This window comes from Miscanthus floridulus, chromosome 12 (assembly GCF_019320115.1).
Source record: "Miscanthus floridulus cultivar M001 chromosome 12, ASM1932011v1, whole genome shotgun sequence".
NCBI classification, from domain to species: domain Eukaryota; kingdom Viridiplantae; phylum Streptophyta; class Magnoliopsida; order Poales; family Poaceae; genus Miscanthus; species Miscanthus floridulus.
This window is the reverse complement of record NC_089591.1, coordinates 35482150-35554238: the sequence shown is the minus strand read 5'-3', so window position 1 is coordinate 35554238 and position 72089 is coordinate 35482150. Positions and strand designations below refer to the sequence as shown.

At 41.9% G+C, this 72089-nt stretch overlaps 2 protein-coding genes and 4 long non-coding RNA genes across 18 annotated transcripts in view; 2 read left to right on the top strand and 4 right to left on the bottom strand.

The window, feature by feature from the left end:
* Positions 1-1557: 1557 nt before the first annotated feature.
* Positions 1558-2821, top strand: LOC136498207 (uncharacterized). The gene is made up of 2 exons (XR_010769538.1): positions 1558-1807; positions 1921-2821. It is a non-coding gene; the product is annotated as an uncharacterized lncRNA (long non-coding RNA).
* Positions 2822-17180: 14359 nt separating this feature from the next.
* LOC136497342 (uncharacterized) lies at positions 17181-25589 on the bottom strand. 12 transcript variants are annotated; one of them, XM_066493137.1, is made up of 12 exons: positions 25277-25588; positions 25016-25192; positions 24803-24907; positions 24140-24310; positions 24002-24065; positions 23861-23914; positions 23583-23653; positions 21512-23186; positions 21181-21260; positions 20913-20982; positions 20661-20720; positions 19906-20325 (listed from the first exon to the last, which is right to left on the bottom strand). In XM_066493137.1, the coding sequence occupies exons 2-6, from the start codon at positions 25055-25057 to the stop codon at positions 23883-23885; spliced, it is 414 nt and encodes a 137-aa protein (XP_066349234.1). In that variant the 5' UTR covers positions 25058-25192; positions 25277-25588; the 3' UTR covers positions 19906-20325; positions 20661-20720; positions 20913-20982; positions 21181-21260; positions 21512-23186; positions 23583-23653; positions 23861-23882. The 12 variants fall into 12 exon arrangements, 9 of the variants coding, with proteins under 9 accessions (XP_066349234.1, XP_066349233.1, XP_066349237.1 ...); XM_066493136.1 differs by having other exon boundaries at positions 21512-23159; XM_066493140.1 differs by having other exon boundaries at positions 21512-23653; positions 24781-24907.
* Positions 25590-44586: 18997 nt separating this feature from the next.
* Positions 44587-47048, bottom strand: LOC136498320 (uncharacterized). The gene is made up of 3 exons (XR_010769563.1): positions 45603-47048; positions 44958-45217; positions 44587-44810 (listed from the first exon to the last, which is right to left on the bottom strand). It is a non-coding gene; the product is annotated as an uncharacterized lncRNA (long non-coding RNA).
* A 1612-nt stretch (positions 47049-48660) lies between these two features.
* On the bottom strand, positions 48661-50003 carry LOC136498501 (uncharacterized). 2 transcript variants are annotated; one of them, XR_010769635.1, is made up of 2 exons: positions 49911-50003; positions 48661-49379 (listed from the first exon to the last, which is right to left on the bottom strand). It is a non-coding gene; the product is annotated as an uncharacterized lncRNA (long non-coding RNA). The 2 variants fall into 2 exon arrangements; XR_010769636.1 differs by having other exon boundaries at positions 48661-49363; positions 49911-50002.
* Positions 50004-64142: 14139 nt separating this feature from the next.
* Positions 64143-66359, bottom strand: LOC136498373 (uncharacterized). Its single transcript, XR_010769601.1, has 3 exons — positions 66120-66359; positions 64431-64692; positions 64143-64282 (listed from the first exon to the last, which is right to left on the bottom strand). It is a non-coding gene; the product is annotated as an uncharacterized lncRNA (long non-coding RNA).
* A 4080-nt stretch (positions 66360-70439) lies between these two features.
* Positions 70440-72089, top strand: part of LOC136495700 (uncharacterized) — a 1995-nt gene continuing 345 nt past the window's right edge. Inside the window, exon 1 of the mRNA XM_066491559.1 lies at positions 70440-70794. Coding sequence (XP_066347656.1) covers positions 70531-70794 — 264 coding nt within the window. The 5' untranslated portion in view covers positions 70440-70530. The remainder of the gene's footprint in view (positions 70795-72089) is intronic.

Here is a 72089-nt window from a genome sequence, read left to right as displayed (position 1 = left end):
TGCAACTGTCTGTTCCTAATGTTTCATCTATTTTTTAGATGTATGTTGCAAGTGTGTTTATTTGGATGTTGCATACGTTTCACACATGTGTTTCAAGTGTTTATCTAGATGTTGCATATGTGCTGCAATTGTTTTTCATGTGTTTTTGCATGTGTTTCAGGAAGCTATTTTGTACAATGTTGCAATTATTTTTATTTGAATATTTTTAAAAGTAGATCGGTGGTGCTGTGTATGGTGTAATGTGAGCCATTTGCCGCACTGTTGGGATGCCACGCAGGGAGGGGAGCGTGCGCGGAAAGCAAGGAAGCGTGGGGTGGCGCGGATGGGCTCCACCTGTGCGTGCAACAGGCGTTGGCACGGCGTTGCAGCAGGCGCGGCGTCCGGATGCGGGCGGTCCGTCCGGGCGTTATTGCTTGCCGTTTCAAGTTTTCAAATCCTATCACTTGCCTAGTGGCATTTGGTTTATCCTAATCAGTCAAATTTGTTTTTACTACTACTCCGATAAATAAATTTGTCCGGTCTGCGAGGGAAGCACATAGGAAACTTGGGGTTAAAACCTTGAGCAAATTCCCTGTATGCCATTGGAAATTTAACTCATCCCCTATGTGCCATCAAAATTTAGTCCATCCCCTCAGTGCCAATGGAAATTTAACTCTATCACCTTAATGCCATTATTCTCACAGAACCGTTAGATAGATGTTAAGTGACTGGTGAAAAGACAATGTTACCCCTAGTTTCCTCTATACCATTGCAAGCAAGAATACAAAGCTACCAGTGCCTCCACCTTCTTCTTCTCTTCGACCACCGTGAGTCCACCACCTCCTTCCTCACCTCGACCTCGACCTCCTCGGCGAGCGTAGGCCTGGGCTGCGGCGCGGGCACGGCGGCCGCGAGTGCGCGGAGGCGGGGCCACGGCGTCGATGCGGCCGCGAGCGCACGGAGGCGGAGCCGCAGCGCCGCGACCTCCGCGAGCAGGGCCTCGCGCTCGACGCGCCACCGGGACCCCTCCCACTGCCATCGTTGCTCCACGTGGAGCCACTGCGCCTCCTCGCGCTCCTCCCAGGACGACGACGACGACTAGCCGGTGGCGTGGGCAAGGAGGACGGAGGCGGTGCGTGGCGCGACGCGGGCATGGAGGACGGAGGCGGCTCGGCGCGGGCAGGGACAGACGGAGGTGGCGCGGGCAGGAACAAAGGAGACGGACGGGATCACGGGAAGGTGTGGGAGGTCGCGGCCGATTTGGGGAAGAAAGGTAGAAGGTATAAAGATAACGGCGTCACAGACGGCATGTGGGATAAAGACGACGGGGATGGCATGTAGGAGATGAAGTTAAATTTCCAGTGGCATTGAGGGGATGGACTCAATTTTAATGGCACGTAAGGGATAAGTTAAATTTCCAATGACAATATAGGGAATTTGATCTAAAACCTTTGCTCATGCAACCATGCACGGGCGGAGCCAGTAGAGGCGAAACTGGGCTCCCACCCCCCCTTCCCCGAAACAATTTCTTGAGGCCCAATAGAATAGCTGCAGCATAGCAATGGCCACCAGCCCATTTAGGCATTCACGTAGTAGGCAGGAAGAGGGACGGAGCCGCGACTCCGCGTTACGGCCGCACGGCGTACTCCGCTCGCATCTCCCAATCTCTGGTTCTCCACTCCACTCCACCTCCTGGATGCGGTGCTCGAGCGGCGAGATCCCGACCGGGGCGACCGGCGACAGCGGCCTTCCGCCGGCCTGCCGCTTCCTCCTTGCATAATGTAGGAGCCTTCGGCGCTGCAACTCGCTGGCTTGCTAGTTGCTACAGGTTAGTTCGATCCCAAATCTCTTTCTTTCCCTAATTTTTACTAGGAAGTTTGGTATGATTTTGCTAGATGCCTAGATCCAATCAAATTGACTAGAAATCATTTCTTTTTGGAGCGAGATCCGGCACTGCGTCCACAAATTTGGCAATATCCAGTTGGTCAGAGAGATCAAGTGCGACGAGCATACTTGCAGTTAGGTCCTATGCAACCATGGAAGGGACCTACATTTTGCGTTGTGGTCGCGCTCGTCGTCAACCTGAACACTTCACTAGGGACCGTTACTTCCGAGTGGAGATATTTCGTGCAACAATTGACACTCAGATGGCTGAATTAAATTTGAAGTTCAATGAGAAGGTGATGGATCTTTTGTCCATCAATGCCACACTCATACCAAGAAATGGATTTCTATCTTTCCAAGCAAATGAGATATGCAGATCGGTTGAGAAGTACTGCCCAATGGATTTCAATGAACAAGATATGATTGCATTAGAGCGTCAGCTAAACCATTTTATGGTTGATGCTTCTAGTAGTGAAGATATGAAAAATATTGAAACTGTAGTGCAGCTTTGTCGAAGCCTTGTTGAGACAGGCCGACGTAGAGTCTTTAACTTTGATAGATTGATCCGGCTGCTTGTGACTCTCCCAGTTTCAACAGCTACTGCTGAACGTGCTTTCTCTATTTTGAAGATAACCAAGACAAGACTGCGCAACAAGATGATTTCCTTGCCAACAGCTTGCTGGTTCAGATCGAAGGTGAAATTGCAGGACACTATACCTATGATGATATAATCACAGATTTCAAAAATCTGAAGAAAAGAAGAGCAGACCTCTAGGCTGTAGTTGTATGTCTGATTTCTATTTTGGTGTCTTGTCTTTTGTCTAACAGCCCCTATGGTCACGGCCACTGTCTATGGTCAATTCTATTTTGCTGATGATCAGGCTAACAATCTCTACAGCCGTGCTGTGAATAGTTATAAATATAAATATAAATATAAATGTATATATTAATGATATCATGTGCATTGCCATTTCATTTCTGGTGTCAATTACTGTTCACTTGTTCTTTTTTTTTTTTTTTAAAAAATATATATATAAATCCCCCCCCCCCCCCCTATAATTTGGCTCACCCTCCGCCACTGCAACCATGTACTTACTAGGTAGCGTGTCCGTGCGTTGCTACGGACAAAGGCCTCGTTCGGCTTACCCCATATTTTGCTTGTTCGGCTTGTTTTTTTAGCCGGAACAGTATTTTTCTCTCACAACAATTCAGTCAGAACAGTGTTTTTCAGCCAGTTTCAGCAAGCCGAATGAGACCAAAGTTCAAAAAAGCGCTAAGCGAGCGGTGACCCACCTCTTAGAGCTTAAGCGTACAAAGTGTCGCTTAAACGTTTTGTACTATAGCAAATCAGATTCATGTAATAGTCTGTGAACTTGACAAGTATAAATAAAAACATACCTTATTTGATCTTATTCCTAGACTTGTACAGCTCAGCAATTGTTGGTTTCACGTTGTAATGTTCCTAACAGTCACAGATATGGAAAACATCAAATGTTGATTAGGTTCATAAAACAAAAAATATACCTCGTGATTAAATATTTATAAGCGAATAGTAATGGCAAGAACACTACTACTTAATTTCATAAGAACATAACATTGCATCTGAAGTTCATAAACCATAGTTTCAGGTCCTACTTAGTTCCAAATTAAAAGATACATCATTGCAGCCCACTCATGAGCATGACAGTACAACACAACTGATAAATTGATAAAACATTAATGATGGCAATGCATAGATAGACAACAAAAGATGCCATCATTCCAGCTGACTCATTCATCTTCATCCATGCCATCCAGCCCATACTCATTGTCAAATTCCTCTTCAGAATCAAATTCCTCCTCTGCATAGAGCTCTCTTATTCTTGAACTTCGACGCAGCTCTAGTTGTTCACTTGCTCCCATTGCTTCTCCAATAACAGTCCAACGTATCTCCTCACCGGGCATTTCTTCTTCATCATCATCCTCATAGACAACTATTGCACACTCATCTCCACCATCAAACATGAAACCTTGAGCTTGCATGAAGAGAACATCAGTAATCTTCTTTGACTTAATCTGTTGTCTCCTGCTAATGAGTTTGGAATTGAATTGTATGAAGACAAGAGAGTTTAGGCGGGCTGTAGTTAGCCTATTTCTTTTCTTAGTATGTACCTACAAATAAACATAAGAATTAAGAACATAAGAAACTGAATATTCAGACTTGAGATTACAGGTTACTAACCAAATAAAAAACACTCCAGTTTCTTTCACAGCCTGAGGAACTTGAAGTTAGTTAAAGAATTCTCATAGCCATCCTTTGTAGAACAGGTGTTTCATTTCCATAGAGTTTCCACCAAGATGCTGAAACAAACACTAAGAGAACTAAGTTTTGCTGAAATAAATAAAAAATGCAGGAACATAAATATTCCAGGGTGTTCTGTACATAACTTGTTACCTAGGTTAAAGTCAAAGTTTTGATAAGTCCTAGCAAGCTTCTTTGCAAAGGAACCTTCTCTATTCTGAAATTTCCTCAGTTCAACATTTACAGCCTGATCTTGCTTGTCATCATCATCATGATAGAAAGTCTCAACACAACTAATAAACCCTTCTATTATAGTGCCATCATCAAATATTGAAGCATCAGCATAACTGTAATGAGGATTCAGCAAGTATGCACTCAGGTGCAAAGCGGAATTAAGCTGGCCTTCAATCTTCTTATCAATAATAGCCATGACATCTTTGTAGCGAGACTCCACATTGCCATAAACTCGCTTGATCTCTTTCTTTGCCTTCAATAATTCTCCATACAAGAAACCCATAGATGGCTTCACATCCCCATCAACCAAACGAAGAACTTTTACTAGAGGCTCAAAAACTTTCAAGCACATCTTGACTTTTTTCCAAAATTCTAGATTCATCATTGTTGCTGTTGCAGCCTTTCCTTTTTTGGATGACACTTCCCTCAGTCCATCCCACTTGCTATGAACCACCATCTTTCTTAGCTGATCTTTCTTCTCTAGAATGCTTTCCAAAGTAAGAAATGTTGAAGCAAATCTTGTTACTCCCGGCCTGACTATATCTCTACGCTCTGTGAAGTGTCTCATGCATTCCAAGGTTCTTGTGTGCCCATACACAAAGGTAGTGAAAGCCTTTGCTTGGTCAATTACCTTCTAGAACCTCTTTTAGCTACCAATTCCTTGCAGCATCAAGTTGATTGTGTGAGTTGCACATGAGGTCCAAAATATGTTTGGTCTCTTCTCATGCAACAACTTTTTTGCTCCCATGTTATTAGAAGCATTGTCAGTCACTACTTGCACTACATCATCAGGGCCAATTTCTTCAATTGCTTTGTCCACTAGTTCAAAGATGACTTCACTTGTGTGTGACACATTTGACATCTCCTTTGAGCTGATAAAACTTGTTCCACCAGCACAATTCGTGCACAAGTTCATTATGTTTCTCCTTTTCAACATCACGTTCCTACAACAAACTCTTGGTTCTTGCATATTCCTCATTCAACAAAACCCCCCTTAAATGATCTTGATAAGAAGGTTCAAATCCAACACCAAATTGACCAATTGTTTCACACATTTGTACAAACTCATCATTGTCAATAGCATTAAATGGTATGGCTGTGAAATAGAGAAAAGAATATAAGTTAATTACCATGTGTATTTTCAAACAATAATGTACATGAAGAATACTAGAATAGTATATGCAAGGGAGGTGATTAGTGAATTACCATGTGTATACATTCATCTTGCAACATACTACTACACCTCATGTGTTCTCTGTTTCCAAAGTTCCTTGTTTATCTTTTGTTGCTTCAAGGCTTCAGCTTGTGTTGATTTAGGATCAATTGGCCTTGCCCACTTATCAATGGGACCTAACTTGTGAGGCTCTGAACTGCCAAGACATGATCCTTCTTTCTGTCCTTCTCATGAAACTCGAGAAACAGACACTTCTTCTCTAAGATTGAGCTCATGAATAGCCTTTTCTTTCCTCTTATTTGATGCTGCATCTAGTGCTTTCTTACACTTTGCTTTATCTTCTTCTATGCTCTTTTCACATTTAGCCACATAATTCCCAACACCTGCTATGTGTTGGTTCATATGAACCCCCCCTATGCTCACATGTTTACATAGCTTGCACTTCAACTTGTTAAGATTGGTAGGATCACATAGGTACCCATATTCCCATCCTACATCATCTGACTTCCTCTTGAGAGATAAAGTTTCCTCTACTGCTGACTGGGGTTCTCCTACTACTTGTGTCCTAGCAACCTCCATCCTATAATTACTTAATTAGTATTCTATTAATCTAGACAAGGACAAGAAGCAAAGGAATTAGGCATAGATTGACTAATCACTAATCTATAGTGCTGCACATCACAACAAGAAATCTAAAAGCACAAAACAAAACAAGAAATCTATATTCTACTAATCTATACAACAAAAGCAGGGAAGGAATTAGGCATAAACTAATCTAGCAATCCAAGACTGCACATGCGCACACCTATATGGAACTAGAGCCTAGCAGTAGCAGTGTAGCACACATCAGGACTTAAAGGAGGGGGAGGGAGGAGAAGGGAAGGGAGAACCAGAGTGGAGAACGAAGAAGCAGAGGAGAGAGGAGCAGACAGTGAAGAAGTCAAGCAGAGGTAGAGGAGCTCACGTTGCCGAGTGTGGGGAAGAGAATCAAGAGGATGACACCGGACATGGGGGCGGCTCGAGCCCAACCTTGGGGAAGAGACCGACGAGCTCGACCTCCTCCAGCGACGGCTCGAATCAGCAACCGATGGGCGTCGAGCATCAGTCTGGCATCGGCGGGCGTCCCGCATCGGTCTGTGGGCGTCGGTCGGCGGGCGGCGGCGGGAAGTCTCTTCTCCTTTTATACCCTCCTCTCCCACGCCCTGAATCGGGTTCCGCATTGTAGGGGACCGTGACGCCTAAGAGGGGGGGGGGGTGAATTAGGTAACTTAAAATTCTTACTCTAAATAATAGCCTCTTTTTCTAACCTTAGCAAAACTTATGCAAAAGATAAACTATCTAAAAGTGCAACTACGGTTTTGTGGCAGAATCGCCTAATTTAATGCCTCACAGGAGTGCTTGTCTTCCATTAGACACTAAGCACTCGAGGGAGAACACTAAATTACTCGGTTCCGTTGGGCACACCCTAGGGGAGAACCCGAAAATCCATATTTTTGCCATCAGGATCACAAATGAGAGAATAAAGCTTACATCATTCTTAACCATTTCTTACATCACTTTACATGACCGTCAGAGTATAACATTTATTAATATAACAGCGGAATGAAATCATATTATCAAAGTTATAAATAATTTAATTGAACAGCGGAATAGAAATATGTGAACAGAGTTACAGCGGAAATAAACATCTATTAATAACATGATGAAGTATTGATATATAGCCTACGGCAACAGATTATGAAACTTTCATTTATAAAAGTATTTGGTGAGAGTCATAAATAACAACTACGGTCGCAGCGTAAAGGAAATCCTCTCTGAGCCCACCAGGAGGACTCCACACACAAAGGTCAGCTCAAGCGTTCACTTGTTACCTGCAATAGGGGGAAATAAAACCCTGAGTACTCAATTATACTCAGCAAGACTTACACGACAGGAGAAAAGAAAAGACTCCAAGGATATACAAGGCTATCTGGCTGGTGGGTTTATTGCATTTGCAGGAAGCATTACTAAGCGTGCGTCCTTATGTTCGATTTTTATTAATAGCCGCATTGGTTTATTAACTAACCATTCTATATAAGCACCTATGCTACTTTCAAGCAGGTGGTAAGCAATCAAATTTCCTTTGTCTATCTTGCATCTTTCATCTTCCAGTTCTTACTATAATGCTAAATCGTAGACAAGCCGTACCGGATAGCCCTCGCGATTTGCGAATCAATGCCCCCAGCTGGGTACCCCGAAAACACACGCCCCGCTTGTACCCTAGGCACAAGCAGGACCAACCCATCACTCTCCTGTCCCGGGTGTCTAGGTCCTCGTCCAAACTGGGACTCCAAGCCCTCGCCCCTGAGTCCCGGACTCAGTGCGGTGCAAGGACCTCCTCCACCAAAACAAAACCCTGACAGTCGGTCCAGAAAGAGCCGGATCCACGACAAGAGAGCAACAAGTCTTCCAAGCGCCCATACACAAGTATGTGCTCAGGATAATAAGTCTGTGACCTGCCCAGAGTCATATGCAACGATCGGTCCTTAACCAACCAGACAGGGAAAAACGGTGTAACCAAGCTATGACCCGCCTCCGCGGCGACACAACTTCTTACACCCACCAATACCCAAACCATATCCCTGGCCGATCACCATTTTCCTTTCCACCATTTTATATATTCCAAGTGATAATCATATAGTAACATATTTTCTATATCTCGCGAGTGACACGCAATCACTCGACTTCTACCGGAGTCCTGTAGCATAGCAATCTACACGATCCTATCATACTAGTAAGACTCATAGGATAAAGATATATATATGTAAGTGGGTTTCATCCAACTCCTTGAAACTTAATGCATAAATGTAATTTAAACTGTAGAAAGGTAGGGGTTATGCACCGGGGCTTGCCTGGGTAAAATATAATCAGAAGTTAGTTTTCCATCATGGCGACATGATCTCTAAAAGCACCATTTCTCCAGCAACTCCCGATGACTCTGTGATCCATCGACGTCCCTATCATGATATGCAATGTAATGAATTGCAAGGGTATGATCAACTGTCTGCAATCGTGACTCGTATAACTACGCTCTACGTCTCTTAAGTGAACGAGCTAGTTCTAACGACGACCGTACTTAGGCTACATACATGTTGTCGAATAAGACGTTATTGAGCTACAAAAATTAGAGTGAGTAGATAATAATATTAGTAGTTTACTGTCAAATTTTTAGAGTCAACACTATTACCGATTTATCCGGAAAATTCCTACAAGTTCATCTTTTAACAATACTAAGCGTTTTAAAATAATTATATAGCTTCCAGGAATAATATCACACTATGTGAACCAACTATACTAACAGGTAGATCATGATTTTAGGAACTTAACAAAACTGGTTTCACAATTTTTGGATTTTTATTTGATTTAGTACGGATTTACAAACTTTAGCCATATTAGGTAAAATAGCAAGCTCAGCAGAAAAAGGAAAACCACCCACAGCCGCACAAGGCCTAGCGCGGCGCGACCAACTGACCGGGTGGCCCAGTCGGGTGGAGCGCGCTGGCGGCCCAGCAGCGGGGAGCAGGGCAGTGGCCCAGGTGGGCACACACAGAGCGGCCCGGTAACGGCGCTAACCGTGCTGGTGGCCCAGGCCCACAGCGCATGGCCCAAGCGCTAGTCGCAGCCCAGCCAGCGGTAGGCTGGCCCAACAAGCTGGCCCAACGCGGTTAGGGCACGGTGACGATGACATATAAGCAAAACGACCCCTATGCTTATCTCGATTCGACCCTAGGTCCATAATACTGCTCAAATGGGTCATGTATTTCGCAAAAACACCCCTGTATAGACTATTTCCTTGGATTCTTACCCCTGCCTTCATCCGCCAACGCAGAGCAAGCACTAAAGACCAACCGCTAGCCACAGAAGCAAGCATCCAGGCGTGCGGCCGGTGGTCACGGCCACGACGCAGTAAGCACCACGGCACTGGTGGCCAAGGCGTCCTCACGCGCGGCTGAGGTGCACGCGCACGGGCGAGATGGTGACGTTGCGGAGCGGACATGCGGGATAGTAGCGGGGTGCTGTGGCCGGACGGTGACGGGCGTAGCCATGGCGGCCGTGGAGCAGCGTGGTCGGTGCGGACAGGATGACGCACTGCGGCTGTGGAGCTAGGACGGCGGCGGGATGCTATGGCCGGACGGCCCTGTGGTGGAGGTGGAGGGCAGCGCAGCGGAACAGTGGGGTCGGTGCGGGATCGAGGGCGTGCGTGGATGGCGGCGCAGGGAGGACTGGTTCGAGCGCGGTGGTGGCTTCATGCGCGCACGCAAGGGAAACCAGCGACAGCGGCCACAACGGGCTGCGTGGGTTGCTCGGATGGGCGAGCTAGGGAAGGGCGCTGCGGCATGGACGCCGAGGAACCGTGGAGCTTCGGCCTTGAGCAAGGGGAAGAGCGGGAAGGAAAAGCGGGGGCGTCTCGGGGGAAACTGCTAGCCAAGAGACGCGGCCGCTACGGTGGTGGGGGGTGGCGCAGCCAGAGGAGGGAGCGCGGCGCGGTGAGCTACGGTGGTGAGGAGCAGTAGGGCGTAGGGCAGCGAGAAAGGGAAGGAACGGAGAGCCACGCGTGGCCAAGGAACTCATGCACACGCGCGCACATGACGGCCACGACCGGAGTAGCAGGCCCCAACGCAGACCCGAGGAGCGCGGGCGCACTCACTCGCGGGGACGGCCAGCGTCGGCGGGACGAGGCGAGAGCGGTGAAAGTGGCTCAGGCGCGCACGGGTGAGGGGAAGAAAGATGGGGCGCCGCTGCAACACGCGTGCGCCAGCAGCAGGGCGACCCGGCGTGGATGACGACAGGGCACTGCGGTGGATTGATGCGGTAGTGGCCGAGCGACGACGGTCGGAAATCAGTAGAAAAAGGAAGGGAGCGAGAGAGGGAAACAATGCGAGCAGGAGACAGACGGAGACATGCACGAGAAAAAATCAGGACACAGACAGAAACAAGAACTGTGGGGCTCGCTCCTGATTTGCTTCACATTTCACAGAGGAAAGCGAAGCCAAGCCAGCGGTGGCTACAGCTTCAGCTGGACGGTGCTCTAGATTAAATGCACTGGGTGGTGAACATGAGGAACAGAGGCAATCAGACAAGACAGAGACGTAGCGGAGAAAAGAAAGGCAAGCAGTAGGTCAACTAGCACAGTCTGCAGGACAGAGTGGCCTGACACATCAAATAAGGCCAAGGCCACATCACAAGGTTTACCACAGCGCAGTTCAATTAAATTAGGAATATATTAATAGCTGACCATGCACAGGGTAGAAGTACAAAATTGTTATAATACTAGTCTGTACGCATCAACAGGAATATAGTTTTTCCCCGTGTCTTACTAGTAAATTGTGGTTAAATGTCCGTGGGCGTACATTTAATACGAGGACGCCAACCAGAACGATATATTAACAGCGGAATATATCGTTCTATTTATTAATGGATTTTATTTTATTTATAAAAGTTGCTTTTCAAGCTCAATCTAGCAGAATAGACCGTTCGCTAGAATAGTCGTTCGACTTTCCTAATTATCTTTACGCACTGAGGAATTTAACTTTGACGTTGATTCGAGTCCCCAAAACTGAGTCACCGGATCCACTCATCGCATCAAGTACGTTTTAAAGCAAAATCTGAGAAACACGTTTCAAAATTTTTTCTTATGCCTAAATCGCGGTGTCAAACGAGATCGTAACACCGGGGTGTTACATGTTTTGCTAGTGTGTTGCTATCTCTACTGCAAAAAGTAGTAATACAATCAATATAAATGCAGAAGCTAAAGAGCAAGGTAGAGATATGCAAACTCCCGTCAATGACCCTGATGTTTTTATCGAGGTATCGAGAAGCATGCAAGCTTTCCCCTAGTCCTCGTTGGAGCCCCTCGTAAGGGCCAAGCTCCCAGTCGGGTAACTCCATGGATAACCTCGGGCCTTCCCCACGTGCAAGTGGATCTCCGACGTGCCTTCTGACAAGCCTCTCCCGGATGCTTCCCGTCATCTTCACTATCAAGCTTCTAACCGAAACGCTGCGGGACTTGTTCCCTCTGGTACACTGTGGCGGCCACACCACAACCGCGGTTGGTGTGATCTCGCAAGACTACAAGCCCCTCTGATATATAACAATGGTGCGCGCAAGCACCGAGTGGTAAGAGGTATGCAAACCTGACTAAACACTAGGCCTAAATCTAGAGCAAGCGCATAAGCGGTGGTCTAATCAACCTAAGCACTTCACAAAGCACCTACACTAATCACTTAATGAATCACTAAGCACTATACAAGTGGAGATCACTAAAATGGTGTATCAACACCCTTGATATGTTTCCTCAGCTCCACACACTTCAAATGGCCAGTTGGGGGGGGTCTATTTATAAGTCCCACTGAGAAAGTAGCCGTTGGGGATGAAATCCTGCTTTTCTGCTACTGATCAGACGCGTTCAATCGTCCCGACCGTTAGAGCCACAATCAACTGATCGGACGCTACCAGCGTCCGATCATATGCCATCGGACGCGTCCGGTCGTAATTTCGCCGCTCTAGAACTTTTCTGTACTCGATCGGATGCTACAGTTCTATGTCTGGTCGATTTGTCGCCAACGTCCGGTCCAGCGTCCAGTCGCTGCTGCTGACGCCTGCTATTGCCAAGCCTCTTGATTGGAGCGTCCGGTCACTTTCCGCCAGCGTCCGATCATCTTTGTGAGCTTATTTCTTCACGATCTTGCGTATGGCTTGGTTCCTATCTTTGTGCTTGGACTTTGCTTGATATCTTGGGTCTTCTCTTATGCTTCTAAGAACTTGCTTATGGTGTAGATCATCGGATCATCACGTCACCTTTGTCCAAGTCACGTCTTGCACCCTATTGAACTACAAAACAATCACTTGCAAATTCATTAGTCCAATTTGGTTGTGTTGGTCATCAAACACCAAAATCCAAAGTAAATGGGCCTAGGGTCCATTTTCCTTATAATCTCCCCCTTTTTTATGATTGATGACAACACGACCAAAGCAAGCAAATAATAAAAAATTAGAATTTAAAAACTATCTACTTGCTAGGATGCAATGCAAGGGGCAAGGTTATATGATGCTAAAAGATACTACTTGTAAGACTAAAAGATACTACATAAAAACTTATCTTGCCCTTGAGAATGTCCCCATGTGGCATTATGGATATAAGCCTTGCTTCCTCTAAATTCTCTCCATTACTTAGGCTAATCCATAATCCACTATTCTCCCTTTTTCGGACCATTACCACTTGTAGACCATTACCACTTGTAAATTATTATGATCTAGCTTTTGGTCCTACAAATTAATGCTTGCTTTTGGTCCTCTAAATTCTCCCCCTTTGGAATCAAACACCGAAAAAGAAGACATTAGTAGCACAAGGAAGGGTCAAACTTTGTGATCCTTTGTATGTAGAGTGGAATAGGTCACAAGATTTGACTCTCACATTATATAGACTAAGCTCCCCCTAAATATATGCATACATATGGTAGAAGGCAAATCATATGCATAATTGACAAAATTTTGTCCAAGGGAATTTAATCTATATAATGCATGGAGAAAGCATATAAATATCAAAATAAAATCAACATGATAATATTGGTTTAGAAATACCACATGTGGAAACCAATTTAATTTCCACCACTTACAATCGGTGGTGGATATTTGCATTATGATGCTTAGCTCCGGGACTCCATTTTCCTTGCAATGAGACTACTACACACATGATAAGCTTAAAAAGGTGTTAGTCTCAAAGCATCCAACTTGTAGAGTAACCTCTTCCTAAATTTGTGCACACAAGTATGGAATACTTGTAGAAAACATGCACATTGATTTTAGAATAAAAAATACCACTTGAAAGATGACATCACATGAATGTGAGTCATTTTCGAAATGCGATATTCAGGAGAAATTATCTATAATTTGGACTTTGGCACATATTAGATGAACAATCGAAAGACAAGCTATGTGCCATACTCCTAAACAATTTTAAATCATGTAGGTTTGCTCCAAGGAATAAGAATGAAACCGAGCAAGCCTACCATAAGATATGCCTAGTGTATGCATGACAAAAGATATAAGCATGCAAATATAAACCTAGGCATGAAGAGTAACTAGATGCTTAAAGATGCCACTTGTAGGAGAATAAATCTAGTACCACTTGAAGCAAATTGAATCTAGTTACCTAACATGGAAAATGGAATTTAGGTCCATAGTATTCACTAACCCACTTGACAATGATTTTGTCCATCATGATGCACCCCATGAAATGCATCCATACTTTGCCAAGTCTCTAAATTCCCCGATTTCCATCGGACTTTTCACTTTCTTTTCGGGATCCAAACCTTCTTGGTGCTCTTCATGTTGGAAATGATTTCCTTTGGCACCCAAAAGCATTTGACCCCATTGTTGGCTTGCTTGTTCACCTTGATGGCCACCACCTTGTCATTTTTCTTTAACAAGTATGGTGTGGAGGCCTTCTTGTGCACCTTGTTGGTGTAGGTGTTGGAGAGCTTGCTTATTTGCTTCTTCTCTTTCTTCTTTGCTCCTCCCCCATTCTTCATCTTGCACTCATAGGACTTGTGACCTTCCTTGTGACACACGTAGCAAATCATGGTTTGTCCTTCATCAAGCTTCTTTACTCCCTTGATGGTGTTATCTTGATGAAGTTGGGCTTGCTTCGCCTTGCCTTTCACTTGAGTCAAGTCCTTGGTGAGGCGAGCTACTTCTTGCTTGAGTTGCTCATTCTCCTTTGCAACCTCTTGTGTGCATGTATCTACAACAACTTTCTCAACACAAACTTGGTTACACAAAGGTGAGTCTAAACATAAATCATTACAAGAAGTAGAGACATCTTTTTTAGACATGTTAAAGATAGTACTTTTCTTTTTAGATGTCTTGATGGGGATTGTGCTAATGGCTTCAAGATTAGCAACTTTATTAGTTAGCTCATCACAATGTTTGCATATGGTTTCCATTTTAGCAAGCAAATTTTTATAAGCATCTTGTGAGCTAGCTAACTTTTCTTTTAATTTTTCATTTTCTTTACAAGTTGCTCATCATTGATTGTGCATACATTTGTTGTTGCACTAGCCTTAAGTTGCTCAATTTTAGTAGATAGTTCAACATTGAGATTAACAAAGTTCTCATATTGTTAAAGCAAAGTTTTGTATGCTTCTAGTGAACTATCTACCTTTTCTTTTAATTTTTCAAGCTTCTTTTGTTGACTAGTGAGACCTTTAGCATAATTAAGATTTTGTTGCACAATTTCATTATAACAGGGCATTTCATCATCACTATCACTCTCACTAGAGGATGAGCTTTCGTTACCTCATGCCATAAGGCACATACGAGAAGAGCTTGATGATGAGTGCTTGCGCCCTCACCTCTTGTGATGGTGTTCTTCTTCACTTGAAGAATCATCCTATGACCTTATTGATGTGAGGGCTTGGTTCTTGCATGCCTTCTTCTTTGTCTTGGGTGTGGGCTTATTTGGAAAAACTTCCACAAAGTGCCCAAACTCACCGTATCCATAGTATCCTCTCTTTCTTTGCTCATTTCTTTGATTAGTGAAAATGAGATCTTGGATTTGGATGGGTACACCCTTGACATCGAGCTTTTGGATCATCTTCTTCACCTTGTTGATTAGTTTGATTGATTTTTCATCAAGATCGGAGGTGGAGGAGGAAGATTGATCATCTTCACTTGAATCTTCATCATCATCATCGTCGTCGTCGTCCTCATCTTCTTCTTCATCTTCACTTGAGGAGCTTGAGCTTGAGCTTGTCTCAACTTGCTTGCCCTTCATCTTCTTTTTCTCGCTACATGCCAGAGCTTTGCCTTTGCTCGATGAAGAGGCTTCGTCTTGACCCATCTTACGTGACATTTCAAATGTCACTATCTTGCCAATGACTATGTCCGGGGTCATGGTGCTCAAGTTCTCCATGTTGTGAAGGATAGTGATGATGCTTGCATATTTCTTTTGTAGTAGCATGGAGATGATCTTCCTCACGATGTCCACATCATCTCTAGCTTTGTTAATCCTATTGAATGGAGCTCATTGATAATTAGATTCAAATGAGAATACATATCATGAACAAGCTCATCATCATTTAGTTCAAAGGAATCATAATTTTGTTTAACTAGACAATATTTTTGCTCATGGACATTACTTGTGCCGTCATGGAGCTCTTGAAGTTTTAACCAAATTTCATGTGCCGTATTTAAAGTGAACACTTGGTTAAACACATCCATGCTAAAAGATTCAAACAAGCAATTTTTAGCTCTAGCATTGAAATGCATTTCTTTTTCTTCACTCTTTGTGGGTTTATCGGTATTCTTAATGGGTTTCATCCCGTCATGAGTAACTCTCCAAACACCTAAATCAACCGCCTCAAGATGACAAGCCATTCTAGCTTTATAGTAAAGGAAGTTAGTACCGTCAAAGTGCGGAGACCTATAGGTATCCATCCCAACCACTCTAAATAGCGTCAGCTCAACGGCGGTTAAGCCAAAGGTCCAAATTGAGCAAACCCGCTCTAATACCACTTGTAGGGGACCGTGACGCCTAAGAGGAGGAGGGGGTGAATTAGGCAACTTAAAATTCTAACTCTAAACAATAGCCTCTTTTTCTAACCTTAGCAAAACCTATGCAAAAGATAAACTATCTAAAAGTATAACTACAGTTTTGCTAGTGTGTTGCTATCTCTACCGCAAAAGGAGTAATACAATCAATGTAAATGCTGAAGCTAAAGAGCAAGGTAGAGATATGCAAACTTCCATCGATGACTCTGGTGTTTTTACCGAGGTATCGAGAAGCACGCAAGCTTCCCCGTAGTCCTCGTTGGAGCCCCTCGCAAGGAATCCCTCGCAAGGGCCAAGCTCCCGGTCGGGTAACTCCGTGGATAGCCTCGGGCCTTCCCCATGCATAAATGGGTCTCCGACGTGCCTTTCGGCAAGCCTCTCCCAGATGCTCCTCGCCGTCTTCACTATCAAGCTTCCAACCAAAACGCCGTGGGCCTTGTTCCCTTCGATACACGGTGGCGGCCACACCACAACCACGATTGGTGTGATCTCACAAGACTACAAGCCCCTCCGTTGTACAACAATGGTGAGCACAAGCACCGAGTGGTAAGAGGTATGCAAACCTGACTAAACACTAGGTCTAAACCTAGAGCAAGCGCATAAGCGATGGTCTAATCAACCTAAGCATTTCGCAAAGCACCTACGCTAATCACCTAATGAATCACTAAGCACTATGCAAGTGGAGATAACTAAAATGGTGTATCAACACCCTTGATATGTTTCCTCAGCTCCACACACTTTAAATGGCTGGTTGGGGGGTCTATTTATAAGCCCCACTGAGAAAGTAGCCGTTGGGGATGAAATCCCGCTTTTCTGCTACTGATCGGACGCTGATCACGTCCTGACTGGACGCGTTCGGTCGTCCCGACCGTTAGAGCCACGATCAATTGATCGGACGCTGCTAGCGTCCAGTGATATGCTATCGGACACATCCGGTCGCAATTTCGCCGCTCTGGAACCTTTCTGTACTCGATCGGATGTTGTAGTTTTTGCGTCCGGTCGATTTGCCGCCAGCATCCGGTCCAGTGTTCGGTCGCTGCTGCTGACGCCTGCTGTTGCCGAGCCTCTTGATCGGAGTGTCCGGTCACTTTCCGCCAGCGTCCGGTCACCTCTGTGAGCTTGTTTCTTCACGATCTTACGTACGGCTTGGTTCCTTTCTTTGTGCTTGGACTTTGCTTGATATCTTGGGTCTTCTCTTGTGCTTCTAAGGACTTGCTTATGGTGTAGATCATCGGATCTTCATGTCGCCTTTGTCCAAGTCATGTCTTGCACCCTATTGAACTACAAAACAATCACTTGCAAATTCATTAGTCCAATTTAGTTGTGTTGGTCATCAAACACCAAAATCCAAAGTAAATGGGCCTAGGGTCTATTTTCCTTACATGCACAACGCGCGCCCGATTGGAACTTCTGCACGGCGCGCACATTCATCTCCCGCGCTACCTTTCTCGCCCGGTCGCTGGCTCGCTGAGCGGCCACAGAGCAGGGCTTCTGCGGTGCCTTTCTCTGCCTCAGCGGCTTCCGCGCGCGTCCGCGTCTGCTGAAGCGCCGATGCCGCTTAGGGGCCACTTATGGCCCGAAGCGAAGCGGCAGCCTCCCGCGTAGCGCTTCAGCGCGCTTAAGCAGCCACTTAATATCGCTTTTTAGAACTTTAGCTACGGGACAACTAAACTTGTATACTAAAAACATACGGATCACACGATAAGATAACAATATTGTGAAATTAAATACCGACGTTAAAGTGACATTTAATCCAAAAAGCAAAGTCACGGAGAGCGCGTCGTCGCAGGCTCACAAACTCTACTGTATAGCCTTTCCATGATGTGGCTAAGATAATATTTTATATTGGCAGGAAGAAATCTTTGATGTGGCAAACATGGTAGCGATTAGAATAATATATAGGAAACAAGTAATAAAAGCTAACGCTACAACAACATTTTGTACATACACATCAAAACAACCAAAAGACAATAAAATCTCTTGTCACGCTATTGACCAAGTCATCTCCATGACGAGAAGTCTTCAAAATAAAATCATTTTCCATGCAAACTAAAATTTGGTTGAATTCGCGCCACTCTTGAGTTCAACATTTAACCACATCCCTTTCAAAGGCATATTTCAAAATTAATTTGGTGCGCTTCATTTTATTTTAGATGCATGAGTTTTGTTTCGGTCTTATTTGGAGTTTAACTCCTTAAACCCCCTCCTTTGTCCCTAAAAGAAAAGGAAAAAAATCCCTTTGGCCTTGTAACCAAGCAAATAGGCCTCCACCGCAGGCACAACATACTGCATTAGTATTTACTAAACAAGAGCAATACTGACATCTCTTGGTCTTTCCCATTGTCGAAAAACACAAAATGAGCTTCACAAACCATGAAGAGAACACATAACTCCAGGTGTTTATTACCCATTTTTTTAGTATGAGAAATGAAAATATAATCATATAGAATAATTACTTTATGATAATGTAGTTTTACAATTATTGAGAAGAGTCTTAGCAAACACTAGAAACCCAGGAGTGGCTTTGCCGCGCCCTACTAGATCGTCCAGTTATTGGAGTCCATCATAATAACTTAAAGCAATAGGTTGAGAGGTCATCACTGATAAGCTATGTTGTGCCTTTGGTGCTACATCCCGTGCTGATAGTTCGCCTTTGCTCTTTATTGTCAATAATAATAAACAACAGATCTCAAATGGAAAATGAGCTCCAAATAAATACAAAATAAAAATTATTTTTTATCATAAAAAATCATGGATTTAACAATAAATTGCACGATGGTGCGAAATAGCACACTGCATAAAGGTTATATATTATAATTACCAAAGTAGATAAACATAGCAAGATGAAGGATTAGATTTTCCAAAGCAATTCCACTGTTTTTCTAGAATTACCCACTTGACAATCAAGGGTTAAAATGACACACTTTGTACAATGGTGGATGGTGGAATTGCCATACTCATTTTGGGATTACTTATAATTTTCCTCGCACTACTATATGACATTTTGCTGTACTATAGTCAGAAATTTAGACTGCCACTAAGCCAGGCTTCAATCTGAATGAGAAATTAGGAAGATAGAAAAAGAACATTCCAGGCTCCTAGTACATGTACCTTCATTGGCTTCTTGGAGGCACCTACAAATTCTATTATTATATACAGAAACATATGTAGATGAAACCGTGAAAGTCAATGGAAATTTTGTGATTTACTTTTGTCGTCGTTTTTAGCAGGGTAGTGTAGGAAGTCAATAACTCTCAATTCATTGTAAATATCTACCTTTGCTTTCAACTTAATAAAACAACAGAACTCCTGCCATATTCGCTCAAAAAATTGGATAGAAGTAATGCCCATCTCAGATAAAGAGTGCTGCATAGAAGAGCACAGTACAAGTGTTTTGAGCACTATATTTTACCCATACACAGGTTTGTTCAGTTTGGATAGTACCTGCGACACCTTCTTGGAGCTAAATACGTGGTACATGGCACGTTCGTGAAAAAAAAAATATTTGGCCTGGTTCTAGTTCTAGAAACGAACAACCCAGTATGCAGATTAAAAATAACAAAAAAAATGGTAATGAAGTATAATATGATTGAAATGCAATCAAATTATTTTTTTTAAAAAAATTATAAATGAGATACAGCAGGTTAGGAGGTAATTATACATACAAAGAACTGATTTGTTTAATATACAGCAAGCAGGTGCATAACGAATTGCCTGATGCTCTGACATTTCAGTTTGAATAGTAGGGTCCTAAGAACTTGACTGAATATGAATAGTATAGTAACAAGCAATGCTTTTTTAGCACATGATGACATGTAAAGCACAAAGGGCATTAGTACCACAATAATAAGAAAATGAAATTTTTTGATTTTGCATATGGAAACTAATCTGCACCTGGTTTCTAGCCATTTGTACAACAAACTGAACTATCTAACTGATATAACTAAATACCTAAGCTGTGTACTTAACTGTTAATGGAAATGCAGATCGAGGAACTATAAAAGGTTTTGGAAAATAGATTATTGCAGGACTCTCCAAGGAGACGAAGCAAGAACTCTGAGGTGAAGATAGCGGCACCACAGCGGGCAGCCGACCGGAGCGAGTCCGGGGACCGAGCTAGGCGGAACGTACTGGTGCCAGTCGGCAAGCGCCTGCTACCATGGTTGCCACATACCTGTTCTCGCTGGGAGATGTTAGATATTTAGGAACAATCGTTGTACAGATAAATGCTGTATTACAGCGAAGCAAAAAAATCCAAAGGCAGTTCCTGTTCTCTTCTTCGCAAGCATTCAGCATTGTGATTTAGCATAAGAAAATGCAAGTTCATTTCCTTGTGTTGGATCTTTTTGTACTATCCTTGAAGATTATGTGTTCACATCACTGAATCTGAATTGTCAGCAGTAAGCCTATTTTTGTGACGTAAATTATGAATTGACATTGCACTTCGGCCTCTCAGTTTGAATATACTAATAGCCCATCAGAAGAGTAAACAGGAGGCAAAAAGTTGGTACAAATTACCAGTTTCGAAGCTATTCCAGTATGTTACTTTAACCCATCCTTTTTTTTGCCTCATTCCAACTGCATAAAAAAATATGTTAGGTGGCTAAATGCTTAGCATATTCAAAGTATGTGAGGCATATACAGTAAACAGGGAAAACCCAGTTCATTGTTATGACATGTTTATAATGCTCGGTACATACAGAAGGGATGCGGCATCAATAACATATTGTTAAGTGCAAATTCTAAAAAAAATAGTTCTTTATTTCCTACCTTCTTTGAGGTATAATCTTGCATATTATCACATATGACATCCAGGAGTTGTAGAACAAGCTCACTGAGCCTGCACCGTATATAGAACCAAGCATATAAATACAAAAGTAAGCAATGAAATATGTGTATATGGTAGATAAGTATGTGAGTCCACGCGATGCTTGTGAAGAACTAAAGATGGACTGGTCTCCTTGTGGAATGTTAATTAAGGGATAATTCCAATAAATATTTGTCCAGTAAATATGTATGTGGCATGCTATTTTTTTACCTATAATCACTGTCATTCGCCTCACTCCGACCTTTACAATTTAAGCGGCTGTGCAAGGCCAAGTGATTTGTCGGCGTCTCCTGCATCAGAGGATTCAGGAACACCCAAAAATTGATGGAATGGTGCCAACACCAAGAAACTAATATAATAATATGCTGCTAAGATTATGGAATGTTTGCTCTATGAATTGGGAAAAGAATTCATATCTGACAAAGATAGTAAAAATACTATTTAATCGAAATGAAACAGTAATCAGCATTGCGAAGAATGGCTGGAAACTCGGAATCACTAAATTAAAGGCAACTGAGAGAGAAGGTATTGATTCACTTACACTCAAAGAACGGCGTCGGACGGGATACGTGGCGCAGGTCAAGGTCGTGGTGGCAGAAGCCTACAAACATGGGTAGGCAGTATTAGCATAGCAACCAGTATTAGCAAGCATACTCCTTTTGGACATTTCATCGAGCACTGCAATGGCACAGAACAGCAAGGGCTGAGGAGACAGCAGTTGGAGACCATGGAGTGATGGAGAGGAAGGAGAACGCAGGGAAGAGACGATGGCAGGGCAGACACAGGCAAAGACGAAGACGAACCCACGAAATCGACGGCCACTAAAGTGGTGGTAGCGACCAGCGCATAGTGCCGCCTGCACCGTTGCGCCGCCAGGTCTGTGCTCGCCCGTGCGAAGCTTCGCACACGCCGTGGAGGTTCGGCGGCGCAGCCTGCCACGCCGCGACGCGCCGGGCCGGGGGAGGAGAGGAAGGGCGGGCGTTAGCGCGGTGACGCTGGCCGACCTGGAGCGGACACGCCGCCGACTAGAGGCAGTGCGGGCATGCAGGAGGCGAGGGCGCAAGGGAGAAAGCCAGGGAGAAGCGGAGGGGGCGGGCATGCGTGGCGCCGTCACCATCGTGCAGCTCGCTGGCCAGGCGGGGGTGCAGCGGCAGTGGCTGGATGGCCGGGCGAGGTCGACGTGTCTCGCGCCGCCATTTAGCCGGCGCTTGCACCGCTGCCCCACGCTCCATTCTCCGCCCGTGCCCCACTCGATTTGCCCGCTCCAAGTGCTGTTGGCGTTGCCTGCTCAACCCGTGCCTCAGTGCCTGCGGGGGAGAAGGGAGGAGGTGCAGGAGACGATGGAGCAGCAGGAGGAGGGAGACACGCCGGCGCCGTGCTCAACCTGTGCCTTAGTGCCTGCGGGGGAGAAGGGAGGAGGGGCAGGGGATGATGGAGCAGCGGGAGGAGGGAGACGTGCCGACGCCGGGGACGGGTTGTCTGCCGAGCGGGTTCGCGAACAATCGTGACCTTTTGGGTTCATGACTTAATGGGTTGGAGACCCGCGACGAGCCCGATCCAATGGTCCATATCGTGTTTCCGCCGGATCCAACGGTTTGCCAGTTAACGGGTGACGTGGCCCTAGCGGGTGCCCGCGGTTTGGGTGCAGGATTCATATTAAGAGATAAGATATGAACTACATCCAAATAAATAAAGACCATGGAAAAACATAAAACAAATTGTCTGTACACCGCGATGGTACTCAAGCAGTAAAGACACATTTACATGGCTTCAGTTGTTTATCTGTCAAATCCATCTTGTTCAAGCAAAGTGGACATTTTTCATTAGTTTGGTCGCTCATTGTGACTCTGCCTTAATAGTTGAAGAAGCAAGATAGCTGAAAACAGAAGAGTTACTCACCAGAATATGATACACAGTATAAGGTTGTACAGTTTCAGAACATGATTAATCTAAACAACAACATCAGAGAGATGTTGCAAAATATGAAGCTCCATTGACATAGGCACATAGCCAGCACCCCTGAACACAAACGACCTATGTCAGTTTAATCAAGGAATATGACAATATAGCTTTTATGACGACTAACTATTAAAGGTACGCATAATGAATGCCACTGCCGACGGGCCCCGCCCGTCAACCTCACCCTCCCCATCCCCTTCTTCCTCCTGAAGGGAAAACTGCTTCCGTCCCTGTTAAGTAATTTTGTCTTAAAATCCCTGTGGCAACATCCAAACATGCAAATTAAAACAACCAAACGACAGCTTGATGCATAAGACTTAGCATTTCCCATGGACCTATTAAAGATGGAGGCTGTAAGGTTATCACAATATTAAAAATTTGCCATGCTCAGTCAATTCAGTGCAGTTTTATGTACAATCATAATAAACAAATGTCATCAAATCACTATCTGACTCTTGCACCTGAAACTTTAATTTCTAACTCTATCCATATCAAATGTTTTCTCTTCATGAAACAAAGTTTTTTGGCAAGTAGTACAAGTTAGCTTTACTCATTTACACAAAACAGAGGCTATTCAATACAGTTGGCCAATTGATTTCATCAGTAGATAAAGATGGACATATATCATTTTCTGAATTATGACAATAGGCAACCTGTTTGAATGGATTAGTTCCTTGGGCTAAACAGCCATAGTCCCTGTCCTCCCAGTTGATTTAGTGATACTCTGTAGAATGCAGATGAATGGATCAAACATTAGTACAACTTTCAAGAGTCTTCAGATTGTAGCATACAAAAATTGTCATCTTTTTGATTCTGGAGTTTGAAATTTACTAATTACAGAATTGTAGTTATCTACAAATATTTATTATTTATATGCCTTAAAACTCTTAACACATTAAATATACAATTATTTCCAGTTGAGAAACCATACCTTTGAAAGGTACCAGTGACATTCAACATCTCCCAAGTAAGGCCCAAACTGATCCTGATATAAAAAGGAACCCACATGGTAAGAAAATAAACCAAGCCAGATCTTTAGATTGAAATAGTAAAGCAAGCACAAGCAAACTACCAAGAATTCTCTGAAGTGAACCTACGATCTCGCTTTGTACACCATCAAATCTGATAGGTCCAAGCTATGTACACAAACATTTGCAAATTGCAAAAAAAGAAAAAAATATATGAACATCTGAGGCCTCAAAATACTTACCATGCATTGAGGCATTCCCCTCACCGTCGCTGCTCTTGTGTCGTGCAGCACTACCCTCGTCGTCGCTGCTCTTCTGCCGTGCAGGAGCGCCCTCGCCGTCGCCACCTTGCGCTCTCGCTTCCCACACCACCGTTGCCACACTCCAGAGCCGCAACCGCATGCCTCCGTCTCCTGTCCACCGGAAGCAATGCATCCCCGCCTTCAGTCAGTTCTTCCATACAATCAAACTTTTAACCCTCAATACCATTTGGGTGGAGCTCGAAGGATTGACATCTGTGCATTCAGTTTTTGCTTAGATTTCTAGTCTAATTTATTCAGTTTTGCAAGGAACTTGTTCATTCTTATAAGCACATTATAGATAAAGCATCTGTGCATTCGAGATATTATAGATAAAGTATCTCTGTGTATTTGAGATATTCATCCAAAAGTTCACAATTCATGATTTGAGATTATATCTACCAAAAAAACATTATCGGAACATAAACTAACAAGAGAAAATTTGATCATGACTTTCAATGAGCAAGTTAGTATCACGAACACAAGGACAAGTGACTCAGTAGTCAGTGCTACGGGAGCATGTTGATACACTAAATATTGGAGTACAAGAACGAAAGCAAGCTGTAAACATGAGTATCTTTTACTGCAAATAAAGTGCGGGCGTACGTCCTGCTTCTTCTTGAACTCCTCCCAGGTGATGGTGTGCGTCTTGTTAAGGTGCGTGTTGTTAAGGCTAGCCAGGCGCGCCGCGCCGCATGTCACTCCGGAGAACTAAAAAAATCCCAGACTCAAAGAAATGAGGAAAAGAAAAGGGAAGCAAAGGGAGCAGAGCGTACGACCTCTTCGGAGATGAAGCAGATCACTCCACGGGAGACTCACCGCGGCGGGCGAACTCGAGCGCGGCGTGGCTGCACCGGCCATCCGAACCGCCGGGGGCAGGAGCAGGGAGGAGCGCGTGTCGCCGCTGGGAAGACAGAGATGCCGGCCGCTGGGAAGACAGAGATGCCGGCGGGGAAGACGGAGATGGCATCGCGATACCGGCCGTGGCGTCCTCAACTACGCACATTTTCTCCATCGTGAGACGGACGCAGCAAACCCTATTGGCCATCTGCTGCTTGCATCTAGAACAAGAGAACGAACCTGTACCCTGCTGAGGCGACGGCGTCACGGCGGCGGCAGGGGATTCAGGTCTCCCCCGGGATCCGCGCACTCCTCGGCTCCCCACTTGCAGCGCGTGGGAGGAGGTCCGTCGCGGTGATCTCGCGCTCGCTCGTGGCCGAAGGCGGGCGGAGGATGTCCATGGTGGAGTGCTCAGCGGCAGCGTCCGAGGCAAGGAGAGGCGCCGGGCTTGAGCTCCGAGCTCCCTAGGACGAGGCTCACCACTGCAGGCGGCCTGCGCAGATTGATGCGACTTACGGATTGATGCTAACAAACAACGTTAACAACGAAAGAAAGAGTGCTAGATTATAGAACGTATACACACTTTCATTGACATTTTACGGTACAATGAATTTTTTATGGTACTTTCCGATTCTGGCATTCTTTTTTTTTTTTGGCTATGAAACTAATTTTTCATTTATTATATACCTAGATATATATAGCATATTTAGGTGGTTTTTGTTTCTCTACGTACATAATTTTTATTATATATACTAGCAAAGTGTAGCACCTAGTTTTAAGAACAAAACCAGATACGCACCATATGTGAGCCCAGAAAGTCAAATCTCACATATAGTCATAAATAAGGGTAATATCAAAAGACAATGCTTAAATAAATAGCGTATTAGTATAAAGAATATAACCTCCGAGTATAAACAACGGAAAGACAACTCCGATCTTCATGTGAAGACTTTACTTCCACAGGGACAACTGACTGGTTGATCACAAGCCTAATTCTTCCAAACTCTAGCAATCTGATACCCATCCGGGATTTTTTCAAAAATTTAAAAAATAAAGCAAGCGTAAGTACATGTCGTACTCAATAAATATAACATGGGGTTCATGAGACTCAAAAGGCTGACACTGGTTAAATGCGATTAGCTTTTAATGAGTCATCTTTTAGCAATCGGGTGGCAACAAGTTTATTCGGAAGCCCATAAACACATGATCAGGTAAACATGAATAATAAATAGCATAAACAGTAATCATTAGTAAGCATCTTTATCATCAGTATCATCAGTGTTCATCATCTATTTCGTAAGGGTTTCAAGGCCGCTTGTGACCGTGAGCACGACTGATATACCAGTTTTACACTCTGCAGAGGATGTACACTTTCACTGTGAGTCGTGATTTACCTTTTTCGTTCGAGGTGATCAGCCTCTTGATCCACTACCAAGGAAGGTCGGCAGGGTTCACTATAAAGCCTTTCAAAGGTTCGTCTAATAAGTTGGAGCCATTAGATTCACTCAGCAAACAGATATAGAGTCCCCCTTTCCGATGACACATTGACACGTAACCTATACACATGGGGACAGAGGTCGCTCTATACCTGATTCGTCAAGCCATTCTTACGCCAATAAAGATAACCACTAACAAACTAGAAAAGGTCCTCATACTGAGATAAAGCCAGAGCCATATAGCCCTCAGAGCTATACTGTAAGTCCTGGATGATCACTTACAGATAAATCCTTAGGAAGAGGAATCTAGAGCACCATAAAATAACCCAATGCTCTAGCCCCCTTGTTCTATGTTGCTAAAAGCATCTTTTAATGTTTATTGCATATACCATTAGTCAAGTTACAAGATCATGGTTGTAATTGAGCACTAGTATCAAACTACCCAATGCAATTTTCCATAGGAATCAAGGCACAAGGTATAAAGTACTAGGAAATCCTTAGTGGTAGTAAAGGTAGACATATGCAGTATGAATTAAATGATTAAAGGTGTATAGGACACCAAGGAAGATTCCATGCTATACTTGCTTTAAAACACCGATCCTTCGGTAAGCTTTAATCTTCAACGTTCTTCTTCTTCTTCTTGATCACCGCGTATATCTCACCAACTGGACGAAATCATAAAGCACCACACAAGCATCCATACAATCATACACGAAGCAAACAATAGAACTAAATCAGAATAGTACACCAATCATAAAATCAACATGAAAAGTTTGTAAAACGAATCTACGTCTCACTACGAACACACAGACGCGAAAAGCACACTAATCGGAGCTACGGTGAAAAAGAAGCGACTACCGGGAGTTTTATATTATAAAATGAAAAGGACAACTACTAGCTTGATATATTTTAATTGAGCAAAACCATGTGAAGCATATTAATCCAGATTACACAAAATCACATTTTATTTTGAAAACTGAGTTAATCTAGCCATCTTTTACTAACATATATTATCGTATAATTCAAGTTAGATTTTATCTTTGCCAAAATAAAAGAGAGCACCTACTCGAACTACATATGGCTTGGATTTGAGCTAAACAAATTATTATAATATAAAACACATTGGTGACTGTAATTAATTAAACCATATAAATATTTGCATATAAAATGTCGAAGTGTGACACCTATATTGTTTTTAAGTTAAAAAAACTCGTTGCCTGTACATTAATCAAATTAATTAATATTTATCTATAAACAGTGAAACATGCGGCATGATCAACTTCGCTGCTAAATAATCGATTACATCGACACGAGCTTAACGCAACAAGAACAAACTAAATCGGAGATAAACGATAAAGATATCAAGAGTTTAAGGTTTAGAAAGGATTATTTAGCAAGAATGATATTTTTGGTGCTTCACGTTCAAACGATAGATTAAAGATAAAGATGACTATCATCATGGGCAAAGGAATCAATGCATGGAGCGGCTGACCTTCATATATTCATCAGGGTGCTCGTTTGCATGCTGCACGATGTAGCTTGCTAGTAGCAAGGACAGGGCGATCGATTTGCAGCTGCATGAGATGGAGTGAAGTTGATTGACAAAAGGAAGGAACACGATTAAGCATAAAAAAAATAGATCGAAGGGATATAGGAGATCGACGTGCAGGATGGATTGTGCACCTACTCTGCTGGCTTTGTAGCGCTTAATCGCTGACTTGCACGTGCATGTGCAAAACGATGTCAACTTGGTGGTCTTGCTCGCATGCATGAAGGCTTGCTCTCGATCCGTTGCTCACATGCACGATGGCCTTCTCTGGCGTGAGGCAGCGTTGCGGCAGCTCGCTCCTCCCGACGTTTCGAGAAGTAACGAGGCAATGGTGGCATGCAGCGGAGCTCGGCGGGTGCTATTTAAGAGAGCCGGTGGCTTGGGAGGCATGGCAATAGGAGGAGGCGTGAGCGGCGTGGAGTCGTGGCAGCGGCGGAGTCCATCTCGGGTATGGGTGGAAGGAGAGGGGCGGAGCTGACAGGCGGGCACCACCTGTTGGCGTAAGAGAGAGGAAAGGGGATGCACGGCGCGGCAGCTTCGGCTGGGCCGCCGCGAAGGAGCGGGCGCAGGAGAGAAGCAGGCCAGCTGGGCCAGACTACGCAAAAGAGGAAAGCGGGAGCAGGAGTGGCAGGTGGGCCTATGCGCAAGAGGGGAAAACAGGCCTACACAGGAGAGAGTGGGCAGCCGACGCTGGAACTAGGCCAACAGGCCAAAAGGGAGAGAGGGTTTTCCTTTTTTCCAAATCCTTTTCTAGTTTGTTTTAAAAACCAAATTCAAATGTAAACCAAGTGCAACTTCAAATAAAGTTTTGAACATACTTTTCAATTCTAAATAAAAGTGAGCAAATTTTAGTAAGTTTTTAAAAATAATTTTTACAACTTTTTAAATTCTTTTATTTTCAAATTTTCTTTTTCTTTTACTTCAAAACCATTTTTAATTTCTTTTGCAAAAGCAATTCTAACTATTTTAAATTTTAAATCAAAACCACTCAACCAAATACATCAAATGCAAAGGCATGTATGCTCAAATATGTTGCTAATCCTTATGATGAATTTTAATTTAATAAAAAAATTATTTTCCTATATTTTCATGAGCACAAAATTCCAAATTAAATCATTTTAGCTCCATTTTAAAAAATTCAAAATTTAGGGTGTTACAATTCTACCGCCTTAAGATGAATCTCATCCCCGAGATTCGGAAGACGTCGACTAGGAGATAAGAATACTCTGTCTTTGAATTCTTCTTTACTCCCTCATGTAGTGCCATCGTCTTGATAAGAATTCACTTTACTTTGCATACCTGTTAATCTTACTCCAAGTAACTTAAATCAATTCTAAGATTCTGACAGGTACTCCAAACAACTCTCGAGTAATTCCAATCACTAGGCCACCTTTACTTTAATATCAGTTCTCTTTCTTAAAATATCCTCCTTCCAACGAAGCTTGATGATTCTCTTGGTCAGAAGGGAATTCTACTACCAATCTTTAAAACATTAAGATTCCGACTAAGTTGCTCGAACTTAGAATATAATTCTTAGTCATTGGTGTCACCCAAACCTTCTTAGCATGATTCTTTGTTGCTAAGGGCATCGGCCATGACTTTGCTCCTTAAAGTAATAGCACTTTTCCAAGTCATAACCAATTTCATTCCAACGAGGATAACACAAGCTCAAGACCAACTTAGTGAAGATGTCCTGCAGATTCTTGTGTTCCTCCTAGATATCACTTTTACTTCTAAGAAGATAGTACTTCCATGCTCCACAATGGATAACTCCGGATGCATGTTAGGTAGTTCAACTCACGCTTCCTTAGTTGACTTAATGAGCATGGTACTACATTTTTCTTCTTGTATAAGGACACATCCCACACCTTGACAAGGTGTATCCTTGTAGATATGAAGCTCTTGTCTGGATCTAGCAAAGCTAATACTTAGGTTTTACTTCAACCTCTTCTTGGATTCCCTCAAACACTTACCTAAAGTTTCTTAATCCAAACTAACTTAAAACCTCTTCTAGTAGCATTATCAGTATCCTGATGATCTTGGTTAAACCTCCCTTGAACCTTTAATCAAACCTCATTGAGACTCTGAGTTTCTCTCACATCTTTGGGTACCACCACGCTTCTGCTGTGCAAACTAGAAAGTAGGATAATTCATCTTGCAAATTCTTCAACTTGGCTACCCCCTTAAGAAAAGATAAACTAGGAGACACCAAAGTATAGCTTGCATCTCCTTCTAGATGATTTAACTAATATCAAGACGTTCTGTCATCCCAATGATACTCTTATGTATGGGTAAGAACAATAAATCTAGAATTCCTCGTGATATGAAAAACAACAGCGTAGTAAAATAGCTGTAATTCCTATTATGTTAATCCAATGAAGTTGTAGCTTATACCGTTGGAAATCTTATAAAATTCTCCGCAACTTCCTTATAGAACACTTTTCCAAATTCTGCAGCTAACTTGGTCTAAAATAGTGCACAATAGAAACTACTCTAAATTCCAAACAGCACAGATGCATCATCTTGTGATTTTTGTATCTCGATAACCAAAATAGCTATCAAGCTGATGCTTGCGCTCAGAGAAAGATATTGAAATGTGCTATTGTGTAGAATTTTCTCATGATTTTTGGTTGTCCAAGAATAGAGATATAAACCAAAAAGTGTAGACTGCTCCGAAAAGACAGGATCAAGAGAACAGAAGAAAACCATAACCCAACTATTTATTACATTGATCCTTATACCTTAGGCCTATAAACTAAATGAAATTGTGGGAACATCTAACAAGATCATTGCAATCATTATAAAGATGCAAAACAATCATAAACATAATAACAATTCAACAAGCACTAAAGATGCACAATTCAATCATTGACTCAACTTGCGATACTATCGCCCTCATTGTACTAGGGTAACAATCCTAAGACTCTTCTTCAGATTACGTAAAAAGGTGATGAGGGACAATTCTAAAAGCATATCAAACCAAGGGGTTAAGATGAGAACAAAGACATTAAAATAAGCATCAAGGAGGAGATAAATATCAAGGATAGATACATAGTAGAGAGGAAAATATCAAGATTTATAGAATAAGGATTTTATAGCAATTTAAAAACCTTAAGACGGCCAATTTCTAACTAGACTTGCATCCTACAGTCAGCATTGCTCTGATACCACTTTGTAGCACTCGGTTTTAAGAACAAAACCAAATACGCACAATATGTGAGCCCAGAAAATCAAATCTCATATATAGCTACAAATAAGGGTAATATCAAAAGACAATGCTTAAATAAATATCGTATTAGTATAAAAAATATAACCTCAGAGTATAGACAATGGAAAGACAACTCCGATCTTCAGGTGAAGACTCCACTTCCACAGGGACAACTGACTGGTTGATCACAAGCCTAATTCCTCCAAACTCTAGCAATCTAGTACCTATCCGGGATTTTTCTAAAGATTTAAAAAGTAAAGCAAGCGTAAGTACATGTCATACTCAACAAATATAACATGGGGTTCATGAGGCTCAAAAGGCTGACACTGGTTAACTGCGATTAGCTTTTAATGAGTCATCTTTTAGCAATCGGGTGACAACAAATTTATTCACAAGCCCATAAACACATGATCAGGTAAACATGAATAATGAATAGCATAAATAGTAATTATTAGTAAGCATCTTTATCATCAGTATCATCAGTGTTCATCATCTATTCCATAAGGGTTCCAAGGCCACTCGTGACCATGAGCACGGCTGATGTACCAGTTTTACACTCTGCAGAGGATGTACACTTTCACTGTGAGTCGTGATTTACCCTTTTGCTCGAGGTGATCAGCCTCTTGACCCACTACCAAGAAAGGTCGACAGGGTTCACTATGAAGCCTTTCAAAGGTTCGTCTAACAAGTTAGGACCATTAGATTCACTCGATAAACAGATATAGAGCCCCCTTCCCGATGGCATATTGACACGCAGCCTATACACATAGGGATAGAGGCCGCTCTATACCTGATTCGTTAAGCCATTCTTATGCCAATAAAGATAACCACTAACAAGCTAGAAAAGGTCCTCATACTGAGATAAAGCTAGAGCCATGTAGCCCTTATAACTGTACTGTAAGTCCCGGATGATCACTTACAGATAAGTCCTTAGGGAGAGGAATCTAGAGCACCATAAAATAGCCCAATGCTCTAGCCCCCTTGTTCTATGTTGCTAAAAAGCATCTTTTAATGTTTATTGCATATACCATTAGTCAAGTTACAAGATCATGGTTGTAATTGAGCACTAGCATCAAACTACCCAATGCAATTTTCCATAGGAATCAAGGCACAAGGTACAAAGTACTAGGAAATCCTTAGTGGTAGTAAAGGTAGACATATGCAGTATGAATTAAATGATTGCAGGTGTATAGGACACCAAGGAAGATCCCATTCTATATTTGCCTTAAAACACCGATCCTTCGGTAAGCTTTAATCTTCAACGTTCTTCTTCTTCTTCTTGATCACCGCGTATATCTCACCAACTGGACAAAATCATAAAGCACCACACAAGCATCCATACAATCATACACGAAGCAAACAATAGAACTAAATTAGAACAGTACACCAATCATAAAATCAACATGAAAAGTTTGTAAAACGAATCTACGTCTCACTACGAACACATAGACGCGAAAAGCACACTAATCGGAGCTACGGTGAAAAAGAAGCGACTACCGGGAGTTTTATATTATAAAATGAAAAGGACAACTACTAGCTTGATATATTTTAATTGAGCAAAACCATGTGAAGCATATTAATCCAGATTACACAAAATCACATTTTATTTTGAAAACTGAGTTAATCTAGCCATCTTTTACTAACATATATTATCGTATAATTCAAGTTAGATTTTATCTTTGCCAAAATAAAAGAGAGCACCTACTCGAACTGCATATGGCTTGGATTTGAGCTAAACAAATTATTATAATATAAAACACATTGGTGACTGTAATTAATTAAACCATATAAATATTCGCATATAAAATGTCGAAGTGTGACACCTATATTGTTTTAAGTTAAAAAAACTCGTTGCCTGTACATTAATCAAATTAATTAATATTTATCTATAAACAGTGAAACATGCGGCATGATCAACTTCGCTGCTAAATAATCGATTACATCGACACGAGCTTAACGCAACAAGAACAAACTAAATCGGAGCTAAACGATAAAGATATCAAGAGTTTAAGGTTTAGAAAGGATTATTTAGCAAGAATGATATTTTTGGTGCTTCACGTTCAAACGATAGATTAAAGATAAAGATGACTATCATCATGGGCAAAGGAATCAATGCATGGAGCGGCTGACCTTCATATATTCATCAGGGTGCTCGTTTGCATGCTGCACGATGTAGCTTGCTAATAGCAAGGACAGGGCGATCGATTTGCAGCTGCATGAGATGAAGTGAAGTTGATTGACAAAAGGAAGGAACACGATTAAGCATAAAAAAATAGATCGAAGGGATATAGGAGATCGACGTGCAGGATGGATTGTGCACCAACTCTGCTGGCTTTGTAGCGCTTAATCGCTGACTTGTACATGCATGTGCAAAACGGCGTCAACTTGGTGGTCTTCCTCGCATGCATGAAGGCTTGCTCTCGATCCGTTGCTCACATGCACGATGGCCTTCTCTGGCGTGAGGCAGCGTTGTGGCAGCTCGCTCCTCCCGGCATTTCGAGAAGTAACCAGGCGATGGTGGCATGCGGCGGAGCTCGACGGGTGCTATTTAAGAGAGCCTTGGGAGGCAAGGCAATAGGAGGAGGCGTGAGCGGCGTGGAGTCGTGGCAGCGGCGGAGTCCGTCTCGGGTACGGGCGGAAGGAGAGGGGCAGAACTGACAGGCGGACCCCACCTGTTGGCGCAAGAGAGAGGAAAGGGGACGCACGGTGCGGCAGCTTCGGCTGGGCCAGGCGCTCGGCTGGGCCACCGCGAAGGAGCAGGCGCGGGAGAGAAGCGGGCCAGCTAGGCCAGACTACGCAAAAGAGGAAAGCGGGAGCCGGAGCGGCAGCTGGGCCTGTGCGCAAGAGGGGAAAACGGGCCTGCACAGGAGAGAGTGGGCAGCCGCGCTAGAACTCGGCCAACAGGCCAAAAGGGAGAGAGGGGAGGAGAGAGGGTTTTCCTTTTTTCAAAATCCTTTTCTAGTTTGTTTTAAAAACCAAATTCAAATATAAACCAAGTGCAACTTCAAATAAAGTTTTGAACATACTTTTCAATTCTAAATAAAAGTGAGCAAATTTTAGTAAGTTTTCAAAAATATTTTTTACAACTTTTTAAATTCTTTTATTTTCAAATTTTCTTTTTCTTTTACTTCAAAACCATTTTTAATTTCTTTTGCAAAAGCAATTCTAACTATTTTAAATTTTAAATCAAAACCACTCAACCAAATACATCAAATGCAAAGGCATGTATGCTCAAACATGTTGCTAATCCTTATGATGAATTTTAATTTAATGTAAAATTTTATTTTCCTATATTTTCATGAGCACAAAATTCTAAATTAAATCATTTTAGCTCCATTTCCAAAAATTCAAAATTTAGGGTGTTACACAAAGATGCCCATATGTTGCAACGTGAGAAAAGAAACAATAGTATCTCTAGGCCAATAGATTCGATTCAACTCAAATGATCACCTGACCTTTCTCCGTACCTCATCTTCCACAGTTGATTACTACAGCTCAAATCCAGAGTATGTGTTTCTCTCCCATCCGCAACTACGTGTCACAATAATGTTAATTTGGTGTCATAATAATTATACTCTTTTCTAGAAATATGGTTAAAACTAAAATTTTACTATAACTAATTAGAGGCCCTAATGGAGGCTTCACGTTAATTCTTACGTGCTAGAAAAAATATAAATACTAAAAATTCTCACGTTAATCGGAAACATCTAGCCGTTAGTAGAAAGACTCTAACTACCCATAACCCTTGAATCTATTTTGTTTTCTACATAAATATCAACTGCACAGTTATATAGATAAAAACATCTTAAAATCTCAATGTCCGGTGACAAAGCCAACTTTGGCCCTACGGCAAAAAGAAATCTTGATAGGCTGTACAACGTTCACAATTATTTAACTAATAAAATATGTTATCGGGCTGCTCGTACATTTACGGTTTGTTAATATGTTATTAAAAAAATCAGATCGACAGTGCCCATTCACAGTTGGTTATCCATCTACTAATAAAAAGTCAAATAGAGGTTAATCTATCTATTAATAAAACTTTGAATAGGTTCTATCAACCCAACAATTAGTATTTACAAGCCTAACCATTGCATCTATTTAGTTTTCTAAATAAATATCTAACTCCACAGTTATAGATAAATTAAATAAATAGAAATCTCAATGTCCGGTAAAAACCAATTTTGGCCCTACAGAAAAAAATTCTTGATAGATTGTACTGACGACGACGTCCATAGTTATTAACTAATATAAAATATATCTGATCGGGCCTACTCATCACATTTACTGTTTGATACTTTAATATAGTAAAGAAGTATCAAATCCGCAGTGCCCATTCACAGTTGGTTATCTATTAATAAAAAATCAGATAGAGGTCAACGTTAATCTATTAATAGAACATCGAGTAGAATCCATCAGTCTATATACACGTGTGCCAGACTGCTGATATATAAATAAGCGCAAATAAATTGTTACATGTCTGATTTCATGCTATATAAGATTTTGTGACGTGAAGTAAAAAGAGAAGGTGAGATCTAGAAGAGGTTGATGTTTCGCGAAATAATCACCTAAAATTTTATATTTATACTATTGTATGAGTCGTTATTGTCATGCAATCCACAATATTCATTTTGTTTTTTTGCACAAATTGAAAAATTAAGGGTTACTGTAACACCCTAAAATTTACATTGTTTTAAAATAGTAAATTTGATTTATTTATGTTATTTTGTGTGCATTCAAATATAGAAAAATAATATTTTTTTGGTGAAATTAAAATAAATAATAAGGAATAGATACAAGTTGAGGCATTCATGCTGCTGCACATTGTTTTTGTAGTGATTAGCTTTGACTAAAATTTGAATTGAATTCAAATTTACCTTGAAAATGAGATTTAAAAATTTTATTTATAAAAAGAAAAAGGAAATTTCTTTCTCTCCCCTCCCTTCCTCATTCGGCCCGCAGGCCTTCTCACCTTCACCGCAGCCCTAGCCCAGCTCGGCCTTCCGCTGGCGCACCGTGCCGGCCCAGCTTCGCGCGGCCCAGCAACAGCCGCCTCGCCAGCCCAGCAGCCCCGCCAGCACCGCAGCAACTGCTGCCGCGTCCTCTTCAGCGCCTCACCCGCTGACGGTCAGGGCCCACACGTCAGTGCCTTCCCCAACCTCCAGCACCCGCGCCGGTCAAGACCGCAACTGCTCCACGCCCACTCCTCGCGTCGTGGGAGCGCCCTCCCCGCGCCTGGCCTCTTTTTAAGCGAAGCCGAGCCCCCGCGTGTCTCTCTCTCGCTCCCCGCTCCAATTTCTCCCTCGCTCGCGCTTTGGAGGCCGCCGCCGTCGCACGGAAAAGCCCCGCCGTCCGCCAAGATCGGAACCGCCGTGACCCGCCTTCCCCGAGCCATCTCCGACCCATTTCTTCCCCGCGGTGAGACCCCCGTGCTCTCCTCTCTCTCCCCGACTTTCTCCTTTGGCGTTTGATGGCTTGTGTGGCCGGGAAGCTCTTGGCCGTCGGCCATGGCGGCCGCCGCTTCAACCTTCCCCTCCGGTCACCTTTTTGGCCTAGCCGTGATCCCCTGCTCCTCCGCATCTTCCCGGTGCTTTCGGATATGCTTTACATGGACCGTGGCCCCCCTAACCGAGCTCACCGGTGAGACTTCGCCGCCGGCCATGGCGCCTGGCCGCCTGGAGCACTGTTTCGGCCAGCCCCCCCCCTTGTTCTCCCTCCTCGGTTTAATCTCAACCGCCCATCGCGAGATCAACGGCCACCAGTGGAAGATACCCCTTCGCGTGGCTATTTTTCAAAAGAGTTCCTGGACTTTTCTAAGTCCTAACCCGCAGCCCAAAACGTATTTCCCCGAATGCGCAATCCCATTTGGAAAGCGTAAACTTCACGGTTTAAGTCAAAAATACGTTTTCAGTATTTACAGAAATGCCATTTGAACTGTTTCGCTTATAAAATTGTCGTTTTAGCTCCGAATTGATCCATTCAAATCGCGTTAGCTTCGTAATTTCATAAGCTACATGTTAGAACTACTGTTAGTCAAGTTGGAAACTTTTTAATTTCATGATTAGATTTAATTAAATATATGGCTATAGGAAAACCCGTTTAAATCATAACTTTCGCTATTTAGCTCCGATTTTCGTGAACTTCGCGTTGACGTGATCGTAGCGAGACGTAGAATATGTTTACAAATATTTCATCTTGTTTTCAATACTATTAGTGTACTGTTCTAATGATAGGAATGTTTACTTTGCATGAATGCTTTTGGAATGTTGTATGTTGTCGTGTTGGTCGCGTTCAGATAGTGAGGAAAACGTTGGAGACCAAGAACTCTTCGACGACCAGCAGGACCAGCACGAGTTTGTGAACCAAGGCAAGTATAACATGGGCCTTCCTTGATGTCCTATTTCACTTTAATCAATTACTCATTTGCATGTGTCTAATTTTGATACCCGTAAGGACATCCTAGTGATTGTTTATCCTGTTCCTTGTCTCCTATGGGTTAAATGCATATGGGTAGATTGCTAGTGCTCTAACTGAACTTGACATACATGTTGATGAATGATACTATGGAACAAAGTGAGTAACATGACTTATAACAACTATTCCATAGGGCGAAAGTGCAAATGACCTTTGTTCATGTTGCTCCCGGCCCTCCATAAGGACTTATCTGTCGGCAAAAGCTGGGACTGACAGTGCAACCGGGAGAGTCATATGGCTCTGACTTTAGCTTAGTAATAGCATCTTTCCTAGCTGGTTAGATGTTACCTTTTTGGCGCAAATGGGGCTTGCCACTTTGGGTATAGGGCTGCCTCTGTTCCTATGAGTATAGCCGCGATGGATTTGTGCCATAGAAAAGGGGGGTCCCTACATCTGCCTGCCAAGGAAACCTAGCGGCCCTAACTTGTTAGGGAAACCTATGAAATGACTTCATAGTGTACCCTGCCCGCTCACCTTGGTAGTGATAGGGGAGTAATTAACCCGGGCATATGGGGATCACGACTCGCGGTGAATGTGCACCACCTCTGCAGAGGGTAACAAACTATTATAACAGCCGTGCTCACGGTTACGAGCGGCCCGGAAAACTCACAGAATAACTGGTTACTTGTTGATGGTCATTTAAAGTTGTTCAATGATGATATATGGTACACTTGACCCCGATATATGTTCTTATGGGAATTAAATGGGAGCTTAAGCATAACTTGATAATACTTGAGAATAAAAGCTTGACCTATTAAAAATGCTAACTGCGATAAACCAGAGTCTATCCTTTTTGAGCTTCATAACCCTATGTTAGCTTGCTAAGTACGGAATGTACTTACACTTATTTATTTTCTTTACTTGGATAAAAATTCTGGATGGGTAACAGATGACAACGGGTATGAGGATTTCCCGGAGGATTATTAGGCTTGTGGTCAACCAGTTGACCTTCTCTGTGATGACGCCCACGAGAGTTTTATTATCTTTTTATTTTTCCGCTGTGATGTATAAGACTAAGTTTTATTATAACTCTGATGTATGAGACACCGTGATAATACTTTATGTAATTTATCAGCTTGTGTGTGTGATTGATTCCTGGGCACACACGAGTTTTGTGCATTCAATTTTATCCTTAAAATTAGGTGTGGCAGTTACTCTATGACAACTCAAAATACAACCATTGTCACGTAATCTGCTAGGTTGTCTTCAAATTATGTGGCAATATATGAAACCACCTATTAAATAATACTCGCTCTAAAGAGGCCAGACAGTCTAAACAACAAGGCAATTTTGTCAAGCATACGGAACTAAGAACGTCTAGAAGTTTTCAACGTTCATCATCAGAAAGATAATTCAAAATAACCCCCAAATTAACACCTACAATATCCATGTTTGTCATTATGAAAGATGATTCAAAATAGTACTCTAAGGGGCCGTTTGGATCCCTTCGTTTTGGAGGAATCGAAATCTACATAATGGATTATGCTATTTAGATTGAAATTTGACATTCCATAACTTTCTCAAGCTCACAAATAAGCATATCTCAAATTCGTAGGGCGGGAGATGTAAATGAATTCTATAGATCACTATGTTATAATTCTACTCTCTAACTTAGCACACTCTTCTGTTCTCTACAATAAAAATGCGACATATAAGTATGTCCCTTACATGCCTAAGAATAAATATACAAATATATTCCATATACAACTATATTAGCTTAATTAATCTATGCCTAAAATATGATTATTAAAATGAATTTAATTCCAAGGATCCAAACGGGCCCTAAGTTTATCTCTTTCATTATGAGAGATGTTCCAAAATAATGCTCTAAATTTATAATTAAACTATCCACCTCTTCCGTTATGAAAGGTAAATAAAATGATCTTTCATATCATTTACAAATTATCCACATCTAGCTACCATTTATGAAAGATGAAGTACACTAACCCCTGTGCATTTAGAATGCCCATATATGCCATTATGAAAAAAATATAAAACAACACCTTTGAATCAAAGTTTGTCACTATAAAGAATAAATAAAAATATCTCTCAAATCTACATGCAAATACTAATATAATCTATCATGGAAAATATCATGAAAAATAATCCAATAATTAAAAAATATGCCATATATCTTTCTAAATTATGGACTTCTACACTCTTAATAAAAAAATAAGCATATGCTATGTGCTATGATGTAGACCAATCAAACATTTATATATTTGTACAAATGTATACATTTAGACATGAAATTTATGTCATATCAATATTTATAATTTATTTTTGAGCATTCTATATTTAAAAACAATATTATACACATAAGTTTTTGACCAACAAATTCAACAACTTAAGTGCCACAATACAAGCTAAAACATCTATTTGTCATTGCAAGAACTAAAACAGTAGTCTGGAACCCAAAGTCCTTTTTAAAATAAATTTAAAAGGGAAAATATTGAATGAAAGATATAATAAGCACTAGAAGTGTAACTTTACATATAGATAAACAATTGCGACAACTAGATTAAAAGATGAAAGCTAAAATATTGGTTCATGATGTTATAGGAAGGGATGTAACAAGAAATTATATAACTTAAGATCTGGTTTCGACGAAATATATGTTATGCTGAAGAGCGATCAATCCTAAAACTTCATAAAAGACAAAAATGTATGGCCATCAGTTTAGTAGACCATAATGCCATAGATAATAATATTCATTGGATCTATTCTATTTTCTAAATAACTATACCCACATTTGCAATTGTGTAAAACAACATAGCCCATAAACCTAAATTTACATCTAATTGCCTACCTACTATAACGATAGACAATTTACCGTAACTTATTAAATCCACATCAAAATTAACATTGTATTATTATTTTAAAAACTAAAGATCCCCATGAATCTACAACTAAGTTATATCAACATCTTCGATTATAAAAAATATTTAACCATGAAGAACATATATGTTTCTATGTGACCCAACTATACTAATATTAATATATTAGAATTTGATAAAATAAACATACATATTGTGTCATCATGCAGATTATGTACACACATGCATGCATGAGCTGTAAATATATATGTTGTGTTTCAGCAATCATGAAAAACATTTTCTTAACAACTCAGATATTAACAATACTAGCAAATTGTTTTTACCTATATTGGTAAGAGTGACATATAATTTATATAAGTTTTCACTTTAGATATTTAAACATTTTAACTAAAACCTTACATATATTGATAATATAACCCTTCATATAATTTCTTGAGAAATAAATTTAACATCATAAGAAGTGGGGGTTAGTGCAGACCACATGGGGGATTACTTTAGTGTAAAAAACATTATATGACTTAGATGTTCATATCCTCTTTAGGTTGTTCTAAATTTCACTTCAAGCTCAACCATTGATTTTAGTAGGTGATGTGGAAAATGTTTTAAATGTCTGTTTACGCCATTGTAGTACTTAAGAGTATAGTTTACGACATAAAATTGTTATTTTAGAAATTATAAAAGTTAATGTTATAAGATATAAGAAGAGTTTCAACTTAACTTTAGGGTAAAAACATGTAGTAATTAGTAACAATTAAGAAAATCAAAATTTTAGATCCATAGCATCATCAGATATAAGATGTGGGCTGCAACAAAAGCCACGGTAGTTTAAGATAATGTTTTAACCAAATACATAGGTGTGTCATACAAATTTTAAGGAAAAAACTATGGATATAGATGAAAAAACATACAGATTAGTAATGATATGTTTGTCACAACTAGATAGAGATAACAGAGTATCTTTTGTGTCTATTATGTTACAAAATGAACAGAGTGAAAAAAACATGTAATTATTAATTTATTATAAATTTTTATTAGTCAGAGGCATTATACAATAACTAATGCTTATGTTATCTCTAAGATTTTGCCCCGTACCAGAGCACGAGTTGATGGACTAGTAGTTTTAATTAATATAATTCTAAAAGATGATTGCATTTGCAGCTGAGTGAGTATAATAAGAAAGAGTCTTCTAAACAATAGTAGTAGTTACATGCACATTATTTTCCACTACTATTACAATATCTATTTTAGGTAATAGTATATCACACGCTCATACATATGTTACCATGGTATTAAGTGTTCACGTTGCAACACAAGGACATTCACCTAGTGATAGGAAAAGTAGGGTGTGTTGCTAGGAAAAGACATATCAAACTTATAATCTATTAATCTATTAACTAAGCAGTGGTATCATAATTTTTCTCAAATATGTGACTCAACTCTAATATATTGCAAAAAGTAAATATGGCACAAAGTTAATATTTGAGAAAGATTTTTTTTCATGGAACATGAATCTTGTCGTCATGCTATGCAAGAATTACGAAAAGGACTGTCGCACATCTTACTTGAAGGCCTTTTAGTTTGGACGGTCTCAAGCAAAGTTCTTCGCCCTGTTCGCTTGGTTTATAAGCCATACTTTCTCAGCCAACGAACAATATTTTTCTCTCACAACAAATCAACCAACAATACTTTCAGTCATGGCTTATTAGCCAAGCGAACAGTGCACTTATAGTCACAATGTCATTTAAATTATTGCAGCTGAAAATGTTTCTTTTACGATCTCGAGCTTCTTGTCATCGAACTATATGAATTTGAATTTCGAGAACCATGAACTAAATATGATATGTAATTAGGAAAAGAAACATATGTTCAGTTAAGGGCGTTTTTCGGACATTGACATGCAACACCACCCAATTCTAGCACAGCAGCAAAAGGCCCGATGTGTGGGCTACATTTTTATATCTGGAATCCTTGAGTTTCTCAAATTCAATTTAGACCATCCCACCTTTCTTTCTTTCTTGCACTTATCCACCTGGAACCCTTCCTTATCTTCTATTTCTTTTTCTCATCCTTTCCCCGAAACCATCGAACAGAGGCGCCCAATATCAAGCTGAACCCTGCTGGCGGCGGCCTGATCGGCGGTGAGAAAATAGTGACAGAAATTTTGCGGAGAGAGGAGACGCAAACCAAGGTAAAACGTGAACTGCACAAACACGAAAGGCATAAAAAATCGTGGCAAAAATTTTGCCTCTTTATTATTAGAGATAGATATCTAGACATATAGTATATTTAGGTGCATACACAAGCTATGTATCCAGAAAAGCCAAAATGACCTGTAACTTAGAATAGGGATGGTAGTAATTAAATCTTCTATTTTGTTCGAAAGAACGATAAAAGATTTGCCATATTTTTATTAGAAGAAAGAGTAAGAGACATACTAAAGGCTACAAGATAACCGCAATTCGCACCACATACAAGTGAACACAACCACTTACTCCATTCAAAATAAACTGTTAGACGAAATAGTAGGAGACATACTAAAGGTTACAAGATAATCTCAACTCCCACCACATATAACAAGTGAGCATAACCACTTTCTCCCTCCATTCAAAATAAACTATTAGAAGAAAGAGTGGGAGACATACTAAAGGCTACAAGATAATCGCAACTCCCACCATATATAACAAGTGAACATAACCACTTACTCACTCCATTCAAAATAAACTATAGACTATGAGGGCTTGTTTGGATTGGACCTTGGGAAAGTTGTCTGACCCAAGCAGCAATCCCAGGTGTCCATTTTTGTTGGCCTAGGGCTGGATGTGCCCAGGCAAGATGGCCAGCCCATTAATTCAAACATACCCTGATTCTAGGATGGAGAACGGAAATCAATAACATATGACAAATTAATATACCCTTACCCTGGTAAACACTAAGGACCCACACCTAACCCAATCTTGTCGGTCCATCTTTCTCCCCTTCCCAATGCTCACACCGCATCATCATCTCCATGAGATGCCACATCTCCTCCTTCTCCTCCATAGAAGTCGTGTCAACACCGCCATCCCTGCGTCTCCATGCGTCGCAGCCCTTCTGCACCTCCTCCTCCATGGTACCACGAGTGTGGGAGTGGATGGAGGTGCCTGGGCAGAGGACGTTGGAGAGGTGGCGGAGGAGTTCAATAGAGGCGACGTGGTAGTGGGCGGCGGTGGCAACGGGGCTGTCCCTTTGGCCGGCCTACACCCTCCATGACGTGATGTGGCCACACCGGCCTCCACGACAATGAACACATGCATGCGGTTGAGGCATGCTTGTTTTTTCGTGTGGGGCAACCACTACTACACTTGCTCTTCTCGTCGAGCCTCCGTCACAGTTGTCACTGAGGGTGCTCGCCTGCCGCATGCGCTCACCCCAATGAGGGCCTATGACGACAGATCCTGCTGCCTCTAGCCATGGACACATATGAGAACTGCTCTGGTTGGGAACAGGAAGGATCAAACTCGTAGGTGTAGTGTGTGTGGGGTGGGGAGGCGGGGGGGGGGGGGGGGAAGGGAAGGGGAGTGAGTGGACTAGCACTAGTGCAGTGACAACAATGCAGATGCGGTCTTGCGGAAGGCCCCTTCGTTGATTTTTTTTCCGTTTTTTTGATAAATTCCTTTCTTATTTCCCTCGTCCCACGCGCTGGCGCTGGTGAACATGTTACTGCTGCTGTAGTACTATTAAAGGAGTATATGTGATGCCCTATATATACTTTAATTTAGGACAAAATTTAAATTGTACATGTACTTTTATTTTGAGATGGAGGTAGTATATAAATTAAACACAATTACCCAACACACTTCCTAGCCTAAAAGAAATAAGAGAATTACACGGTACAAATACAGGAGTGTTCAGTAAAACGGGTGCAGCAGCCACACCAATAGCCAGCAGCGGCTGCAACCAGCCGCAGCAGCTAGAGATAAAAACAACTTTTCCATCTTCATTGTGGCAGGAACAAATGAGTCAAATGGCATGAATTCAATATTAACATCAATACAAGTCCCATATATTAAAACAAAAGTTCAAAATCAACTGCTAAGCATCACATAAACTAGCCAAACACCGGCTTTAATCAGAAGTAACAGGCCACCCTACTCGCAAAAACACGTACGCTCGCCTCTATGAATATACGTACGCAAGCTCTATCTCTATGAACTTCTCTCAAAAACTGAGTCTGACATATCTTGAAGCTGACAAAGTCATCGCAGATGGCTGCTGTCGATAGACACGTCACCTATTAAAAAAAGAATAACAGCATTAAATTTTAAAGTAAATTTTGAAAAAATACAAGCACATGTGCTAAGTCATGACTTGAACAAATGTTGTCAATTTGATGCCCGAGACTAGAGATTTGATGAAGCGTCTTGTATGACTAGCTCACCATGTCTGGGGATGCTCCATGTGCAGCAGCTGGAAGCTTGGGGAGATCGAGTTGGGGCCGCCGTGGGTGCTCGAGGAAGAAGATGAAGCTTGGGGTGGCCTTCTCCTCCAACTCTGACAAGGTTGATGGCGTGAGGGTGGTGCACCATGTTGCCGGTGACATCCTCCGATCATAGGACGCGACCTCCTCTTCCTGCTCCTTTCTCTTCCTTCTTTCTTTCTTCTCTTCTTGCTCTCCTCTCCTCTTTTCTGTTCTAGTTTCTGTAGAACGAGGGAGATGAGGGAATGGAGAGGGTCTATTATTCCAAAATTGATGGTGTTGAAATCAGTACACTTGCTTAACAGTAAGTTCTAGAATCAATGGTGCTCGAGCCAATTTGTACATTTGCTTGAGCACCATCGATTCCAAAAACCGTGTCTAAAAATGGTTTAGAACCGTTGCTGATGGTTTTTTGTACATGTTACTCAAATGCTTTATGGGCTATTAGCACCTGAATTTTTTTAGCCACAAGATTGGGATCCAACGGTCCATGTGTGTTTTCTACTTCCTCCATTCTAAAATATAGGTTGCTTTTGCTTTTCTAGAAACATAGATCATGCTATACACCAAGACAGCCTATAATTTAGAAAGGAAGGAGCACCTCACCATTTTCTTCTCTCAATCTCCTTCCTCCATGGCAGTAAGTTTAGCCATGGTGTGACATACTTACATCCCTGTCCATCTCACTTCCTCCAATTTTGGTGGTGCGCTAACCTCTCTTTTCACGACATCGTCGCCCTTCGTCTTACCCCTGCTCAACGGGCCTCCTCCAGGTGACAAATAGCCGGCCATATATAGTTGTTTTAGGTAGTACACCGCTACCTGTACTCATGTTCAGGTTAGATCTTTTATCCCGCTATAGCTAAGTCTTAGCCACAGGAGAATAATGTCGCTAAATGTCCATAGTCGCCAGTCGGTTACTTGTTACACTGACGATGCGCATACACCTCTAGCTACCACCTCTGCTTGGTCGACCTGCAGGCTGCACTTTCATCAGAGTGTCAGCTGCTAGCTAGTACGTTGTGTACGTGCATACGGATCAGATTCCTGCCTTATCCTGGTTGATTGTCTGGCTGAGTGCGTGCCACAATATTTGTGTGGATATGTCTAACTTTTATTGTAATATATGATGCGATGCAGAAAATGGAGCTCTCTCTCAAGTCCAAGTCAAGGACCATACGGAGGCTCCATTTGGTACTGTCTAGAATCTAGCTAGCAAACATTTCCTAGAGGAGACATACATACAACACATCCGCAAGCCAAGTTCAGGATTTGCATGCCTCAGGGCTCAACCTTGTTGTTATTACCCAGTCATCATTAGCTGCTGCTACTGCTACTGCTACTGCTACTGCTACTGCTACTGCTATAATTAAAGGAGGCACAGTAGTAGTTCCTAACCCTAAGGTCCACATGTATATATGTCTCCGTCTACCATCAACAGGTTCTTTCTGACTAATAATGCTCATTTTACTAGTCTTAATTGGAGACACTTATATAGCTTTGCAAACTAACTAAATCCACATATATATATGCATCTTTGTTGGGAGATTTTAAAATGAAATGGCACATTTGATCCTACCTAACATGCATGCAAACCTCTGGCATAACAAAATACTCAACCAATAATATTATTACAGAAGTGGGAAAAGTGAGTAGAATCACACATGCAGGCAGGACAAGCTGATGAATGTCCAACACATGCATTTCTGAACAATCTGCAAGCAGGCACAGATAGCAGCAAAATAATTAAGAAAATACATAACAATATTAGCATTGCAGCATTGGATATGAATCAGAATCACCAAAATGAACAACCATACCTGCCAAAACAAATGAAGCACAGGCCAGACAGTAGTACGTATCATGAGAGAGTGACGGCAGAGAAGAAGAGGCCTTCCATGACAGGCAAGAGCCACTCAGGCTAGCCAAGGTGACCGCCCACAAACCCAGCTGAACTGGCCATGCAACCGGAACTCGCAAGGCCATGTAGGCAAGTCATCCTTGGCTACCAAAGGCAGGCTCTGGCCACCATGCAAGGCCCCTCTTCTTCTTGTTCTTCTTCTTCTTCCTTATCGGTGGGTGATCTGCGAGGCACTACCGCTTGACACCTCGGTATTTATAGCAGGAAAGGGAATACATAGGATGAACCAGACTGCTCCACCGATGCCGACTCAATGCATATCGGTTTACCACGTCCACAGCTTTATTTCCTGGATACTGATTACCGATCGTTGAGAAAATAAGATTGGTACCGGCCGGAATATATTCATATTCAGCTAAGGTTGCGGCTCCAGGGCATGTGCATTTTCAGACGGGGTGAACGTGCTAGCTGCATTTGCCATTTATGAGAAATCTGAAAAGCTCCAGAGGTGCAGTGATTCGCGCAATCTGAAGGAAATCTCCATATTCTCTTTGGATAGTATCACTGGGAAGGAATTCATCTCCCTGATGAGTCGCTGATTCTTTTGCGAGGAGTCAGTGTCATGCACCACTATGTTTAAAGTTATTTTGTTCCCTCAATTTGAGTTTGACCTGCATTATATATTGATAATACTGTGGTTGGGTCCTCCACATGGTGATATATGGTGTTAGCTAATCTACTGTTATCTTGTGTGAACACAGTAAGGGAAGGCGGCGCCGAAAGGCTCCCTGCTCTGCTGTGATACTGTAGCCGCTGCAGGTGTAGGTGTAGGCGCCGCACGGCTCACCTGCAGCACTATAGCCATGTAGTGGCCGACGCAGAGTCAGCCCTGCCAGTGTTATCTAGTTACTATTACAGCATGTGGGTTGTACTAAGACTAGATAGATAGAGTTGTATAAATAGACATACACGGCAACTCAGTAAAGAGAGTTTAGATTTGTCATCTCACAGACAGGGCTTCGGCCAACGCTGGTGTCTTGTATTGTGCGTGCTTGCTCTGTTCTCCCTTCTTCTTCTAGCTCCAGACATAGTGCGTGGGACAGACAACGTCTACTCGTGTTCGGCACGGCTAGTGGGTGCTCGGCAACACTAGCGGGTGTTCGGCAAGACCGGCGAGCGCTTCACTCGCCTGAGCCGGTGATCCTGTGGGCCAACATCTGGTACTGACAGTTGTAGGTAAGCATACAAGAATAACTCCTCACAATGCAATATGATCGATTAAAAAACATTATTGCATCACCTTGTTGGTTAATGCAATCAGCTAACGCTGCAAGACAATGAACATGTGGTAGCGTATCAGCAATCTTGTTGTACAAGAGTTTTTGTTGATCGTGGACTCTTGCTGCTTTGAAGATTTATGACCATCCTGGTGTCGCACTTCTCACTTGTCCCCTTCTTTTATAAAAGCATCTTGGCCTTATCAGCCTAGTAAGGGTTAGTTGACTTTTTTTTTAATAATTTTCTGCTCATTTTTGCAACTTTCCTATGTGTCAATCTAGAACGGAAAAATGTCCTACTCTTGCAATAGGAAAGGAGACAGAAACTGAAGTCTTTGGAAGGGGAATATAATCTCCAAACTTTTGATAATGGAATGGTTAATTGAATAATTTCTCTTCTCGGGCAAAGAAATATGGACCACCCATGTCTCTTAAAATTTGTGAAAGTACATAATTTTATAATCCACTACTAGAGAGAACTTTGAAACAAAGTCAGAAAGGAAATATACACTAAAATGGTTGAGAGTTTTGCTGGCATGTAGATCATCTCTACTTTTCTTTGTCAAGTGCATTACAGGCATAGATGCTCGCATACATACACGCGCACTCACTGGCGAATCCAGGGCACGGCGACCCAGCTGGTTGCTCGCCCGGGCTCCGGTGCCGGCGCACACTAAGGTATTTCTCACATCATGCTCTGCGGCAAGCTTAAAAATACGTAATCTTACCGTCGCCATGAGGTTCGCCCAGGCTCCATTCGATCGTTGGGTCAGGCTCCATTCGATCGTTTGGTCTTCTACTGCACGCACTCAGCCACTCACACCTATACACCCATGTGAGCATAACCTACCCCTATGAACGGCTTTGAAAAACTAAGCCAATAGACAATCTTAAGATGATCTGGCTAACTCGGCGAGATGAAGAGTTCTGTCCATGGCGTTCCTGCTAGTGCCTGACGATCATGTCTGTCCCCGCTTTTAACACTTGCCCTGGCTGGGTGGTTGAGGCTAAGATCCTTCGTCGATATGGCTCTCACTGGTGATCCCTCTTCATCAGCTAAGGATTTCTTCCTTGTTCTCTCGGTGGGACGTTGTAAATTTCGTCTCAATGTTCTTCTGATTGAGAATCTTCTCCAAACTGTCATTGGTGGTTTCCCTAGAGCTTTCAGAGTGGTGCAGTTGGATGATAGAGTCTTCAGATTTTCAGTGGCTTGTCATCAGGTTGGCTTCCTGTAGGATCAATTCACTTAAAGATAGGCAATCAGAGGGGGGTGAATGATTGTGAAAGGCAAAAACTAATTTTAAAACTTCCCCCTAAACACAAAACCTAATTGAGCCTCATTTTCAATTCTAGATAGAATACTACATCTCCACTAAAAATAATCTCGACCAAAAAGGAAGCTCCAACTGACCTCGAAATTTTACAGATCAAAGTAGATGAAATTCTAGAACTAACCCAACTAGAATCAAGTCAATCGGGTGACGAGAATTATTGATCAAGCACTAATTTCGTGATTATGCAAAATCTATGAAAGATTAAGCAACGAGACTTCTTAGATCACAAGCTTGATGCCTTAGCACGATTTTAGATGGATCAAAATAGGTCTATGATTGAGAATAAGAAATCAATCTAAAATCAATAGCTAGGCATGCAAAACGATGAGCAAAGACAGAAGCGGATGAACGAGATTACCGACTCATCAATTATCAAACCTTGGTCTTTATTGCATAGATGTGTTCGCAAATTGCATTACACAAGCATCCTTACAAAGCTCACCACGTGTTCCCAAACCTTAAAAACAGATGCCACGACCTCCTGTCGTGCGCTGCCTCTCTTCTCCTGCCGTCGCACGTCGCGCACACACAAAACAACATCCTCTGCAGCGCTACCTCTACCGGCTCGGACGTCCTCCTTTTATATCCTGGCCAGTGGCCAACGCATCGACCAGGCCGTTTCTCAGTCACGTAACGCAGCAGGCCTGGACTCCATCACGTCCACAGCAAGGCAGCAAACCACCGACGCTTGTGGATCGCCTCTCCTTGCCACGTCCTGGTCAAACCAAAGCTCGGCCTCCTCTTGTTCTAAACAGCACTTGACCAAGCCCGTCCAGCACAAGGAGCATGACCCATATGCATGCATCACCACGTATGCACCAGGCCAATACGACTTGGACTCATCATCCAAACCAGCTACGTGCCGACCTGCACGTCTACCAGCACCTTGCACCTTGCACCTTGCAGATGCACCATCTCGCACATCTGCAGCTATTCACGTAATTGTCACTCTTCTCAATCGCTGAATGGTGGGCCTCAGTGCTCCTACACCGAGATTTTTTCATTGTCACCGATTACATTAAACTGTTGGCTGGTATTCAGTCCATCCCCTCCCCTGTCACCGTCCCCTGGCGTCGGCCTTGCAGACTCAAGGCTCCAGAGTTCGTCGACGACGAGCCATGCCCCTCTTCTCCGCTTGGGGTGTCTTCGGCTTCCTCGTCGATCATCTTCTCATCGTTCAGTGAGTATGCAACTTGTGTTCTTGGCATTCATAATTTGCCTTCTACTGTTCACGTTGCTTGGTTTCTAAAAACCCAAATTGGTGCTACAGTACCCCCGATCCCAGCACTATGACGTATAGATTTGTTGATCCAACTCCTTTCATGCTTGCTTGGGGTCAGCGTGTCATGGTTCCTGGTCGACCTACCATGCATAGAGTAGTCGCTGGCAGACTATATCGAATAAACAATGATGTCGCCATCGCCTTCATCCACCATCTGCCGCATGTTCAAATGGACTTCAACGAAATCCGTGGTACTCTGGCAGAATTCTTGAATGTGCAAATGGGCATGCCGTATCAGTCAATCCAACCCTGTCCATTTCGTCAAGCTTATGTTACTTTTAGTTGTGTGTCACACATAGATGCTATAATCAACAATGGCCCCCATCAGTTTGGCAACACCCACATCTCCTTCATTGCCCATGACAGGGCTTGGAACAACATAATTGTAGTATATACACATGAGGTGTGGTAGATGATGATTGGTCTCAATATAGATATTTGGTCTTACTCTCTGGTTGACATGGTAGTTTCCCAATTTGGTAAGCTCATGGTTTGGGAGGAAGATCATGATAATATGGCTAGAGCTCTGGTCAAAGTTCAAGTTACTGGTTTGGATGACATTCCCTGGTTCTTCAATTTCTCTGAAGGTGAAACTCCAGAATCTGATAGTTCACTACTACAGTCGCACCTTTCACAACCACGTCTTAACCCAAAAGCTGTCGGCAGTGATAGTCATAGCCATCGCCGTCGCTATCTGAGACCGACTGGGATGTTCACTACACCACCGTTGTGGCTTATCATCCATCCATGATAAGGTCCTTACTTCCGTCGCATTGGAACACGGCTCGCCTATGTGAGTATGCACTAACACCGCCGTATGGCTTATGATCTGTCCGTGATCAGATCCTTATTCCGTCACATTGAGGCCCGACCCGCCTGTGTAGGTGTACACTAACACTGCCATGTTGGCTTATGATCCATCCGTGATCAGGTTCTTGTTTCCATCGCATTGGAGCATGACCCGCCTGTGTCGAGGCGAACATCACCGTCGCTTCAATGAATGAACCGCTTGGTCATAGGGCATCGTCACCATCGCGTTGCAGTACGATCTACCCGTGATGATCCTTTAGTTGGTGTCAGGTTACTAAACGATTTGGCGGTGATACACTATTGACCCCTGCCGCATCAAACAAATAGCGACGGTGATGACAAAACAACCAACGGCCCGTACATCCGACGGTGACATAATTGCTTCCGATTTTCACAATGTATTTACTAATTCAGTTAGGCCTTAATAACTTACTGAACACACACCATACAGATATAATCATTACACATCATTTATCATGTCTATAATGAAGAGTACTTGTTATAATAACAATGCTCGACACTAACATACCAACTGTGTCAACTGATGAATTAACACAAGTAGTACATATATAGCATAATAAAGGTTCTGCTCCCTATAGACTTACATAAGGTAGATGTGCTCCACTCCTTCAGATTGACACTCCTTGATCAGCTTGGCAACCAATGCACGATGGAACCCCTCTTCTTTCTCCCATAGCCATTGTAGGAAAATCGTTCAAAAGTACCGAGACTCCAAAACCTGCACAATGCAAAGCAACAAAATTAATAATTAATAATATTTAACATACCCTTGGTTTAGTTACCAAGCCAAAATTGGACTATATATAGACTCAAAACAACTCCCTACCTAAACAAAGACATGTCCTAACAACAAAATATAGCATATGCACCTTTACTGCTCTGCTAATGACTCCATGTACAAGGGACATAAGGAAGATAGTGAGGTTCGTTGATACATAGACTCCAAGTAGGTCTAGGACAGTGGATGTCCCGTGTAGGGAGGACATAAACTTTTCTGTGGTTCATGTCATATGCAAGAAGTGTTCTGTCCTCCCCAACAAGGAAAATCAAATTCCATTCAAGGTGAACTGGAATCACTTTGTACTCCACATCACAAACCTTGTAACCAAATTCAATATTGTTCTGTCCAAATATCTCCAGCGTGGTCACCGTATGATTCAATGTCCATCTATTACTACCATAGTCTTCAAGGATCCAGATTGAAAGCTGAGTCATATTGTAAATATCAGCAGTACATAAACACAACTAACCCTGGGCTTTATGGATGGAGATTGCATCACCACGTGGCTTCTATATTTTCCTCCATGTCTTTCCGTCTATATCAACAACAATGATCTGGAAGAACTCAAGCCAGTGCATAAAACCATTAAGAAACACACTTCTCGCATATGTGGATACTATAATACCGTCGCCCTATTCAGATTCTTTAAAGATCCAAGCTGCACTCTTAGATGAGTAGATGCTCACACCTACGAACTCACCCTCCCTTATCTTCCCATATTCAAACACATGGAAGTGCGAGGAGACTATCGGATCAAACCCCAAGCGAGCCTCGCCACAAGAACAGAGGTTATCTGGCAGTAGCAATCATTTGTTAGTCACCGAATTGCAGACAACATAGCGACACCCAAAACACCAGCAGAGGATGAGACCGCTGCAGCAATCTAAGACGATGACATCATGAATGGGGAAGGGCAAGAAGGACAAGGAGGGGTGTTCACCGGTGATGCTGGTGAAGTGGTGTTTGCCTTTCCAGGTGCGATAGAAGAATCCGGCAACAATCTAGGGCAGCTCATTTTGGTACTTGATGTCCGAGATGAGGTGGTTCCAAGAGCGGCAGACACACTTGCAGCTACACATGGAGCGGGCGGTGAGGCGGTGGAGGATGAGGACCAAGACATGGTCTGTTAGGATGCCCACTCCCTTCATCTTGTTGGGGACCTCCTCCATCTTGACAAGGATCTGCTGGAGTGGCAGACACACACTAATCAGATGGAAGCTTGCTTCCTACTTACATGAGTGAAGAGGAGAATAAAAATACAAGAAACATGGATAAGGGAAGTGCGAAAGCATTACCCTTGCGTTTGGATCTTGTAGCAGTGAGCTTGAGCGGGCACAGCAGTGAGTACCACCTTGGTCACCGGTGGATCTATGCGGGGCAGTGAGGCATACCAGCGCCGTGGCGTGGAGCACTAGATTGTCGGCGGTGAGCGGCAGTGATGGGGAATAGTAGCACTGAGGAGAAGGCAGACTAGGTGGGGAAGCAGTCTTTGTAAGCTAAAGTCGAGGCCGCGGCAATGCAGATTTGAGCGAAATTTCGTAAATACACGCGGGAGATTTGGGCGGGCTTGGAAATTGATGATAGCGGTGCCATCCTGACCGTCTAGAAGTGACGGTGAAGTCTACCGGTGGTGGTGGTTGCGTGTTACGAATATCACCTAACGACGGACGTGACATATGGTCGTGAAATCTAAGGTGCTCGGGGGCTACCATCATACTACCGGTCGTAGAAGACTGCTTCCCCATCACACAAAATAAACATCGCAGCAAAGGTAAGGAAGATCCCCAAAAAAACATAAGTTAAGAACATTTCATATTTCATGTAAATAAAACATACATATTCTACGCTAAAAATTCAGTACATAAAATAAAATCCTACTACAAGACTAGCTTCAGCGGGATGCGGATGACCCTCTATCGGCCCTTCTGCCAGGCTTGTAGTAGGGTCCCTTTCCCATGCGGCGCGTGGTCCTCTATGTTAATTAAAATATATATAGTTAGTTTCGATTGGTGATAGGAACTATGTAGTAACTTATAAAAAATTGAAAGAAGGTTGATCACAAAAAACATCATCACACAGAGTTATTATTTCTTTAGTACCTTCTCCTTGAATGCTTCCTTGTCAGCCCTATTGGCCACGTGGCGCTTGTCCCTATGAGCCTTCACCGCCTGATTGTTGCCGCAGTCCCTAACTCCACCAAGCTCGCAGTCGCGGGCCATGGCATCGTTGCTCAGGATATACTTGACCAAAGCACTATGCTCTAGCCCAGAGATCCCCTCGCCTTTGCGAGACTTCCCATTAGCGTGCTACAGCAACTCGCGAAGACTCCATGATGGCACTTTCTTGCCGTGGCAAAAAGGACACACAAAGGTGCCCTCGCCAGGACCACGAAACCTGACGCCTCCATTAGAGAGGTCGAGTAGGATCTCGCTCTCCTTCTCTTCGAATTTAGACTTGTCTGAATATGCGTTTTTTATCTCGGAGTCACTATGGCCTGCCATGCTTGCGGAGATAGTTGAAGAAAGAAAGAGAAAGATCAACTACAAAATTTTGCAAGTTCAGAGTGTAGAAAGCAACACACCGCACCCCCTTCTTATACGAAGCAATGACGACGATTTGCATGGCAATGTCGACTTCCCTAGGCGCATATTTCTCGTCAATTTGCCTCACTGTGTACCCAACTCGTCCATTCAATGGCGACAATTCGCTTAGCAGCATTGAGTTCCCAAGGCACGTATTTCACGTCGCTTGGCCTAGCAGTGTACCCAAAGCGTTAAAAAACATTGGAAACACAACCGCCATAATGGTCATCAATTAGGAGTGCGATTCACCCATAAGAACACGCCGTACCCAACTACGATGTTGTGGGCTACGCCGTCAAGATCACGTCCAACATCCAAGATCAAGTGGCACAGTGCACTGCGTGGCCGGATGATACTCTTTAAATAACCGGGAAACAAGTTCTTCACAATAACTCCTTCTCAATCAATCAAATTAAATTTCACAAAAAAACTCCTCCTTAATCAATGTACGTCATGCCACTGCGCCTCTCTAGCCCTCTGGCTCGCCGCTGTCCACTTGCCATACCTCCAATCACACCAACAATCATGGCGGCGAGGTGGCACCCCACGTCGCTGATGGTGCTCCTTGTCGAGGTGCAAATTGAGAGCGCCGACCACCTCGCTGCAACCTCAGAGCGGCCCATGGACGACCTCCATAGCCTACGGGCAATGTGCTCGTCCATGCGTGGCATTTACGGTGACCTCGCCGTCGGTTGGCGCCTGGCATTTTGGTGCTTCACGTTCAAACGATAGATTAAAGATAAAGATGACTATCATCATGGGCAAAGGAATCAATGCATGGAGCGGCTGACCTTCATATATTCATCAGGGTGCTCGTTAGCATGCTGCACTATGTAGCTCGCTAATAGCAAGGACAGGGCGATCGATTTGCAGCTGCATGAAATGGAGTGAAGTTGATTGACAAAAGGAAGGAACACGATTAAGCATAAAAAAATAGATCGAAGGGATATAGGAGATCTACGTGCAGGATGGAGTGTGCACCTACTCTGCTGGCTTTGTAGCGCTTAATCGCTGACTTGTACGTGCATGTGCAAAATGGCGTCAACTTGGTGGTCTTCCTCGCATGCATGAAGGCTTGCTCTCGATCCGTTGCTCACATGCACGATGGCCTTCTCTGGCGTGAGGCAGCGTTGTGGCAGCTCGCTCCTCCCGGCATTTCGAGAAGTAATGAGGCGATGGTGGCATGCGGCGGAGCTAGACGGGTGCTATTTAAGAGAGCCTTGGGAGGCAAGGCAATAGGAGGAGGCGTGAGCGGCGCGGAGTCGTGGCAGCGGCGGAATCCGTCTTGGGTACGGGCGGAAGGAGAGGGGCAGAGCTGACAGGCGGGCCCCACCTGTTGGCGCAAGAGAGAGGAAAGGGGACGCACGGTGAGGCAACTTCGGCTGGGCCGGGCGCTCGGCTGGGCCATCGCGAAGGAGCGGGCACGGGAGAGAAGCAGGCCAGCTAGGCCAGACTATGCAAAAGAGGAAAGCGGGAGCAGGAGCGGCAGCTGGGCCTATGCGCAAGAGGGGAAAACGGGCCTGCACAGGAGAGAGTGGGCAGCCGGCGCTAGAACTGGGCCAACAGGCCAAAAAGGAGAGAGGGGAGGAGAGAGGGTTTTCCTTTTTGTCCAAATCCTTTTCTAGTTTGTTTTAAAAACCAAATTCAAATGTAAACCAAGTGCAACTTCAAATAAAGTTTTGAACATACTTTTCAATTATAAATAAAAGTGAGCAAATTTTAGTAAGTTTTCAAAAATATCTTTTTACAACTTTTTAAATTCTTTTATTTTCAAATTTTCTTTTTCTTTTACTTCAAAACCATTTTTAATTTCTTTTGCAAAAGCAATTCTTACTATTTTAAATTTTAAATCAAAACCACTCAACCAAATACATCAAATGCAAAGGCATGTATGCTCAAACATGTTGCTAATCCTTATGATGAATTTTAATTTAATGTAAAATTTTATTTTCCTATATTTTCATGAGCACAAAATTCCAAATTAAATCATTTTAGCTCCATTTCCAAAAATTCAAAATTTAGGGTGTTACACAAAGATGCCCGTACGTTGCAACGTGAGAAAAGAAACAATAGTATCTCTAGACCAATAGATTTGATTCAACTCAAATGATCACCTTACCTTTCTCCTTACCTCACCTTCCACTGTTGATTACTACAACTCAAATCCAGAGTACGCGTTTCTCTCCCATCCGCAACTACGTGTCACAATAATGTTAATTTGGTGTCATAATAATTATACTCTTTTCTAGAAATATGGTTAAAACTAAAATTTTACTATTACTAATTAAAGGCCCCAATGAAGGCTTCACGTTAATTCTTACGTGCTAGAGAAAATATAAATACTAAAAATTCTCACGTTAATCGGAAACATCTAGCCGTTAGTAGAAAGACTCTAACTACCCATAACCCTTGAATCTATTTTGTTTTCTAAATAAATATCAACTGTGCAGTTATATAGATAAAAAAACATCTTAAAATCTCAATGTCCGGTGACAAAGCCAACTTTGGCCCTACGGCAAAAAGAAATCTTGATAGGCTGTACAACGTTCACAATTATTTAACTAATAAAATATGTTATCGGGCTGCTCGTACATTTACGGTTTGTTAATATGTTATTAAAAAAATCAGATCGACAGTGCCCATTCACAGTTGGTTATCCATCTACTAATAAAAAGTCAAATAGAGGTTAATCTATCTATTAATAAAACTTTGAATAGGTTCTATCAACCCAACAATTAGTATTTACAAGCCTAACCATTGCATCTATTTAGTTTTCTAAATAAATATCTAACTCCACAGTTATAGATAAATTAAATAAAAAGAATCTCAATGTCCAGTAAAAAAACAATTTTGGCCCTACAGAAAAAAAATTCTTGATAGATTGTACTGACGACGTTCATAGTTATTAACTAATATAAAATATATCTGATCGGGCCTACTCATCACATTTACTGTTTGATACTTTGATATGGTAAAGAAGTATAAAATCCGCAGTGCCCATTCACAGTTGGTTATCTATTAATAAAAAATCAGATAGAGGTCAACGTTAATCTATTAATAGAACATCGAGTAGAATCCATCAGTCTATATACACGTGTGCCAGACTGCTGATATATAAATAAGCGCAAATAAATTGTTACATGTCTGATTTAATGCTATATAAGATTTTGTGACGTGAAGTAAAAAGAGAAAGGTGAGATCTAGAAGAGGTTGATGTTTCGCGAAATAATCACCTCATAAGCTAAAATTTTATATTTATACTATTGTACGAGTCGTTATTGTCATGCAATCCACAATATTCATTTTGTTTTTTTGCACAAATTGAAAAATTAAGGGTTAGACAACTCAAAATACAACCATTGTCACGTAATCTGTTAGGTTGTCTTCAAATTATGTGTACTATATGAAACCACCTATTAAATAATACTTGCTCTAAAGAGGCCAGACAGTCTAAACAACAAGGCAATTTTGTCAAGCATACGGAACTAAGAATCCATATGTCGTCCGTGTCCGTCGATAAGTTTTCAGAGTTCATTAACTGAAAGATAATTCAAAATAACCTCACAATTAACATCTACATTATTCATGTTTGTCATTATGAAAGATAATTCAAAATAATACTCTAATGGGCCATTTAGATCCCTTCATTTTGGAGGAATTGAAATCTACATAATGGATTATGCTATTTGGATTGAAATTTGATATTCCATAACTTTTTAAGCTCACAAATAAGCCTATTTCAAATTCGTAGGGTGAGAGATGTAAATGGATTCTATAGATCACTATGTTATAATTCTACTCTTTAACTCATAGCACACTCTTCAACTCAGTTCTCTACAATAAAAATACGACATATAAGTATGTCCCTTACATGTCTAAGAATAAATATACAAATATATTCCATATACAACTATATTAGCTTAATTAATCTACGCCTAAAATATAATTATTAGAATGAATTTAATTCCAAGGATCTAAACGAGCCCTAAGTTTATCTCTTTCATTATGAAAGATGTTCCAAAATAATGCTCTAAATTTATAATTAAACTATCCACCTCTTCCCTTATGAAAGGTAAATAAAATAATCTTTCATATCATTTACAAATTATCCACATCTAGCTACCATTTATGAAAGATGAAGTACACTAACCCCTGTGCATTTAGAATGCCCATATATGGCATTATGAAAAAATATAAAACAACACCTTCGAATCAAAGTTTGTCACTATAAAGAATAAATAAAAATATCTCTCAAATCTACATGCAAATACTAATATAATCTATCATGGAAAATATCATGAAAAATAATCCAATAATTAAAAAAATATGCCATATATCTTTTTAAATTACGAACTTCTACACTCTTAATAAAAAATAAGCATATGCTATGTTCTATGATGTAGACCAATCAAACATTTATATATTTGTACAAATGTATACATTTAGACTTGAAATTTATGTCATATCAATATTTATAATTTATTTTTGAGCATTCTATATTTAAAAACAATATTATACACATAAGTTTTTGACTAACAAATTCAACAACTTAAGTGCCACAATACAAGCTAAAACATCTATTTGTGTCATTGCAAGAACTAAAACAGTAGTCAAGGACCCAAAGTCCTTTCTAAAATAAATTTAAAAGTGAAAATATTGAATGAAAGATATAATAAGCACTAGAAGTGTAACTTTACATGTAGATAAAAAATTGCGACAACTAGATTAAAAGATGAAAGCTAAAATATTGGTTCATGATGTTATAGGAAGGGATGTAACAAGAAATTATATAACTTAAGATCAGGTTTCGACGAAATATATGTTATGCTGAAGAGCGATCAATCCTAAAACTTCTCATAAAAGACAAAAATGTATGGCCATCAGTTTAGTAGACCATAATACCATAGATAATAATATTCATGGGATCTATTCTATTTTCTAAATAACCATACCTACATTTGCAATTGTGTAAAACAACATAGCCCATGAACCTAAATTTACATCTAATTGCCTACCTACTATAATGATAGACAATTTACCGTAACTTATTAAATCCACATCAAAATTAACATTGTATTATTATTTTAAAAACTAAAGATCCCCATGAATCTACAACTAAGTTATATCAACATCTTCGATTATAAAAAATATTTAACCATGAAGAACATATATGTTTCTATGTGACCCAACTATACTAATAATAATATATTAGAATTTGATAAAATAAACATACATATTGTGTCATCATGCAAATTATGTACACACATGCATGCATGAGCTGTAAATATATATGTTGTGTTTCAGCAATCATGAAAAACATTTTCTTAACAACTCAGATATTAACAATACTAGCAAATTGTTTTTACCTATATTGGTAAGAGTGACATATAATTTATATAAGTTTTCACTTTAGATATTTAAACATTTTAAATAAAACCTTACATATATTGATAATATAATCCTTCATATAATTTCTTGAGAAATAAATTTAACATCATAAGAAGTGGGGGTTAGTGCAGACCACATGGGGGATTACTTTAGTGTAAAAAACATTATATGACTTAGATGTTCATACCCTCTTTAAGTTGTTCTAAATCTCACTTCAAGCTCAGCCATTGATTTTAGTAGGTGATGTGGAAAATGTTTTAAATGTCTGTTTACGCCATTGTAGTACTTAAGAGTATAGTTTACGACATAAAATTGTTATTTTAGAAATTACAAAAGTTAATGTTATAAGATATAAGAAGAGTTTCAACTTAACTTTAGGGTAAAAAACATGTAGTAATTAGTAACAGTTAAGAAAATCAAAATTTTAGATTCATAGCATCATCAGATATAAGATGTGGGCTGCAACAAAAGCCACGGTAGTTTAAGATAATGTTTTAACCAAATACATAGGTGTGTCATACAAATTTTAAGGAAAAACTATGGATATAGATAAAAAACATACAGATTAGTAATGATATGTTTGTCACAACTAGATAGAGATAACAGAGTATCTTTTGTGTCTATTATGTTACAAAATGAACAGAGTGAAAAAACATGTAATGATTAATTTATTATAATTTTTTATTAGTCAGAGGCATTATACAATAACTAATGCTTATGTTATCTCTAAGATTCTGCCCTGTGCGAGAGCACGGGTTGATGGACTAGTAGTTTTAATTAATATAATTTTAAAAGATGATTGCATTTGCAGCTGAGTGAGTATAATAAGAAAGAGTCTTCTAAACAATAGTAGTAGTTACATGCACATTATTTTCCACTACTATTACAGTATCCATTTTAGGTAATAGTATATCACGCGCTCATACATATATTACCATGGTATTAAGTGTTCGCGTTGCAACGCAAGGACATTTACCTAGTGATAGGAAAAATAGGGTGTGTTGCTAGGAAAAGACATAGCAAACTTATGATCTATTAATCTATTAACTAAGCAGTGGGATCATAATTTTTCTCAAATATGTGACTCAACTCTAATATATTGCAAAAAGTAAATATGGCACAAAGTTAATATTTGAGAAAGATTTTTTTTTCATGGAACATGAATCTTGTCGTTCATGCTATGCAAGAATTACGAAAAGGACCGTCGCACATCTTACTTGAAGGCCTTTTAGTTTGGACGGTCTCAAGCAAAGTTCTTCGCCCTGTTCGCTTGGCTTATAAGTCGTACTTTTTCAGACAACGAACAATATTTTTCTCTCACAATAAATCAGCCAATAATACTTTCAGCCATGGCTTATCAGCCAAGCGAACATGTCACTTATAGTCATGATGTCATTTAAATTATTGCAGCTGAAAATATTTCTTTTACGGTCTCGAGCTTCTTGTCATCGAACTATATGAATTTGAATTTCGAGAACCATGAACTAAATATGATATGTAATTAGGAAAAGAAACATATGTTCAGTTAAGGGCGTTTTTCGGACATTGACATGCAACACCACCCGATTCTAGCACAGCAGCAAAAGGCCCAACATGTGGGCTACATTTTTACATATGGAATCCTTGAGTTTCTCAAATTCAATTTAGACCATCCCACCTTTTCTTTCTTTCTTGCACTTATCCACCTGGAACCCTTCCTTACCTTCTATTTCTTTTTCTCATCCTTTCCCCGAAACCACCGAACAGAGGCACCCAATATCAAGCTGAACCCTATTGGCAGCGGCATGATCGGCGGTGAGGAAATAGTGACAGAAATTTTGCGGAGAGAGGAGACGCAAACCAAGGTCAAACGTGAACTGCACAAACACAAAAGGCAGAAAAAAAAATCGTGGCAGAAATTTTGCCTCTTTATTATTAGAGATAGATATCTAGACATATAGTATATTTAGGTGCATACACAAGCTATGTATGTAGAAAAGCCAAAACAACCTGTAACTTAGAACAGAGATGGTAGTAATTAAATCTTCTATTTTGTTCAAAAGAACGATAAAAGATTTGCCATATTTTTATTAGAAGAAAGAGTAAGAGACATACTAAAGGCTACAAGGTAACCGTAACTTGCACCACATACAAGTGAACACAACCACTTGCTCCCTCCATTCAAAATAAACTATTAGACGAAATGGTAGGAGACATACTAAAGGTTACAAGATAATCTCAACTCCCACCACATATAACAAGTGAGCATAACCACTTACTCCCTCCATTCAAAATAAACTATTAGAAGAAAGAGTGGGAGACATACTAAAGGCTACAAGATAATCGCAACTCCCACCATATATAACAAGTGAACACAACCACTTACTCACTCCATTTAAAATAAACTATAAACTATGAGGGCTTGTTTGGATTGGACCTTGGGAAAGCTGTCTGACCCAAGCAGCAATCCCAGGTGTCCATTTTTGTTGGCCTAGGGCTGGATGTGTCCAGGCAAGATGGCCAGCCCACTAATTCAAACATACCCCGATTCTAGGATGGAGAACGGAAATCAATAACATATGACAAATTAATATACCCATACCCCGGTAAACACTAAGGACCCACACCTAACCCAATCTTGTTGGTCCATCTTTCTCCCCTTCCCAATGCTCACACTGCATCATCGTCTCCATGAGATGCCACATCTCCGCCTTCTCCTCCATAGAAGTCGCATCAACACCGCCATCCCTGCGTCTCCATGCGTCGTAGCCCTTCTGCACCTCCTCCTCCATGGTACCACTAGTGTGGGAGTGGACGGAGGTGCCTGGGCTGAGGACGTTGGAGAGGTGGCGGAGGAGTTCAATAGAGGCGACCTGGTAGTGGGCAGAGGTGGCAACGGGGCTATCCCTTTGGCCGGCCTACACCCTCCATGATGTGATGTGGCCACACCGGCCTCCACGACAACGAACACATGCATGCGGTTGAGGCATGCTCGTTTTTTCGTGTGGAGCAGCCACTACTACACTCGCTCTTCTCATCGAGCCTCCGTCACTGTTGTCGCTGAGGGTGCTCGTCCGCCGCATGCGCTCACCCCAATGAGGGCCTATGACGACAGATTCTGCTGCCTCTAGCCATGGACACATATGAGAACTGCTCTGGTTGGAACAGGAAGGATCAAACTCGTAGGTGTAGTGTGTGTGTGTGTGGGGTGTGTGGGGGGTGGGGGGTGGGGAAGGGAAGGGGAGTGAGTGGACTAGCACTAGTGCAGTGGCAACAATGCAGGTGCGGTCTTGCGGAAGGCCCCTCCGTTGATGTTTTCCGTTTTTTGATAAATTCCTTTCTTATTTCCCTCATCCCACGCGTTGGCGCTGGTGAACATGTTACTGCTGCTGTACTACTATTACATGAGTATATGTGATACCCTATATATACTTTAATTTAGGACAAAATTTAAATTGTACATGTACTTTTATTTTGAGACGGAGGTAGTATATAAATTAAACACAATTACCCAACACACCTCCTAGCCTAAAAGAAATAAGAGAATTACATGGTACAAACACAGGAGTGTTCAGTAAAACGGGTGCAGCTGCACTGTGGGTGCAGCAGCCACACCAATAGCCAGCAGCGGCTGCAACCAGCCGCAACAGCTAGAGATAAAAACAACTTTTTCATCTTCATTGTGGCAGGAACAAATGAGTCAAATGGCATGAATTCAATATTAACATCAATACAAGTCCCATATATTAAAACAAAAGTTCAAAATCAACTGCTAAGCATCAAATAAACTAGCCAAACAACGGCTTTAATCAGAAGTAACAGGCCACCCTACTCGCAAAAACACATATGCTCGCCCCTATGAATATACGTACGCAAGCTCTATCTCTATAAACTTCCCTCAAAAACTGAGTCTGACATATCTTGAAGCTGACAAAGTCATCGAAGATGGCTGCTGTCAATAGACACGTCACCTATTAACAAAAAGAATATCGGCATTAAATTTTAAAGTAAATTTTGAAAAAATACAAGCACATGTGCTAAGTCATGACTTGAACAAATGTTGTCAATTTGATGCCCGAGACTAGAGATTTGATGAAGCGTCTTGTATGACTAGCTCACCATGTCTGGGGATGCTCCATGTGCAGCAGCTGGAAGCTTGGGGAGATCGAGTTGGGGCCTCCGTGGGTGCTCGAGGAAGAAGATGAAGCTTGGGGGTGGCCTTCTCCTCCAACTCTGACGAGGTTGATGGCGTGAGGGTGGTGCACCATGTTGCCGGCGACATCCTCCGACCATAGGGGCGTGACCTCCTCCTCCTGCTCCTTTCTCTTCCTTCTTCCTTTCTTCTCTTCTTGCTCTCCTCTCCTCTTTTCTGTTCTAGTTTCTGTAGAACGAGGGAGATGAGGGAATGGAGAGGGTCTATTATTCCAAAATTGATGGTGTTGAAATCAGTACACTTGCTTAACAGTAAGTTCTAGAATCAATGGTGCTCGAGCCAATTTGTACATTTGCTTGAGCACCATCGATTCCAAAAACCGTGTCTAAAAATGGTTTAGAACCGTTGCTGATGGTTTTTTGTACATGTTACTCAAATGCTTTATGGGCTATTAGCACCTGAATTTTTTTAGCCACAAGATTGGGATCCAACGGTCCATGTGTGTTTTCTACTTCCTCCATTCTAAAATATAGGTTGCTTTTGCTTTTCTAGAAACATAGATCATGCTATACAACAAGACAGCCTATAATTTAGAAAGGAAGGAGCACCTCACCATTTTCTTCTCTCAATCTCCTTCCTCCATGGCAGTAAGTTTAGCCATGGTGTGACATACTACTTACATCCCTGTCCATCTCACTTCCTCCAATTTTGGTGGCGCGCTAACCTCTCTTTTCACGACATCGTCGCCCTTCGTTTTACCCCTGCTCAACGGGCCTCCTCCAGGTGACAAATAGCCGGCCATATATAGTTGTTTTAGGTAGTACATACCTGTACTCATGTTCAGGTTAGATCTTTTATCCCGCTATAGCTAAGTCTTAGCCACAGGAGAATAATGTCGCTAAATGTCCATAGTCGCCAGTCGGCTACTTGTTACACTGACGATGCGCATACACCCCTAGCTACCACCTCTGCTTGGTCGACCTGCAGGCTGCACTTTCATCAGAGTGTCAGCTGCTAGCTAGTACGTTGTGTACGTGCATGCGGATCAGATTCCTGCCTTATCCTGGTTGATTGTCTGGCTGAGTGCGTGCCACAATATTTGTGTGGATATATCTAACTTTATATTGTAATATATGATGCGATGCAGAAAATGGAGCTAAGTCAAGGACCATACGGAGGCTCCATTTGATACTGTCTAGAATCTAGCTAGCAAACATTTCCAAGAGGAGATAGATGTCTTTGGAAGACATACATACAACACATCCGCAAGCCAAGTTCAGGATTTGCATGCCTCAGGGCTCAACCTTGTTGTTATTACCCAGTCATCATTAGCTGCTGCTACTGTTACTGCTACTGCTATAATTAAAGGAGGCACAGTAGTAGTTCCTAACCCTAAGGTCCACATGTATATATGTCTCCGTCTACCATCAACAGGTTCTGACTAATAATGCTCATTTTACTAGTCTTAATTGGAGACATTTATATAGCTTTGCAAACTAACTAAATCCACATATATATATATGCATCTTTGTTGGGAGATTTTAAAATGAAATGGCACATTTGATCCTACCTAACATGCATGCAAACCTCTGGCATAACAAAATACACAACCAATAATATTATTACAGAAGTGGGAAAAGTGAGTAGAATCACACATGCAGGCAGGACAAGCTGATGAATGTCCAACACATGCATTTCTGAACAATCTGCAAGCAGGCACAGATAGCAGCAAAATAATTAAGAAAATACATAACAATATTAGCATTGCAGCATTGGATATGAATCAGAATCACCAAAATGAACAACCATACCTGCCAAAACAAATGAAGCACAGGCCAGACAGTAGTACGTATCATGAGAGAGTGACGGCAGAGAAGAAGAGGCCTTCCATGACAGGCAAGAGCCACTCAGGCTAGCCAAGGTGACCGCCCACAAACCCAGCTGAACTGGCCATGCAACCGGAACTCGCAAGGCCATGTAGGCAAGTCATCCTTGGCTACGGCTACCAAAGGCAGGCTCTGGCCACCATGCAAGGCCCCTCTTCTTCTTCTTCTTCTTGTTCTTCTTCTTCTTCCTTATTGGTGGGTGATCCAGACTGCTCCACCGATCGATGCCGATTCAATGCATATCGGTTTACCACGTCCTCAGCTTTATTTCCTGGATACTGATTACCGATCGTTGATAAAATAAGATTGGTACTGGCCGGAATATATTCATATTCAGCTAAGGTTGCGGCTCTTGTCGAATGGGACCGAAGGCATCATAGCTGGGTCCTCCTAACATCGTCGTCTTTACTCGATCGTCTTACCCATGCTCAACAGGGCCTCCTCCAGGTGACAAATAGCTAGCTATAGGTGCCGCTATAGCCGGCCATATATAGCTGTTTTAGGTAGTACATTGTTATTTGTACCTACGTTCAGTTTAGATCTTTAAGCCCGCTATAGCTAAGTCTTAGCCTAAGGAGAATCATGCCGCTAAATGTCGGCTACTTGTTACACTGACAATGTGCATACACCTCTAGCTACCACCTCAGCTTGGTCGACCTGCAGGCTGCAGCTGACGACTCTCCCTATCTGAGCCCGTTGAGTTCGCTATATTCTTCTTGTTGAGTTCCATTTCTACTTGCGACGTTGCGCGCGACGCATGTGTGTGCGCGTTGTCGTTCTTCCATCACAATCAGAGTGTGTCGTGTGTGCTTATAGCTAGCTAGTACGTTGTGTACGTGCATGCGGATCTGATTCCTGTCTTATCCAGGCTGATTGTCTGGCTAAGTGCGTGGTGCCACAATATTTGATGCGAAACGTACGTACACATGGAGCTCTCAAGTCCAAGTCAAGGACCATACGGCTCCATTTGGTACTATCTAGAATCTAGCTAGCAAACATTTCCAAGACATACAACACATCCACAAGCCAAGTTCAGGATTTGCATGCCTCAAGGGAGTCAAGGCTCAGCCTTGTTATATTACCCAGTCATCATTAGCTGCTGCTACGTACTGCTATAATTAAAGGAGGCACAGTAGTAGTTCCAGACCCTAAGGTCCACATGTATATATGTCTCCGTCTATCATCAACAGGTTCTGACTAATAATGCTCACTTTACTAGTCTTAATTGGAGACATTTATATAGCTTTACCAACTAACTAAATCCACACTTATATACATGCATCTTTGTTGGAAGATTTTAACATGAATTGGCAAATTTGACCCATTGCATTTTTACAAAAGTGAGTTGCGGAAATGTCTCCAACTATTTTACTGCATATTAGTTTGCCACATATTCCATTTGATCCAATTATATATAATTAACCACTGGCACAACAAAATACTCATCAACCAATATTACAAAAGCGAGTAAAATCACACATGCAGGACAAGCTATAGAATGTTCAATATATATACATTATTTCTGAACAATCTGCAAGCAGGCTGCAGGCCGGCACAGATAGCAGCAAAAAAATTAAGAATATACGTGACAAGATTAGCATTGCAGCATTACATATGAATCAGAATCACCATGAACAGCCATACCTGGCAAAATAAATGAAGCACATACAGGCCAGACAGTATCATGAGAGAGTGACGGCAGAGAAGAAGAGGCCTTCCATGACAGGCAAGAGCCACTCAGGCTAGCCAAGGTGACCGCCCACAAACCCAGCTGAACTGGCCATGCAACCGGAACTCGCAAGGCCATGTAGGCAAGTCATCCTTGGCTACCAAAGGCAGGCTCTGGCCACCATGCAAGGCCCCTCTTCTTCTTGTTCTTCTTCTTCTTCTTCTTCCTTATCGGTGGGTGATCTGCGAGGCACTACCGCTTGACACCTCGGTATTTATAGCAGGAAAGGGAATACATAGGATGAACCAGACTGCTCCACCGATGCCGACTCAATGCATATCGGTTTACCACGTCCACAGCTTTATTTCCTGGATACTGATTACCGATCGTTGAGAAAATAAGATTGGTACCGGCCGGAATATATTCATATTCAGCTAAGGTTGCGGCTCCAGGGCATGTGGATTTTCAGACGGGGTGAACGTGCTAGCTGCATTTGCCATTTATGAGAAATCTGAAAAGCTCCAGAGGTGCAGTGATTCGCGCAATCTGAAGGAAATCTCCATATTCTCTTTGGATAGTATCACTGGGAAGGAATTCATCTCCCTGATGGCAAATGTCATGCACCACTATGTTTAAAGTTATTTTGTTCCCTCAATTTGAGTTTGACCTGCATTATATATTGATAATACCGTGGTTAGGTCCTCCACATGGTGGTATCTGGTACTGGCAGCGGTAGGTAAGCATACAAGAATAACTCCTCACAATGCGATATGATCGATTAAAAAACATTATTGCATCACCTTTGTTGGTTAATGCAATCAGCTAACGCTGCAAGACAATGAACATGTGGTAGCGTATCAGCAATCTTGTTGTACAAGAGTTTTTGTTGATCGTGGACTCTTGCTGCTTTGAAGATTTATGACCATCCTGGTGTCGCACTTCTCACTTGTCCCCTTCTTTTATAAGAGCATCTTGGCCTTATCAGCCTAGTAAGGGTTAGTTGACTTTTTTTAAAATAATTTTCTGCTCATTTTTGCAACTTTCCTATGTGTCAATCTAGAACGGAAAAATGTCCTACTCTTGCAATAGGAAAAGAGACAGAAACTGAAGTCTTTGGAAGGGGAATATAATCTCCAAACTTTTGATAATGGAATGGTTAATTGAATAATTTCTCTTCTCAGGCAAAGAAATATGGACCACCCATGTCTCTTAAAATTTGTGAAAGTACATAATTTTATAATCCACTACTAGAGAGAACTTTGAAACAAAGCCAGAAAGGAAATATACACTAAAATGGTTGAGAGTTTTGCTGGCATGTAGATCATCTCTACTTTTCTTTGTCAAGTGCATTACAGGCATAGATGCTCGCATACATACACGCGCACTCACTGGCGAATCCAGGGCACGGCGACCCAGCTGGTTGCCCGCCCGGGCTCCGGTGCCGGCGCACACTAAGGTATTTCTCACATCATGCTCTGCGGCAAGCTTAAAAATACGTAATCTTACCGTCGCCACGAGGTTCGCCCAGGCTCCATTCGATCGTTGGGTCAGGCTCCATTCGATCGTTGGGTCTTCTACTGCACGCACTCACCCACTCACACCTATACACCCATGTAAGGATGAAAACGGAAAGAAAATATCCTGAACCGAACCGCATTGTTTTCTACATTTGACCCGAGCGAATTCGTATTTTCGAACAAAATATAGAATACTAAATTCGAATTCGAAATTCGGAACACCAAATTCGAAATCGGATCGAATTCGGTTTAGGCTTTGTTCGACCGATTTCTACTTTTCTACTTTTAATTCGGAATATCCCGAATTCGAAATTCGGTTTCGAAATTCGGTTTAAACCAAATTTGGCCCACTACAAATCCATCCTTAGAAAAATTATATCTTTTTCATGCGATCTCGGATGAAGATGATTTTTATATGAAAATTGTAGCTCATAACGAGATCTACAACTTTCTAGTTCTTAGTTTTTTTCATGTGATGTCTTGAAGATGTTCAAAAAAATTAAACAAAGTCAGCGATATATTAATCACGTACAAGCGCTTGTTGCCTTAAAAAAATCATATCTTCCTTACGTCGTGTCAAATGGAGATACTTTTTAAGAAAGTTGTAGGACTTGTTAATTATTATGTACTTGTTAATTGTTATGCACTTGGTCCTATGGGTCAATTTTCCGTATTGATTTTTCGTATACCGACCGCGTTCGACATAATTCCGCTCGAATTAGTTCGTTTTTGAAATTCCGTAAGTTCGTGTTCGTTTTCGTGTCCGGCTTTACCGCTTTCGTTTTCGTTTTCGTATTCAAAATGTAGAAGTAGAAAACGGTTGAGAGGTTTTTCGACCGTTTCCGACCGTTTTCATCCTTACACCCATGTGAGCATAACCTACCCCTATGAACGGCTTTGAAAAACTAAGTCAATAGACAATCTTAAGATGATCTGGCTAACTCGGCGAGATGAAGAGTTCTGTCCATGGCGTTCCTGCTAGTGCCTGACGATCATGTCTGTCCCCGCTTTTAACACTTGCCCTGGCTGGGTGGTTGAGGCTAAGATCCTTCGTCGATATGGCTCGCCGGTCACTGGTGATCCCTCTTCATCAGCTAAGGATTTCTTCCTTGTTCTCTCGGTGGGATGTTGTAAATTTCGTCTCAATGTTCTTCTGATTGAGAATCTTCTCCAAACTGTCATTGGTGGTTTCCCTAGAGCTTTCAGAGTGGTGCAGTTGGATGATAGAGTCTTCAGATTTTCAGTTGCTTGTCATCAGGTTGGCTTCCTGTAGGATCAATTCACTTAAAGATAGGCAATCAGAGGGGGGGTGAATGATTGTGAAAGGCAAAAACTAATTTTAAAACTTCCCCCTAAACACAAAACCTAATTGAGCCTCATTTTCAATTCTAGATAGAATACTACATCTCCACAAAAAAAATAATCTCGACCAAAAAGGAAGCTCCAACTGACCTCGAAATTTTACAGATCAAAGTAGATGAAATTCTAGAACTAACCCAACTAGAATCAAGTCAATCGGAGATCTAGAACTCGAGATATAAAATAAACAAGATCGCTGTCTCAGATGGTGACGAGAATTATTGATCAAGCACTAATTTCGTGATTATGCAAAATCTATGAAAGATTAATCAACGAGACTTCTTAGATCACAAGCTTGATGCCTTAGCACGATTTTAGATGGATCAAAATAGGTCTATGATTGAGAATAAGAAATCAATCTAAAATCAATAGCTAGGCATGCAAAACGATGAGCAAAGACAGAAGCGGATGAACGAGATTACCGACTCATCAATTATCAAACCTTGGTCTTTATTGCATAGATGTGTTCACATATTGCATTACACAAGCATCCTTACAAAGCTCACCACGTGTTCCCAAACCTTAAAAACAGATGCCACGACCTCCTGTCGTGCGCTGCCACTCTTCTCCTGCCGTCGCACGTCGCGCACACACAAAACAACGTCCTCTGCAGCGCTACCTCTACCGGCTCGGACGTCCTCCTTTTATATCCTAGCCAGTGGCCAACGCATCGACCAGGCCTTTTCTCAGTCACGTAACGCAGCAGGCCTGGACTCCATCACGTCCACAGCAAGGCAGCAAACCACCGACGCTTGTGGATCGCCTCTCCTTGCCATGTCCTGGTCGAACCAAAGCTCGGCCTCCTCTTGTTCTAAATAGCACTTGACCAAGCCCGTCCAGCACAAGGAGCATGACCCATATGCATGCATCACCACGTATGCACCAGGCCAATACGACTTGGACTCATCATCCAAACCAGTTACGTGCCGACCTGCACGTCTACCAGAACCTTGCGCCTTGCAGATGCACCATCTCGCCCATCTGCAGCTATTCACTTATCCATGCACATCTCCCATGCCCACGTGTCTAACTACCAATCATCATCACGCCGTAGTCCATACATCTCCCGTGTAGGTCTCACGGAGTGATCGTCTTATCTTCACTTCACGTACATTGTTCTCTAGCCCGAACGTCCCGCATGACATCCTTGACCCATGGGACCTCAGTTCCTCCTTAAACTTAGTCCCGAAACCT

What these genes read in the sequence shown, in the direction of transcription:
- LOC136497342 (XM_066493131.1), bottom strand. Translation starts at nt 25,057, where the DNA reads ATGGCCGGTGCAGCCACGCCGCGCTCGAGTTCGCCCGCCGCG. An exon ending in GCTCGAGTTCGCCCGCCGCG is followed by an intron (nt 24,908 to 25,015) that starts GTGAGTCTCCCG and finishes GGATTTTTTTAG; the next exon opens with TTCTCCGGAGTGACATGCGG. An exon ending in GTCACTGGTACCTTTCAAAG is followed by an intron (nt 23,654 to 23,860) that starts GTATGGTTTCTC and finishes TGCATTCTACAG; the next exon opens with AGTATCACTAAATCAACTGG.